At 35.5% G+C, this 72,089-nt stretch overlaps 5 protein-coding genes across 9 annotated transcripts; 2 read left to right on the plus strand and 3 right to left on the minus strand.

The window, feature by feature from the left end:
* Nucleotides 1-15,093: 15,093 nt before the first annotated feature.
* Nucleotides 15,094-16,834, minus strand: LOC145087304 (beta-glucuronosyltransferase GlcAT14A-like). Its single transcript, XM_079025244.1, has 3 exons — nucleotides 16,167-16,834; nucleotides 15,995-16,070; nucleotides 15,094-15,901 (listed from the first exon to the last, which is right to left on the minus strand). Exons 1-3 carry the CDS (start codon nucleotides 16,699-16,701, stop codon nucleotides 15,262-15,264), a joined length of 1,251 nt encoding a protein of 416 aa, XP_078881370.1. The 5' UTR covers nucleotides 16,702-16,834; the 3' UTR covers nucleotides 15,094-15,261.
* Nucleotides 16,835-27,082: 10,248 nt separating this feature from the next.
* LOC145087313 (non-canonical heme oxygenase HOZ, chloroplastic-like) lies at nucleotides 27,083-29,396 on the plus strand. 2 transcript variants are annotated; one of them, XM_079025255.1, is made up of 9 exons: nucleotides 27,083-27,465; nucleotides 27,640-27,909; nucleotides 28,015-28,117; nucleotides 28,202-28,281; nucleotides 28,361-28,438; nucleotides 28,530-28,621; nucleotides 28,704-28,815; nucleotides 28,909-29,034; nucleotides 29,113-29,396. In XM_079025255.1, the coding sequence occupies exons 1-9, from the start codon at nucleotides 27,226-27,228 to the stop codon at nucleotides 29,221-29,223; spliced, it is 1,212 nt and encodes a 403-aa protein (XP_078881381.1). In that variant the 5' UTR covers nucleotides 27,083-27,225; the 3' UTR covers nucleotides 29,224-29,396. The 2 variants fall into 2 exon arrangements, with proteins under 2 accessions (XP_078881381.1, XP_078881389.1); XM_079025263.1 differs by having other exon boundaries at nucleotides 27,085-27,465; nucleotides 27,706-27,909.
* Nucleotides 29,397-32,442: 3,046 nt separating this feature from the next.
* On the minus strand, nucleotides 32,443-33,596 carry LOC145087328 (uncharacterized). Its single transcript, XM_079025274.1, has 2 exons — nucleotides 33,233-33,596; nucleotides 32,443-32,719 (listed from the first exon to the last, which is right to left on the minus strand). Exon 1 carries the CDS (start codon nucleotides 33,534-33,536, stop codon nucleotides 33,264-33,266), a length of 273 nt encoding a protein of 90 aa, XP_078881400.1. The 5' UTR covers nucleotides 33,537-33,596; the 3' UTR covers nucleotides 32,443-32,719; nucleotides 33,233-33,263.
* Nucleotides 33,597-35,113: 1,517 nt separating this feature from the next.
* Nucleotides 35,114-37,226, minus strand: LOC145087337 (RING/FYVE/PHD zinc finger superfamily protein). 4 transcript variants are annotated; one of them, XM_079025292.1, is made up of 7 exons: nucleotides 37,067-37,226; nucleotides 36,266-36,585; nucleotides 36,050-36,135; nucleotides 35,827-35,973; nucleotides 35,630-35,732; nucleotides 35,419-35,531; nucleotides 35,114-35,326 (listed from the first exon to the last, which is right to left on the minus strand). In XM_079025292.1, the coding sequence occupies exons 2-7, from the start codon at nucleotides 36,501-36,503 to the stop codon at nucleotides 35,234-35,236; spliced, it is 780 nt and encodes a 259-aa protein (XP_078881418.1). In that variant the 5' UTR covers nucleotides 36,504-36,585; nucleotides 37,067-37,226; the 3' UTR covers nucleotides 35,114-35,233. The 4 variants fall into 4 exon arrangements, with proteins under 4 accessions (XP_078881418.1, XP_078881426.1, XP_078881411.1 ...); XM_079025300.1 differs by having other exon boundaries at nucleotides 36,266-36,590; XM_079025285.1 differs by having other exon boundaries at nucleotides 36,266-36,636.
* Nucleotides 37,227-51,788: 14,562 nt separating this feature from the next.
* Nucleotides 51,789-53,111, plus strand: LOC145087364 (golgin family A protein). The gene has a single exon (XM_079025317.1). The coding sequence runs from the start codon at nucleotides 51,931-51,933 to the stop codon at nucleotides 52,696-52,698; it is 768 nt and encodes a 255-aa protein (XP_078881443.1). The 5' UTR covers nucleotides 51,789-51,930; the 3' UTR covers nucleotides 52,699-53,111.
* Nucleotides 53,112-72,089: the final 18,978 nt, after the last annotated feature.

Here is a 72,089-nt window from a genome sequence, read left to right on the forward strand (position 1 = left end):
ATAGATCCAGGTCCTTTAAGACGTCCTAAACCATAAAGCTACAAACTTTATGTCTTTGCATGCATGGATGGGGGTTAAGACATGATTTAAGTCCTTAAACACACTTTGTGACCATCTAACACTTGCATGGTTGTGGCTTAACCATCAAGACTCAGTTTTTATGACTCTAAATGCTTCCAAGAGCTCAAAAGGATAGCTCTTATGGGCTGGAACTACCAGAACACAAGAAATCTCGACTATAGAGCCAAAATGTCACATAAAACACCCCAAAACTACAACTAATCATGAAATGGTCAATTTTGGATCTTGATACCCCAAATGAGACAGAAAAGATGCCAAACTCCTGGATCTACAAGCCCCTTTCACGTTCTTGCTCCTTCTTCTAACTTCTTCTTCTTCAAAATTACCAAAAATACACAAAAGTGCACCAAGTTAGCTTACACGGCATGCAACGGGAATAGGGTTTGATTTCTGCTCTTGAGGGACAGTGGGGGCTGAAGGAATGAGTTTTGGACGGAGTTAATGTCTTTATACAGGGTGCAAACCCTAAATTTAGGGTTTGCAAATGGACAATTACACCCAGCGTACGCAAGGCTTCTCCCCGCTTCACGCCTCATACATGTACGTCGTACGTACACCATGTACGCCCAACGTACGTCTCTGCCCCGAAATCCCAACATTTAAATATTATATCTTGAATAAAAGAAACATACTACCTGATATTTCCTTGGTATTATAGGTATTTTGGGGAAGCTCACTAAGCCGTGTTCTTACATTTTAAGTTTATGTTTCAGGTACTTCCGATTAGAAGGGAATGGGTCCGGCTTGATCGTTGGGCATCCATCCGTGTTTCCACATATTTATGATTTCTGTATTGTACTCTGATAACTATTTTCACTTCGATATACTTCTGGATGGTTTGATGTAAATACTTGATGGTTTTTGGTTGAATTAAAAATGAAATTATTTACTTATGATTTTTGGGATGTTACATTATATGATTAATTGCTATATATGTTTATTATATGTGTTTGTAATGCATGTACTAGATGCAATACTATGATATGATTTACTTGTGTATTTATTTTATCATATTTAAAATGTGTTGGGTAGTGAAGGTAAAATGTGTTGGGCAGTAAAGGGTTATGGGAAAATAAAATAATAGTGAGAGGCCATGCATCATATTATTGTTTAGTTGGGACCAGTCATCTATGGGAGTATAGATGAAAACCACTAACTATTCAAGACAGTCTAGTGGAACACTAGCAGACTCGCCACCTGTAGGTATTAATGATCATGTTTTTCAAGGAAAATGAAAGAATGTTCATACATGTACTCCATCCTCATTAACATATATTGTTACGGAATCCCGAAGCATTATTAGGTACTCATAGTGATACTTTAGGGTAGAACCCTTAAGATCATCATATTCGGATCAGTGAGTGAAAATAACATGAATGAGTAATTAGTTTATTTGTTGGGTGCGAAATATATATTTCAAATATTATATTATTATGAGTTGAAAACCCTATGTGTTCATCAGACTCTCAAGCCTGACCCACTAAGTTTATTTGCATCATAGGTTATAGGGTTATGCTATTGGTACTTGATTAGGATGTTGAGTGATTAAGAGATAGCTTGCATTAATGTTTAGGACTATTAGGTCTTTATGATGTAACAATGTTATGTATTGACTATGACATCCTTAAAGTTTTTGTATTTGAAACAACAACTTCAATCAATGATAATTTTATAAAATGATACAATTTTCGCAAGATGTTTTATTATACTAGGATATTCTGCAAACAGAAATAATATGATTTTAAAGCGTAAAGAAAAGGTTTTTTGGTTCTGGAAAATAGGGGATGTCACAGCAATCGATTACCCAGCTCATCGTGAAACTTCTTCTAGAACCTGGAAGTGAAACGGACGTCATGTTCAAAAATGACTGAAACCTACACACCATGTCGTGTAACCACCTCCTTGATGTAGATCTTGGATAACTTATCTGCAGATGAACTCTCCTAAATAAAAATGAAGTGGGTGATTATGGTCAACCTATCGACAATGACTCAGATAAAATTAACCCTAAGTGTTGTTATGGGCAACTTTGTGATAAAATCCATGGTGATCTCTTCCTAATTCCACATGGGAATGGGCAACGGCTGAATCTTGTTGTGGGTTCTTTGTTTTTTGTCCTTGACTTTCCAACAAGCCTAACACCGCTATATGTACAAAGCTATTTCCCTCTTCATATAGGGTCACCAATAGCTAAGTCTCAGGTCTCTAAACATATTCGGGGCGCCTGGATGGATCGAAAATTACCATAAGAAGAAAAAAAATCAAGCGGAAAAGAAAGGGTAACGGGATTGACAGGGAGCGAAGGTAGAAAAGAAGGAGTGAGGTAAGTTTTGCAGTTGTTGCTTTGTTTAAAATCTTGCATGTATTCCATTCTTCTATCTAGCCTCTCTAAGATCGAGCCTGCCCTAAACCACTGTCAAGGTTGTCGTCAGCAACCCATATGCCGTCAGAAAAGCACCATAGTCTTGCCATGAATGGTGGTTGTAGATTTGATCGATTCCCATCTTTTGGGGGTGTTTATTGGTGTTTTTCTTCTTGTTAAATCATGCTTAATTCATAATCCTACTCTCTAGTTTGGTGAGTGTGTTTTGGTGTTGGGATTTGGCCATGTAAACCATGTAAAACTTTAATGTTATCATGAAATATGCAGGCTCCCTTTTATGTTGTGATATCAAGTTCCTAAAAGCCATTAACTTGATGTAAATTGGTGATTGTTGGCTGGAAATTTATTAGCCAAACATATATTAAAATATTACATGAAAAGAGCTAAGAAACAAGTGTTATAAGGGTGTATATGGGGGTATAAAGATGATTTTAAAGGGATAAGAATGTGAAGTTGTGGGTAAAAGATATTATGTAAGGTAATGATAACCTAGTTGTATGAATTACTATTGAAAAGAGATTTAGAATGATTATGAAATCATATAAGTAATACTAGGTTGCTATAAGGGTAAAAGTGATTTTTAATATGAAGTTATAGAGAAAGATAGTTAAGTCACAATGTAAATGACATACATGACTATATAACTTAATTGAAAGAATGAGAATATTTAAAATGCATATTGGATTCTCATTCAACCAATTATCATAAGGTCTTGATGGGTTAAGCCAAAACCCAAAAGCCTAGGATGATTTTTTGATTAAAGTCAAATTTGGACAAATTCATTGGCCTCTCTTGTGAGGCATGTAGAGGCCATTCTGCTCCAAATTAAAGAAAATTACAAAAAGCACAAAATTATAAGAAATTGAGTCTAGTTTTAATAAAGTCCAATTATGTCCCATTTGGAGCTGTAGATTCAGATTTATGGCCAAAACATTGTGTGGGGGTCAATCTAGTAAATCCTAAAATTTTAACAAAAATGGGGATAAACATAATTATATTACTAACACCATGATTTTGAAATTATTGTACTTGAAAACACATAGTAATGTTCTTATTTGTGTTCTATAAGGGAAGAGTGTGACACCTCAAGCTCTTACAAGATCCAAAGTGAAGAAAAATGTTGATATGTCAAATGAAAGTTGATCTTTATGGAATTTAGGTAGTTTATTTGGGAATTTCATATCTTAGATGATTTGAATTATCCTAGGTTGTATAGGTTGCATGTACCCCTATTGTGTATGATTTGCTATTGGTAATGTTGATTCCTTTTTGTGTATGAGAACTTAGAATGAATTACATGCTAAATGCTTATATTTGATGTGAGAAGTGTGATAGGTCCATGATAGAATGAGTGTTTTGTGATGATTATATATGATGTATGCATGCCATATTTTCTTGGAAAAAATTTTCTATGATGAATTAGGACAAAGCATGTTAGTGAAGTTGTCAATCTATAATGATGATATGTGCATGAACTTATATGTGATGCAAAATGTTTTAACTTGTTAGCATGTTTACATAATAAGTAACTTGGGAAGTAATATGTCATTAATTATAATTACAAAGAGCATGATTACTTAGTGAGCTTTAAAATGTAATTCCTTGAGCGGTGAACTAATAATGTATTAATAAAAAGGGAAATACATTTAGTGGGGTTAAGGGTAACAACCTATACATAGGTGTGTATCTTATCTGGATTTGTGAGGTGGCCCTATGGGTTGGAATATACCTATAGGATAAGAGCTTAAGCCAAAATTGGTGTCGAGTGGTTTTTCTAGACATCACTCGGGACATGGTCCTTAAGGTGGGTGGACTAAAGTGATGTTTGCATTAAGGTGGGGCCAGCATAAACATCATGTGGGATTTGGGAGGTGCAACATGATGGAATTGGCACCGCTTGTGCCAATCGTTGACGACGTCGCATGTACTAGTATATGCAACGTCGGAGTAGCGAACACATCGAATCGGGGGCAATGTTACAGGTGAGATTTGCGCCTCACTTAGTGTATTGGGCCATTCCGGTCACGTTAATAGTGAATGGGATACAATCATGGTTGGTGACCAAAATGGCTTAGAAAAGCCCTAAAACTTCACAAAATGGGATCTAGAAAATGGAAGGGCAAGGTACAGGCTTTTTACCTTCAATGAGCTGAAAATGGTGCACAAACTCGGGTCCATTTAGCCTCCTCTTGTTCCTTCAAGCTTTTCTGTAACGCTCGTAGATTCGGGCTAAACAATTTAGAGATAATAGGGGTCGAAAATGACTTTTCGGCAAAAGATTATTTAGAATAAATAATCTTAACCAAGTTGTAGTATATGTTACAAGGTTTCCATACATATAAAGAGCGCCAAAATCCGAGTTATAACGAAGAACTTATGACCCGTCGAAGTTTCGCGACGGAACCGGCACGGCACCGGGAAGTGTAAATAGTGAATTTAAGATAGAGCGAATTTTAGCCTTAACGATCTAAACAAAAGTCATAGAAAATTTTAAACCAAGAGTGTCCATAAAAAGAACGCCCAAATCTGACTTCGTATGAGGAAGTTATGATTTTTCTAAGATTTAGCATACCAGTGCACAGCCCGAAAATTCGAATTTTAGATCGGTCGATTTTCAGCCAAAATAATCTAAACGAGAAATGAAGATATCGTTAATAGGAGTTAAACAATAAAAAGACAGTAAAAAACGGAGATCGTATGCGAAAGTCATGGACGAAGCTTAGTCTCTACTTTTCAAGCGCGACAAATTCGATACAGTTTTGTAAATCCGAGATAGATTGAGAATTAGCCAACGAGGTCTAAATGAAAGTTGTAGTACTCGTAAATACCAACGCATGGATATAAATAAAGTCGGAAACGGAGCTCGTATGCGAAAGATATGGACGAAGCTTAGTCGCTACTCTTCGAGCGCGATAAATACGATACAGTTTTTGTAAATCTAAGATAGAAGGAGAATTAGCCGACGAGGTGTAAATGAAAGTTGTAGTCCTCGTAAATACCAACGCGTGGATATAAATAACGTAGAAAACGAAGCTCGTACGTGGAAGATACGGACGAAACTTAGTGGCTACTTTACTATAAAATCCCTATAAATAAAGGGTGAACCCTTCATTATTTCTTCACACCATAAGCATTTCTTTCTCTCTCTAACTTCTCTATAGCCTCTCTAAACCCCTCCCATGTCTAGGGAACCTCCCTAGCACGAGAAGAAAGCCCCGGAGCGCCCGACGGCTCCGAGAAGAAAAGCTTTCGGCTCGGAAACGCTGCTCCAGCGAAGCCCGGTTTTTAATAAAAACCCGTTGTAAGTGAGCTACGCCTATACTATATTTAATATAGCTTTTATTTAATTATAGTAACATTATTAGGACCTTAAAATAATTATTTGAGTTATTATTATGAGTTATATTGAGTGTTATTTAACGCTTATATAATAGTAATAATAGCTAGACTATTAATTAGTCGCGGTTAACGTTAAAAACTAAACCTTAGTGGTATTGATACTAGGTTTTGTCGAGGAAAATTGTTTTGAGATAACGAAGTGCTGTCTGAGTTCGGAATCACCACCTAATCAAGTGAGTGCATAGTTACTTTCATCTTACACATAGATATGAAGTATTTTATATAAATTACGTGCTATGTGTATGCATATTATCTGAGTACTTGCTGTCTATGCTAGATGAACGATTTTATACATGTTTTAAATGATTTAAACTGTATATATATTTTATATCTACGATAATGTTGGGGTAAAACATGGGTAGATGTAATAGATTGAATATGAGTTGGATGATGAGTTGAGAGGTGTTATAGACCATGAGGTGAGGATGAGAGGTGGACGATGTGAGAAGCCTTTCCCAAATGATGTCCCCGTCATTCAGCAGAGTATGGATGACAACCACGGACTATTCTAGACAGTCCAGTGGAACACTAGCAGGCTCGCAACCTGTAAGTGTTGTGAACGATGTGTTCACTCGGTGTACTCTAAACCCTGTCGATCATGCAGACTTGATGCCAAAACCTTGGTGATCATGCAGACTTGGTGCCAAAACCCTGGCGACTATGCAGACTTAGTGTCTGTTGTATAAATTCTGGCGACTATGTAGACTTGGTGCCTAAACCCCGACGACGATGGACTTCGTGCCGATTCCTTAGGATGATCCTTAGGAATGTATGAACGAGGAATGGTTGATTCTTAGGGTAAATCCTTAAGAGTAAAGAAAATAATGGGGATAGGTAATTGGGTTGATTGTTTGATTGTTTGAACATAATAAATACATTATTGTGGGTTGAAAACCCTATGTACTCACCAGGTTTCCCAACCTGACCCACTCAGTTTATTTATGTCACAGGTGTTGTCATGAAGTCACATTACACTGAGAGATTAAAGAGATGTAGATCACTAGTAAGTTCTGTTTATGATTATGTTTCTGTATTGACGATGACATCCCAAACGTTTTAAAATAAATAAAATATGTTTCTTCGAAAATGTTTTGATAACGTATTTATCATGTTTTTCTGGGAACAAATTCCGCAACATTTTTATAAAAAGAAGTACTCTGATTTTTATAAAGCATAAACAAAATCGGTCTTTTCTGGCCGTGAAAATGGGGATGTCACAGTTGGTATCAGAGCATTAGTTTAAGCGAACTAGGAATTTGTAGGAAATTTCTAGACTTAAACTTAGAATGTTAAGCGATGATTGTCAGATGAGTGTCTGCTATAATTTAGACACGAGCACTAGTTTTTAGGAAAGATTCCTAAAATGTTTTATGTACTAAATGATTTATGTTATAGCTATAAAAATGCCTTAAATGATCTTATTTGTTCGGGTCTATGGTCTGTTGTCGATCGGATCTGGAAACCTTATGTGTTCAGGATTCTAAGCGTATGATAACGATAGAACTAGCATGTAACGTTTCAGAGTAATAAGGAGATTTATACGCCTGTCGTAAATAAGATCTTTCCTATCTTAAATTCTCGTCTCGGTACACCGAACGTCTGCTTGGGTGTACAAAACAAGAGGAAGATGACAACCTGAGCCTAAGAATGTGATGGGTCATACATCGGTCGTTGTGCCTACACCCGAACCTATCACAGTGGCAGAAGTTCAGGAAGTGATGTGAACCATGATAGACTGAGAAAATAGAGGAAATGAAAAGGCTTACGATACTAAATGGTACCTATCGGAAGATATCATAAGAGTGATATCATGCCTTTAGAATGCGTCTAATAAATAATACGTCTAGTACGGGAGAAGTACATGTTTGATTAGAAAAAAAGAAAGATTTTTGGTATAATCCATGAAGTTATCCCATCGTCTGACGTTTCCATCACCAACCGAGTGAAGCAGAATTGATGATTAAAGATACGCATGGAAGAAATCCTAGTAGAGTCTAGGGAAAGTTATATGATTGTTTGGACACATTTGTATGTGTTAAAATTGTTTATGTGATAATGACTTGGAAAACTGCGAGACAATACTTGGGACGAGTATGAGTAGGTGTGAAAGGTAGTAGATGCATATACTACCGGAAGCATAGGACTCACGCTTGGATCAGGGAAAGTCACAAGGTTACCAAGAAGCCAATAATTGATTCTGTTTTATTCAAGCATGTCGTTACCATCGTTTCGGTATTGACTAAGAAGATGATTGTTATTCCGACCCTAGTGGCCATATCAAATTGAGTCTGACTACGCTGAGTATGTTATGTGGTTTAGAGAATCAAGTTCGATGTAACATCTGACTTAAGACGGAAGATTGAAATAAAAAAAAATGATTTGTAGAGGTATCGCGAAAAGTTGCTTATAGCTAGAAATGCTACCTTTTAAGATGTGGTTAGAACAAGAAGGAAGGTATAGTTTGTTCTGGAAATTTGACTCTAAAAGACCCGAGTCTAAACGTTGCAACATACGATGTTAGGTCATTACAATACAACACATCGGTACATGGTAGTAATCCTAAGATTGTTAAGAGGAAGAAGCAGTCTCCAGTAAGGATCGAGACTGTGACTTAAAGGTCATAATTGGGAGTCCAACGTGAGATAGGGAGCGGGTCCAAGATCGGACACCGCCTATAGTCTAGAAATCTTAGAGTTAGATACTCGTTTGAAGAAACATCAAAGTTACGGTTATTACTTAGGATGAAGAGATAACGTATTGATTCATCGTGTGAGCCATGTTTCTTTGATGATTCTGGGACCTAATTATCCTAAGGGGGAGATAATTGTAACGCCCGTAGATCCGGGCTAGTCAATTTAGAGATAATAGGGGTCGAAAACGACTTTTCGGCAAAAGATTATTTAGAATAAATAATCTTAACCAAGTTTTAGTATATGTTACAAGGTTTCCATACATATAAAGAGCGCCAAAATCCGAGTTATAACGAAGAAGTTGACCCGTCGAAGTTTCGCGACGGAACCGGCACGGCACCGTGAAGTGTAAATAGTGAATTTACGATAGAGAGACTTTTAGCCTTAACGATCTAAACAAAAGTCATATAAAATGTTAAACCAAGAGTGTCCATAAAAAGAACGCCCAAATCTGACTTCGTATGAGGAAGTTATGATTTTTCTAAGATTTAGCATACCAGTGCACAGCCCAAAAATTCGAATTTTAGATCGGTCGATTTTCAGCCAAAATAATCTAAATGAGAAATGAAGATATCGTTAATAGGAGTTAAACAATAAAAAGACAGTAAAAAACGGAGATCGTATGCGAAATTCATGGATGAAGCTTAGTCTCTACTTTTCAAGCGCGACAAATTCGATACAGTTTTGTAAATCCGAGATAGATTGAGAATTAGCCAACGAGGTCTAAATGAAAGTTGTAGTACTCGTAAATACCAACGCATGGATATAAATAAAGTCGGAAACGGAGCTCGTATGCGAAAGATATGGACGAAGCTTAGTCGCTACTCTTCGAGCGTGATAAATACGATACAGTTTTTGTAAATCTGAAATAGAAGGAGAATTAGCCGACGAGGTGTAAATGAAAGTTGTAGTCCTCATAAATACCAACGCGTGGATATAAAGAACGTAGAAAACGGAGCTCGTACGCGAAAGATACGGACGAAACTTAGTGGCTACATTACTATAAAATCTCTATAAATAAAGGGTGAACCCTTCATTATTTCTTCACACCATAAGCATTTCTTTCTCTCTCTAGCCTCCCTAAACCCCTCCCAAGTCTAGGGAACCTCTCTAGCACGAGAAGAAAGCCCCGGAGCGCCCGACGGCTCCGAGAAGAAAAGCTTTCGACTCGGACACGCTGCTCCAGCGAAGCCCGGTTTTTAATAAAAACCCGCTGTAAGTGAGCTACGCCTATACTATATTTAATATAGCTTTTATTTAATTATAGTAACATTATTAGGACCTTAAAACAATTATTTGAGTTATTATTATGAGTTATATTGAGTGTTATTTAACGCTTATATAATAGTAATAATAGCTAGACTATTAATTAGTCGCGGTTAACGTTAAAAACTAAACCCTAGTGGTATTGATACTAGGTTTTGTCGAGGAAAATTGTTTTGAGATAACGAAGTGCTGTCTGAGTTCGGAATCACCACCTAATCAAGTGAGTGCATAGTTACTTTCATCTTACACATAGATATGAAGTATTTTATATAAATTACGTGCTATGTGTATGCATATTATCTGAGTACTTGCTGTCTATGCTAGATGAACGATTTTATACATGTTTTAAATGATTTAAACTGTATATATATTTTATATCTAAGATAATGTTGGGGTAAAACATGGGTAGATGTAATAGATGGAATATGAGTTGGATGATGAGTTGAGAGGTGTTATAGACCACGAGGTGAGGATGAGAGGTGGACGATGTGAGAAGCCTTTCCCAAATGATGGCCCCGTCATTCAGCAGAGTATGGATGACAACCACGGACTATTCTAGACAGTCCAGTGGAACACTAGCAGGATCGCAACCTGTAAGTGTTGTGAACGATGTGTTCACTCGGTGTACTCTAAACCCTGGCGATCATGCATACTTGATGCCAAAACCTTGGTGATCATGCAGACTTGGTGCCAAAACCCTGGCGACTATGCAGACTTAGTGCATGTTGTATAAATTCTGGCGACTATGCAGACTTAGTGCCTAAACCCCGATGACGATGAACTTCGTGTTGATTCCTTAGGATGATCCTTAGGAATGTATGAACGAGGAATGGTTGATTCTTAGGGTAAATCCTTAAGAGTAAATAAAATAATAGGGACAGGTAATTGGGTTGATTGTTTGATAGTTTGAACATGATAAATACATTATTGTGGGTTGAAAACCCTATGTACTCACCAGGTTTCCCAACCTGACCCACTCAGTTTATTTATGTCACATGTGTTGTCATGAAGTCACATTACACTGAGAGATTAAAGAGATGTAGATCACTAGTAAGTTCTGTTTATGATTATGTTTATGTATTGACGATGACATCTCAAACGTTTTAAAATAAATAAAATACGTTTCTTCGAAAATGTTTTGATAACGTATTTATCATGTTTTTCTGGGAACAAATTCCGCAACATTTTTATAAACAGAAGTACTCTGATTTTTATAAAGCATAAACAAAATCGGTCTTTTCTGGCCATGAAAATGGGGGTGTCACATTTTCCTTCCCTCCTTGGATCACAAAAGCACCAAAGTCACTCCAAATGCCTTAGATTGCTTCAATAACGGCTAGGGTTTGCTATGGGGGTCTTCTGGGAGCAAATGGGACTAAGGAGGCCAAGTTAAGGTGTTTAAATAAGGTGCAAACCCTCAGATTAGGTTTTTTGTCCAAATAGGGTCTACTCGCCGAGTCCGGGACCCGAATCGCCGAGCCCATCGCTTACGTCTCGTGTCCCTTCTCGCTTCTACTCGGCGAGTTGGACCTTCAACTAGCCGAGTCCAAGGCCAAAATGCAAAGCATTTAACAAAAGATTACGTACCAAGAACCGGGTGCTACAAATCTCCCCCACTTATTTTAGACTTCGTCCTCGAAGTCTGCTGCTCGATCCTGAAACAGCTAGGGGTAATGTTCCATCATCTCATCCACCGGCTCCCAAGTCCACTCCGACCCCTTCCGGTGCTGCCATTGCACCTTCACGAGTTGCACTCTTTTGTTCCTCAGATCCTTCGACTTCCGGTCAAGGATTGCTACAGGCCGCTCGATGTAATTTAGGTTGCCATCAACCTGAATGTCCTCTAAGGGTACCACTGTTGAGTCGTCCACCAGGCACTTTCGCAGCTGAGAAACATGGAAAGTGTTGTGTATCTGACTAATTTCGGATGGCAAATCCAGCCTATATGCCACCTTGCCCACCCGGGCTATAACCCTGAACGGCCAAATGTACCTGGGGCCCAACTTGCCCCGTTTCTTGAATCGGATAACGCCTTTCCATGGCGACACCTTCAAGAGAACCATATCCCCGACCTGGAACTCCAGGTCTGATCGGCGCTTATCGGCATAGCCTTTCTGCCGACTTTGAGCAGTCTGAAGTCTGCTCCGGATCTACTGAATCTTCTCTGTCATCTTGAGCACTACCTCAGTGTTCCCCATTACCCTCTGGCCAACCTCGCCCCAACATATCGGGGTCCTACACTTCCTCCCATATAGCATCTCGAAGGGAGGAAGATCAATGCTCGGATCTGAAAACCGAATCGCAAAACATAATAATGTCAGAATACAAATCCCAGAATATCTCATAGTGCGGAAAACAAAGAGCGTGTGTATGATGCGCCGCTACCGCGCCAGCTCCTTCCCTTTTGCCGAAGAGGTACCTGAAACCAAAACTGAAAACTGTAAGCACGAAGCTTAGTGAGTTCCCCCATCGTACCACATACCATACAATCACATCACATACATACTGCCAGGCATTTCTGGGGTGCCTGACCTACCCGGTATGACCATTCTGGGGTGCTGACCTACCCGTACGGCCATTCTGGGGTGCCGTCCTACCCATGTCAAGCCATTCAGGGGCACTGACCTACCCATGTCGAGCTATTCTGGGGTGCTGACTACCCATCGGTCCTAACAACCAAACCTCAGGGACTATTTCACCCCTACTACTACTACTATCACATATATCATAGCATAATCTATTGTCAGACATATCGGGGGTGTCCGACCTACCCCTCGGTCCTAAAAACCGAATCTTGGGGACTATTCCCCCTCCTACTACCTCTATCTCATATAACATATCATGCTAGCAGCTAAACATATCATAACATACTGTTAGGCATATCTGGGGTGCCGAACCTACCCTGCGGTCCTAACAACCGAACTCTATCACTATCACATATCATATCATGCTAGCATATAACATATCAGATAGTAGCAACACAGATGAATATCACAAAGACAAACATCTAACATATGATCCATACTGGTGGGCCGGCATTGTGGCCGTAGACCCACCGCTGCTGGAAGGTAACTCACTTCGTAGTAGCTGCTGCACTGTGCGGGATCCTCTGACTGCTGCCGCTGCTGCTATGGAAATCCTCCGGCTAAAATTCCCACAAAACACTTAGTCAGAAACTGACATCTACTCATAGGGTAAAATGACCATTTTACCCCTGACCAGGTCAAAGTCAAAGTCAACTTCTAGTTGACCTGACTCGCCGAGTCCCTATCCTTCCATTAGACCTCATACCCGTCTCTACTCATCGAGTTAGGCGATGACTCGATGAGTTTTCCTTCTAAATGAACATCGACTGAATCCTCATCCGACTCACCGAGTTGTATGAACAACTCGTCGAGTTCATCATCAACTGATACACAGGTCCTGTCCTTGACTCGCCGAGTTGTATGAACAACTCGTCGAGTTCATCTTCATCCTTAAGAAGATTGTCTTAGACTCACCGAGTCTGTTCATGCACTCGCCGAGTCCCATGAATTTCCAGAACAATGGCTTAGTCCAGAACGTTGGGTCACTCCCTGGGACCCCCTTAAAACCTTTCCACACTCAACTGGGTCCTTATGACCCTCAATTGATATGGGACAGAACCTTGGACTCGCCAAGTCCAAGAACGGACTCGTCGAGTTGGTCACAACCACTCACTGAATCTTCGATTTTTGACATACAACCTTTGATCAAAAGACAGATCTGTGCCTCTACAATCGATCTAGCACGTAAAGTTACAACCTTTACGTGCTTGCATGGGACTTTGAGCTTAAAAGGTCCTTAAATAAGCCCTCTCAAAGCATGGGGCCTTCTTTGAGTGCAAGAGCCACTCCTTTCTGCCTTGTAACCCCTCGAAGGGCCTAGATCCGAAACATCAACTCCAAACCATGCTTGCAATCATGGTTGGTGACCAAAATGGCTTAGAAAATCCCTAAAACTTCACAAAATGGGATCTAGCAAATGGAAGGGCAAGGTACAAGCTTTTTACCTTCAATGAGCTGAAAATGGTGCACAAACTCGGATCCCTTTAGCCTCCTCTTGTTCCTTCAAGCTTTTCCTTCCCTCCTTGGATCACAAAAGCACCAAAGTCACTCAAAATGCCTTAGATTGCTTTAATAACGGCTAGGGTTTGCTACGGGGGTCTTCTGGGAGCAAATGGGATTAAGGAGGCCGAGTTAAGGTGTTTAAATATGGTGCAAACCCTCGGATTAGGGTTTTTGTCCAAACAGGGTCTACTCGCCGAGTCCATCGCTTAAGTCTCGTGTCCCTTCTCGCTTCTACTCGGCGAGTTGGACCTTCAACTTGCCGAGTCCAAGGCCAAAATGCAAAGCATTTAACAAAAGATTACGTACCAAGAACCAGGTGCTACAAATTCATTCTTATATTATTAAGTATCTTAAGTCTTCAAGTACTCAACTCAAATAAACACTAAATGAAACAACTCAAAGGAGCTTCTAATCACCAAAAACTAACTTCAAAAGGAGAGATGATGAGAGCATAAGAATTTTCGGCCATCATATGGAAGAGAGGAAAAACAAGTAAAAAACTAACCAAAAACTCATGCAAAAACCTTCCTTTTATACCCCCATGGAAGACATGCATTTACATTATAATAAGTGAAAGTATTGGTAGTCTTTTAGAAGCATGAGAGACATAAGAAGAAAGTTGACAAACAACCTCTTCTCTTATAAAGAAAAAGGATTCCAGTCGTGCTTAAGAAGACAAAATTGTCTAGCTAGTTTATTAACCATGATATGTTAACTCATCAACTTAATCATGGTTAACCAAAGTGTTTTAAAACTTTATACATGACTTATTAAATCATATCATATGATATAATAACTAGTTATACTCTTTTTAATTATTATTTTCACAAAACAGTAATTATTCCGAAATAAATACAAGAATTGATATTATTTATTAATAATCATACTAATAATAAATATATAAAATGTATAAACCTGATAAAGATGTGACCAATGTGATCATATATTATTAGAAGTATTATTTAATAATGATTTTTAGCATGCGGATTCAACATTCAATTTTGGTTTTTGTTCCTCTCTAAGATAGACAATGATGTTTTAAGTCATGGAAGTGCCGACCTCGGTTTTAATACAATGTAAGACACAAACGAAGTCATTGATTTACTTTCTAAAAGAGTTATCATGGAGAAATAGATACTCCAACATATATAATTATATATAGATTTAACTCATTAAAGAGACTGTGTTAGATAAACCAACCTAGATAGCATTCATTCATGAAATGATATACAGTATATTTTGCTACTAATTCCAGTTACATATTGCTAACGCTACTTATCTTCATTCTCTCTTCTTTCCAAATTTAAGAACACAAGTTTGCTTTTAACCAAAAAAAACCTCATTAAGTAATTCATCAAATATTGTCTCGACAACCATCAAATCTTCTTGTTCCTTCACCCGCAAGTCTGGACAATGTTTGCCCTAACTTCACTCCTCGAGGACTTTCCTCAACCGAGTTTATGTCGCCCCATCTCCAATCCTCTCTTCCTTCCGTTGCCGTTTTGTTTATAGTCATACTCACATTCGTTTTCTGGTCAAAGCACCATTTGCCACGCACAACCCCATTTCCACAACGCTTCAATATGTTGGTGTCAATCTCCTGCATCAACCCATCATCATCTTCTTTCTTGAAAGACCTTGCAACAATCGCCATCTCCCCCATTTTGTTAAGGGTATCATTTTTACTCATAACATATCTCAAATCATTGTCGATTGTCATGTTCTGAAAACCGGGTGAGTTACAGATGACTGTTTGGAAGTACAACTCAAGAGGAGATTCCACGTTGCTCATGTACATTAACAGTTTCCTAGGAAAGTTGTCCCATCCTTCTACACAAAACTCTATAAATGATCGGCTTAAGATTACCCAAGGGGATCCTGTTACAATCTTGAACATGTTTGGTGCATTTCTACTCCCTGTCGCGTAGAAAATCGGACTGTTCTTTCTCTCATAGACGTTTGGGTCCACAACCACTCGCTTAACTCGTTCATTCCTGCAACCCATTAACAGGTTGAATTAATCGATCTTTTAATCAAGAAATCAAAAGATGTTCATCTTATATCGAAATCTATCTTATAACACTTACACATCAGAGACGCTAGTGTTGGCGAAATGCACAAAGTTGAGGTCCCTAGGCAAGAATGTAAAAGCGTGGAGGATATCTGCAAACATTTGTCCAGTTTTTATTTACAAATTAGTGAAATTTTGTAATGAATTATTGAATTGAATCAAGATTATGTATATACAAAATTACAAACCATCCTGCGTGATTAATGGGTAATCGGAGGGACCAAGTGTAATGAACCAATCCCAACTTGAACTTATTTTAAGAAGCAATGCAGACGCATGGAGCAAAGCGGCGAGCCCAGATCCACCCATCGGGTTCACACCATAGCTCCGCCCAACAACGTTGACATTGTCAAATTCGCTAAACAATGGGTCCGATTGTATAGAAAGTGCCAGATCCGATCTTTCATCTGAGGAAGAAGACGCATCCAGTAACAAAAGGTACTGATTTCTGGGATGATAAGTAGCCTTCAAAAGCCGAAGAATCCTTTCGCCATCTCCACTAGATCCGTAAATCCAGTAAGCCAGGACCGGAGGGTCGCCGGAGCTTTTTGATGGCACTTGTTTTACTCTGTTTGGTGTCCAAGTGTCTCCGGTGGAGTATCCATATTGGAAATATGGAGTTACGGCTGCTCCAGTAATGAGTAGTAAAGTTCCAAAAGCTAAAAACTTGAGATGGGTATTACTGAAAAGGATAAAAGATTCAACAAGTTGGGGTAGTTTCATGATCGGTGTTATGTTTTGCTTAGATTAGACTTAAGACAGATACCCTGAATTAGTGGTAGGATGAATCATCAGTAAAAGAAAAAGAAATTAAAGGTGATGTTTGATAGGTATAGGTGGAGTAAAGATTACTGCAAAACAAAAGGTAGATAGATTGACAACAGAAACTATGGAAGAAATGTCAAACAGGGTGGACCAGAGATGGACGAACCCAGAAGTCCAGAACCACTCATTTAGTGATGATAGACAAGAGACTTTGGAGATGCTTTTGATATTTTCCTTAAAGTATTGGATGGTGTATCATTATTAAATGTGCGACCCGACTACACATGGCATTTGTATATGAAACTATGCAAAAGGTTAATTTAAAATCACATAAAGAAACATGCCAAAAGAAATATGTTGTGTCATCCTCAAAATCACGATCCTAACGATTTTATAATTTCATCTACATAAATGGATCCCATTCATATATAAATTGTTTTTGGTTAACAACCAAAAAGGATTATAGAATCGGATGGTAAAATTGATTGTAAGACAATTAATATTTTATTTAAATATTCTTATTTTTTTTTTGGACTAACTAAATACATCGAATATAAACTTATAAAAGCTTATTGTTAAATGGTACGTTGAATATGTATTTTGTAAATTTTAAATCATTTATTGCTAGTTGAATTATTAACAATTAGATATGATGTATATTTTATGGTGTAATATGTTTTTTTGTCAGATCTTACGATCTTCAATTTGATCTTATAAAACGAAAAACGATCATTAGAGAATCTCGATCTTGACAACTATATTAATCATAGTATTTATATAAATACACAATAAGTGAAATACAATTATACATGCTAATACTATCTAATATGGAAATTTAAAATACATACATATCTTCTAATATTATCGGCTAATAACAACCTTAGATTCAATGCTTAATAAAATTATCTTTAACTAAAATATTATATTTTTAGTTTTTGTTGAATTAATGTTTTGTAACCAAATAACCAAGAATACAAGAAAACATGTTGCAAAGCGTTTATAGCATTAAGAAGATTAGATTATATTAGTAATTTAGGTACGTTTGAGATTGTTTATTTAAAAAGCTTTATGTTTTTATTTATAGAGATGTTTATTGATTTATTTGGTAGTAAATCTGAATTTAGAAAAAATATTTGGATTATCTTATACCGTGTCAAAATATAATAAATTGATAAGTTGTTTTCTTGTAATTATCATAAATCTGATTATTAATAAAAAAAAATGGCCAAAAATGTACTTGATTTATTTATTTTCATCATATATAATATTTTTTATCCACTTATAATAGTATTTTTGTTGAAATTCTATATGAATAACATTTAAAACATATATTTTATAACCCTTAAACTTGTAATGATTTAAACTATTATTTTATTTTTCTGTAAATATGACTTAGCTTAAAACTATGATATTTAATTGCATATTATTGTAAAGAATAAGTAAACAATTAAAATAAATTAATTAGAAGAATGGGTAATGATTTGAGAGGATAACCAATTATACATTTTGTATATATTTGGTCATTTAACTTTTTTTGCTGCACTGTTAACTCTTAAACTTGTTTTTTTTGTTTAAAACATATCATTATGACAGGTAACAGAGGGTTTTTCCGGTTTTAGATGTCTTTTCCGACCTATTATGATTTTTCAGGTCGTCTTCTCCGGCTAAAATAGATTTTCTAGCGAGATGAGTTCTTGATACATTTTTAAAATTTCTTGTTTCTCTTTTTTCTCTATCTTTCTAACTTTTGTTTCTAGATTCGCGGGTTTTTGTATGTGTTCATGGTTGAAGAACACACACACACACAAAATGATTCAACTATTTTATTCTTGTTAGAGTTTGTTCATCTTCAGAAATGAGTTAGGGTTCAAACTTGTGGAGAAGGCCTCCAGAAACAAAATCGAAATATGCCATGGATGAAGGGTTTAAACTCGAGGAAAATGAAGGGTTCCAAAAACAAAATCGAAATTTGCCATAGATGAAGGGTTTAAACTCAAGTAAGATGAAGGGTTCTAGAAAATTGAGGTGTTGTAGGTTCGTTAATGGACTAAATCAAGGTGTTGCAGGTTTGTTAATGGAGGTGTTGCAGGTTCAATAATGGAGATGAGGAACTTCTTGATGTTTCTTAAACCTTCGAATATTGCAGTCGAGACCATAAATCAAGACCAACGCTTCATCAACTTCGATTTCAGATGAGGTCTTTTCTTTGAATTGATTTCAATGGCAGCTTTGAGTTCAAGTTCTTCATCAACTTTGATTTCTCATTTCTAGGGTTTCAAAAATCTTTCCAAGAACAAGAACACGAACCTAGAGTTTGGTTTCAGGTTGCATTCCATGAATACGTTCATCAGGTTCATCAGATGTACTAATAGCTTAGTTGGAAAATTCATATATTCGTCGGAAAATTCATATTTTTGCCGAAAAATTCAACTTGACCTGAACCTACAACGGTCGTTCATAATGGTATGTTTTAAACAAAAAACAAGTTTAAGGGTTAACCGAGCACCAAAAAAGTTACGTGACCAAATATGTACAAAGGGTATAGTTGGTTACCCTCTTAAGTCATGATCCCTTAGAAGAAATATAATCAAACAAAACATTGAAAAAAGTAAAGCAAAGTAAAGTTTAAATACAAAATTGCAAGTTTGGTCCATATGGTATGTCAAAAATTGGATTTTTGGTCCAAAATGTTTTGGAGTTGCACCAATGGACCTAAAAGTGAACTCTATTGTAGGTTTGATCCAAATGTTTTTAGAAAAACTTAAAATGACTGATTTACCCTTCAAAAATAGATCTTTATTTCATTTGTATTTCATTCTTCGTATCATTACAATACCGTTCTCTATGTTCATCGTGTTTTTGAAACATTACAAATTCATATTCCTCAAATCATTGACCACAAAAACATACAATCTCCATTTTCAATTCATCATTTCAAACCAAATCAAATATAAAAAATGGGTATGTTTTCGATGTTCTTCACAGAAAAAAAAAACTATTGTTCTTCATATGTTCATCAACTCGAATCCCAGAAATTCACCATCATCCATCATCAAAACCAAGTATAACCAGACTTAATAATACCATATTCGACATTTTTTTGAAACTAAGTATAACCAGACTTAAAGTTTAAATAATCGCAATCATAAACACGATTACTACCCAAATATTTCGTTTTTAAAACAAGTCCTATCAGGAAAAAAATATGAACCTCCAGCCATCAGGCATCATCTTCTTCCTCAAAATCAAACGTGAAAACCTTGAAATCGGACATTGAAAACCGAAGAAATCCATGTTCAAAGGTATGTGTGTTCATCATTTGTATATTTATCATCTGGGTTTACATGTTTCTCTGAAATCGGACATTGAAACCTCTAAATTGGACCTAAATTTGTACCATCGACAAGTTCTCTTTCTCCGTTCTCTGACTCCATTTAGTGAAACCTGATGGCGAGTGAAACCTTCTTCTCCGATGACTCCATTTATTAAGTTCTTTTAGCGATTCATACCGGAGGATGCTTCTTAAAAACTAGTGCAGAACGATTAACTATAATCAACGATTGTATACTTGTAGGAGTGTTATATAGACAAAAGGAAGAGCAGATGGTGATGGGTGATGTGTCGATGACAATTAGTGATATTCATAGTTGGTAGTTAGCAACAACGATCATGAGGGTGGACTACCGGAAAAGATGTAGTGTGGTTGAAATTAATTTCATCTGAAGTGAATGTGTTTTCTTGAATTTTGAGAGAGGGGGTGGGTGGGTGGTTTTTTTTTTTTTTTTTGTCTTTTCTTTAAATATGCAATAAAAGAAAATTAAGAAAAAAATATGAAGGTTAAATAAGTCATTTTAAGTTTTTCCAAAAACATTTGGACCAAACCTACAATAGAATTCACTTTTTGGACCGATGGTGCAATTCCAAAACTTTTTGGACCAAACATCCAATTTTTAACATACCACGGGAACCAAACTTGCAATTTTGTCAAGTTTAAAACTACATAAGTTCCGTATGGCTTATAATTTATTTATAAAATAAATATTTCTAAGACATTGGGTAGTGGGAGGTATGTTCCCCGCCAACTCTCTATGGATGCACTACACCACCCATGGTTCTCGCCAACGAAGTTATGCCAAGCATCTAGCATGAAAAAAGAGAAGAGAAAAACCGCGATAAATGTTTGGATTCGACTGATTTTGACCACTTTAATGTTTTATACCTATTTTTTTAATGTTTATTTTTCATAAAAAAATATAGCTTTTTTTTTTAATTTAGTTTTTACATCTTATCAACTACTATAAATAAACATATAAACATCTATATTTTGGGACATACAAATCTCAATACATCTCTCAAAGCCTCCATCATTTTTAAAAAAAATGTGATCATCATCATCATTATCATCTTCCTCATGCGATGCTCTCGGGACTGTATAACAAGCAGTCATCGGCGTATGTAATATGCTAAAACAATCAATTACCAACATGAAGTGAGCAGTGTGCAACATAAACGAAGAAGATATATAGAAAGAGAATGTGAAGCATCCCACCAATGTCTCATGTGTGATTATTTTGACGAGCATGCTCTCTTTCAAAAGATTTGTTTATATATATTGTCGAAAGCGTGATAGGAGCGTCTAGTAATATCTGACAGTGCTCAGATGCAAGTGGTATGTTAAGCTTTAATCCAATTCAAAATTATACAGTTGTATTTTGTGTGTTATTTGTACTCCGAGGAATGGGATACAAATTCAAGAACTATATTGTCGATGGGATCTATCCTAAACTTTTGGTTTTTGTTAAAACTTTGTCGTGTCTGAATGACCCTCAAAGATCAAGATTTAAGATAGTCCAAGAAAACCAAGGAAAGATATTAAACAAGCGTTTGAAGCACTTAAAAAGCTTTGACAAATACTTGTCAAAGAATCAATGTTTCGTGGGATAAAAACTATAACAAAGGTGATATATATGTGTGTATTATATTACATAATACAATAATATAACATGAAGGAAACACGACATGTGCGTACGACGAGAATCTAGTCATCCCCGAGACACAATCACTAGAATATGGTGGTTAATAATGGATACGAAGAATGAGGATAGTAAACAATGCAATAATACATTCTTATCTTCACCGTCATTTGACCGACCATCTTTGGACGCATGAGATCCTTGATCTTAATATGTCATCCGAAGTTGGATTGAAAGATCAATTTTCGGACGAAAATTCGTTGTTTTAGTTATGATGTGCTGTTTTTTATGTATCTAGTCATGTTTCTAGGTATTAAGTCGTGTTTTAATTTATCAAGTGGTATTTTAAGTTTTAGTTTATAGTAACTTTTTTATTTAATATGAAATGTTTGTGTTTTATAAAAATAGAATTTGTTTAAGTTTGAGAAAAATACATCTAGTGTGTTACCACTTTCTAGAAAATGTTAAAGGATACCATTTATTAAAAAGATAGCACAAAAGATAAGATGACATGATGTTAAACTAAGGTGAAAGTGTGCTAAGAATATTATCACTACCTTTAGTCTAATTGATACTAAGATTATGTATGGCATCTCAGCGGAAAAAAAAAGTAGTTGTTAGTTGAAAAGTAGTTGATAGGTGAAAAACTAGTTGTTAAATAAAAAGTTAGCTGATACCTGAAAAGCTAGCTGATAAAAAATAATATTTTGTAAAACTAGGTGAAATATATAAAATGTCATTTAAATGAATGTTTTCAATAATTAATTAAGGGGATATTTATAAAAAAAAAAAAAAAAAAAAAAAAAAAAAAAAAAAACCCTCCTAAGAAGCTAATCTAAATAGCTTTTCAAAAAACTACTTTTTGGCTTACCAAAATAACATCTTAAAAAATAAACTAGCTTATCAATTAGTTGTGGCGTGCTAAACACAACCTAATGTGTAAAGAAGATACACATTAGGTAAAAGAGAGGTGATCATTTTTCTTTTATTTGTATGAACATGCGCTATTGTGTATAATATTTTTATTTAGGAATATAGTGAGGGTAAACTGCCAACAACTATCCACAATTAATAAAAACTTTCAAAAAAGTAAACCGAAAATGTTTTTAGGGAAGTGACTTACTAGGATAATCATCTTTGTCGCTTTGTTCACATTTAAGTAACTTCTTTATTTTTGTATATATTTGACCATTTAACTTGTTATATGTGTTCATATATTGTCAATGTCACCGACTATAGTAGGTGACAATTGTAATATGTGAATAAATTAACAAGTAAATGGTTAAATGTATACAAAAAAAGAAAGTTGTCTTTATGTGAACAAAACGAAAAGTTAGTTATCCTGATAAGTCATTTTGCTCACTTTTAATAGCAATTTTATTTTTCATATTTGTTTGTAATATTTTTTTTTCAAACATTGTTTTTAAAATATCCATAATTTCCTAAATATTAATTAAATATTGATCGATTTTTAACATACTTTTTAATTAATAAATATGTTTTTTTTGTGAAATATTTTATATAGCCTCTTATAATTTTTTTCTTTTGTTTTTAAGAATATACAATCTTTTTAAAGTAAATAGTATCTAACAATAAAGTTAAATAAATTAAATATGTAACAATAAGTATGGAAGGTTTTTTAAAAAAATAAATAGAAAATATTACGTAGCAAATAAAAAAACAAAAAAAAAATCTATATAATGTAAATGTTTTAAAATTATTCCAACCTTCTAATACTTTTTAATTAGAAGTTTATAAACTCTTTTTTTAATATAACTTTTTAAACTAGTATATAACGAAAATATTTTAAAATGTTATAAAAAATATTAAATTGTCATATAAAATCTGTGAAACACTTTAAAAATGTTGTAAAAGAAAGTTTAGAAATAAATATATGAAAGTTATAAACAAATTGTATGAAAATATAAAAAAGAAAACAAGTTAAAAACTTGTAAGAAAAATTTTAAATATTTATAAAATATTTGGAAAACACTTATATTAAAATTATATGAAAGTATAAAATAAGTTTTTAAAAAAAATTATAAGCAAAGATTAAAACATTGTATTAGAAAAACCTATATCAAAAAAATATCAAAAAAATGTTGTAAGAAATTTGAAAAAAAAATGTTCACATTTAGATAATTTTCTTCTTTTGTACATATTTGACCATTTAACAAGGTAAATTGTCAAATGTGTACAAAAAAATGAATTTACATAAACATTAACCAGTCGAAAAGATAATTGCTCTTACAAATCATTTTCCCATGTTTTTGAGAATATTTTACCAAAACACTTAAAATTGTACATTATTGATGTCAAATTTGAATTAAATAATAAAATTTTTAAATAAATAATTACAAACACCCCTCATATATTATAAACTTATCTTGAATATCAATTAGAGGTTCTGAAAATAAATGGTATTACAATTTTTCAACAAAATGATGAAATCTTGCAATTGTAGTTTCTAAAATTAATGTCATGTAATTTTATTAATTTCACATAGACAATGCAACCATTTTTCTTCAATTACCCGGGTGCAAAGTATTAATCTAACAAAAAAAACAAAAAGTACAATGGTAATCGTTATAAAAATAACATATGTTTTCTTTTAGTGATTTGGGACCTTTTATGGATTCAAATGTTCATACAATTTGAAAAAAAAAAAAAAAAAAAAAAAAAAAAAAAAATTATTTAAAGTCCCGTTTAATATGCATCTTTCCAGGTCCAAACAAATATTTCTGGCTAAATGGACCGAAAAGATTGTTTGATTTGCACAAAAGAAGGGGTCTTTCCCGGTAAGATATGTCTTTCCCATAAAGCCCTAAAATCATATCTTTCTGGCTGAATGGGCTGGAAAGACAATTATACACCAAACTCTGTCTTTTTCTTTCTTTATTGGATTATTAATTTTTTTAAATAACTTTTTTTAAATTTATTTTTTTATTTAATTATTACTTTTTTTCATCATTCAGCACAGTCAATCAGATGTACAATTAAACAGCATAGTTTCTTTCCCGGTCAGAAAACTTTCCCAGACAACACTTTATCAGACAGCACTTTCTCAGACAGAAACTATCAAACAGGACCTAAATATCGTCGACGTGATTATAAGTTTTTCATTTTTAGAAGATATATATTAGGCCCTCAAAAAATTGAACCAGGTGCGGTTGCCCCCTCCCCTCCCTCCCTCCCCCCCCCCCCCCCCCCCCCCCTTAAAATCCGTCAGACCATATTTAGTGATGAATAATACATTTTGGTTTCTCCGTCATTTTACCATACCATCACATAAGTATGTTATTTGTTTTACTTTGATTAATATGTATATTATTTCAATTTTCACGATCCCGACGCCTTAATATTTGTAATGATTGGTAACTAACAATATTGCCTATTTTTGTTTGTTTTGTATCTATGTTGCTTTTTAATTTTTGACACTCATTATTTTTGCATTATAAACATAACCATAAAAAATGATGAAGCAAATCATCTCCAGCGAAGATGAAAGGACCAATTTCTCACTGCTTTGCCGAGGCTTCAAATTAAGGTGATGGATATTTGATTTCGAAACACCATAGGAACATATGGGATTGATTTTGAACCTCATGTCTACATTTGATTTTAGGTATGATTTTGCATGTAAATTTAGTAAAATCATTGTTATGTTGTTGCAGCTGCTAATGAGATATATATGAGCTTTGAAATAAAAACGAAATGTAGATGGAAATGGTTTGATTATGTTATAAGGTGTAGGTGTGATATTTGATGAAAATAGTTATTCTTGATCGAAGATGATGTGGATGACATATATCTGTCATGTGGGCAAAAAAATGTGAGAGCATTAAGAAATAAGGCTATATGCTATACCTGCAACGTTATAACACAACAAGTTCAGTCACCTTAATGTCATATGAGCACCATTTTTTTTAATGACAAACTAAACTAATTTTAAATTATCACATGTCTCAAATGAGACTTGAACTTATCATATTTCAATTAAAATAGTCGCTCATTACCACTAGACCAAAGGTCCTTTGGTATGGACGCCACTTACCATAGCAAATACACACCATTCCACAACCCAAAACACTTATGTTTAATTAAAAAAAATGTATTAGACTGGAAGGAGTGGGAGGGAAGCTTCCCTCACTTTTGGTGGGCCATACCCCTCTTTCCCTCATTCTCCTTTCCCTCACCTAAAAGCCAAGGAATGGGTGGGAAGCCCTTCCTTCACTTTTTTTTTTAATATTTTTTTATGATTTATAATTTTCAAATTAATAGTAAACATAAAATTTAATTAAAAATAAAAAATATTTAATTAATTAAAATAAAAATTACATTAAACCTAATATTTAAATTAGTAGAAAATTAAAAAGTGTAGGGTCTATTTTGTAATTTTTGAAAATTATTTTTGTAAAAAGATTTTAAAGTTGGGTGTATTCTGCCATAAGACCAAAACATAAGGGCCACATATGTCATTTTCAGAAGCTTTCATCTTCTTCCTCTACCTCTCGTTACAACCTGTTACAACCTGCAACTCAAAAAAAAAAAAATAGCCACTCACAAAAAGAGAGAGAATGCGGGACTCCCTTCCCCCACCTTCTTCCCGCCTTTCCTTTCCCGCACCCCCGGTGCGGTGTTTCTTGGTGCGGGATTGTTTCTCGCGGACGGAGTGGGTGAGGGAAAGGGTAAGGGAAGCTTCCCTCCCCTCTTGAACACCACTCCGCGGGTGAGGGAAAACAGTGCGGGAAAAGAGGTGGGGGGAGGGGTGCCACACTCTCTCTCCTCTTCTCATTGGCCAGTTATTTTTTTTATTTTTTTTCTTTTTATCTTTTTTAATATTTATAAAATTATATACCTACTATAAAAATATAAAAAATATATCAAAATTCATGGTTTTTAATTCCCTACAAAATGAGTATAATATATGTATGAAATATATTTTTTTTAAAAAAAGTGAGGGAAGGGCTTCGCACCCATTCCTTGGTTTTTTGGTGAGGAAAAGAGGGGTATGGTCCACCAAAAGTGAGGGAAGAGTCTCTCTCACACCCTCTGGTCTTAGAGAGAGAGAGACGACTTATATAATGTTACTAGTTTAACAATCCATAACTTCATGTCTAACATAACCCCAACATAACACAAAATGGGATGATATTCATGTATTATATATTGTAATACATGACACAACATACGAAAGCCAAATTAGAACTAATAATGAAATATACTAGTTACAACGCTGAATGATGTAGAAATATTTTTCTTACTATATAACGAAAGCCCAAAAGAAAGCCTGGCCCAATAATATTATAACCCAACCCATATTAGGTTAAACGGGCCAGCTTTCTAGTTTCCACTTTATTCCTTTTCCCTTTTCCTACAATATCTTTCCTGCAAAACCCTTCCTCCGATTCTTGCTGCTGAGCTCAAGCGTACTTGATGATCATGTCTACTCCAACCTTCACCAAACTATAACCCCTTTCCTCTTTATATAATCTTTCGTTCTTGCTCCATGGAAGCTCTTTCAAGCTCTGTCTTTATTCCGCCCTTTCAAGAGACGCGCTCCTCCTCTACCTCTTCTACTTCGCTCAGATTAAACTTCTGCTTCCCCAAAACCACGCTTCCTGGATTCCGATCTCGAGGTATTGCCGCTGTTACTCGCGAAGTTGCAGGCGACGGAGAAGATGATGAACAACCACTAGTTGATAATGCCTTTGCCTTGGCTCCTGAACAACCTCCATCTTTTTCTCTGGTATCAAGCTTTTCATTTTACTGGATTTCTTAGATTGTCGTGTGCATTTGTGTCTCCTAACAAAACCGTCACTAAAAATCGCTTATCACGTATCTTAAGTAATCCAAAAGAAAAAAAAACGTATGGTAAGTAGAACTTGAATGAAGGAGCACAAATCCTTTTCATGTGATGTAGTTTATGAATCGATACATCAATCGGCTGCTCAAGCTGTGTAGTGATGGCTTCTCACATTTTCTGAAGGATAACTTGGTTCAAACTGATGGAATAGAAGCCTTAAAGAGCACATCCGAAATGATAACACCTACAAGCACACATGGAGCTGGAAGTGCAGGAGGCACTAGGGCTGGGCTCTTCCGAACCCCAATTTCTGGAGGTGTACAGAGCGCAACCTCTGTTCATGACTTACCTAGACCAGCCCTAGCAGTTCGCAATCTCATGGAACAGGTAAACAGATCCTCTTTTTCCCAAGTTTTTTATGTTCTAAAATAGCACTTGTTTACTCAATCACCTTCAAAATTTGTGATCTTCTTCACTATTTTGAACTTAAAGGCAAGGTTTGCTCACTTGTGTACTGTAATGTCACGGATGCACCATCGTCGTGAGGGATACCCATTTGGTTCACTGGTAGACTTTGCACCAGATGCAATGGGGCGTAAGTTGATTTTTTATCTTTTCCCTGTTCTAAATTTAGTTGATTCTCATAATGACATGATTTTATCATAACTTTAACTTGCAGATCCGATATTTTCCTTTTCTCCATTAGCTATACACACAAGAAACTTGTTAGCTGATCCAAAGTGTACATTAGTGGTGCAGGTTAGCATGCTATCTTGCACTATCTTTAAGTATGTTAGTCTTTCCATATACACCCTTTTTCTGACAGTTTTCTTGGTAGATACCTGGATGGAGTGGCTTATCGAATGCAAGAGTCACTATTTTTGGTGATGTTTATCCCCTTCCTGAAGATCAACAGGTTTAAAAACATCAATAATCAAACTTTAGTGATGAATTTTCTTGATTTTGAGGAATTGAAAGAAAAATGAAATGTGGTTTTTGTGTTTTAGGAATGGGCTCATAAGCAGTATATATCAAAACATCAACAAGGGCCATCACAGCAATGGGGAAACTTTTACTACTTCAGAATGCAGAATATAAGGTCTGTTTTTGACTTTTTGGATTTTTTGATTGATGTATGTTCTGACTTTTGACTTTTGACTTTTGACATTTGATTGAAGCAGTGATATATATTTTATTGGAGGTTTTGGGACAGTTGCTTGGGTGAATGTAAAGGAATATGAGGCTCTTCGACCTGACAAGATTGCTGTGGATGGAGGTGAACAGAATCTGAAGGTGATTAGTTCAAGTTGAGGGGCTGTTTTGGCATATTGGTGATAGTTGATGGTTGGTTGTGTAAACTTAACTAACGAGAATGTTTTATTTCAGGAGTTGAATGCCATGTTTTCGAAGCCCTTAAAGGAGTTGTTGTCAATGGAAACAGAGGTGGATGATGCTGCATTGATATCGATAGATAGCAAAGGGACAGATGTTCGTGTTCGTCAAGGTGCACAGGTAATAATATTTAATTATTAATTATAATAAAACATGTTTTTTTTTTGGAGAAGTTAATGATGTTTGTTTGTGTGGCAGTTTAATATACAGAGGTTGGCGTTTGAAGAAGGGAATGGGGTTGAGACACTTGAGGAAGCCAAAACAGCATTGTGGAATTTGATTCGGAGAGGTGGTGAACACAAGTTTTGACAAAATTTATCATTTATTATTTTTGAGTTTTTTTTTTGTTTTTTGTAAGAGAGTGGTAAATAAAAGGGGGTATGAGTAAAAAACATGGTCAAAATAGTGACGTGGCCAACTCTCATAATCTGTGATCCCTAATACTAGTAATGAAGGAAAGTGTTAAAAGGGACTTTCTGTTAGATGTTGTGATGTATCTGTCATACAATTGATGACAATAGATGTTAGGTATTCCTAATGAACAAACATGTTTTCCCAAAACAAATAAGAGCTCATAAAAATGAAAAAATTTCGTATTCTAAAACTACATAGAACTTAGAAAATTTTAAAAACCTAATAATGAAAAATGAATAAAGAGCTCATTTTAAAATTTTTTGTTTTCTAAAACTACATAGAACTTGGAAAATTTTAAAAACCTAATAATGAAAAATGAATAAATTTTAACTAAATAAGTTTTCTAAATTTTTATTTTTTAGTGAAAAATTATTTTATTTTTCTGAAATTGAAAACGAAAACAAAAACTGCATTGCCTTAAATTTTGGACATTTACAAGAATAACCCTTATTGAAATGACCATTGCACATTTTAATAAATATCTTGTGTGTTTTTAATAAAAAAAAATTGGATTGAACATTTCTCAAAATATATCTTTAAAAATATAAAATGGTTATTACAAAATGTCTAATATGAAATATTCCGAAATTTGATATGTTCATTTTTATGAATATACCTTGAATTTATCAAATGTGTCTTATTTTAACAAATCATCTCTAATAAATAAAGTTTTTTTTTTCTTTTTTTTTTTCTTTTTTTTTTTTGACATTTGTCAATTCTTATTCAATTTGTCATATGCCTTTTTGTAATTATTTTGAATTAATTCTTTTTTCATTTCATTTTGTGAGTTTTTCTATTTTATTAAATTTCATATAATATTTTAATGTAATAATTACAATAAATATTGTAGTAAATGAATATCAATTTCATTAAGGAACTTACATTTTAATTTCAAAATTCTCATACTTAAAGTTCGTTAATTTCTTTTATTTATTTAAATTTAAAAGATAAAAAGCATTTGAATATAATAATTTATTATCTTTCTTATTTTTTTATAAATTCAAAGCTATCAAATATTTTGACCTTATCTTTAGCTTTTCTTTTAAATTAATCCATATAATACATTGATCACACAGCTAGTGAAACTTGTTTTCAGCACACACAAGGAGGGATTGTGTTTGTGGGTCATAAAATGTGCCACGTAGGCAAGACCCGACGTTAAGGGCCAACCACAAAGCCTAAATATTACTTGTAGTGTATGTTTGGCGGTAAGCATTTAAGAACTTTTCTGGTATGTTTGGTTGTGGAAATTTGTTTTCATTTTTCAAGAAAACCTTTTTAGAAAATAGAGTGTTTTCATTTTTAGTTTCAATGAAAATTTTAGAAAACGTGTTTTGTTGGAACCAGTGAAGTTTTTATTTTCCATTTTAGAAATTTGGAAAACTTTAAAAATCGTTTTTTTAATTTATATACAATTCGAAAAACACAAAATTATCATTTTATTGGAAATTTTTTGAAATCTGAATCAACCAAATGCGTTTTCAAATTTTTTGTTTTCATATGAAAAAAATTTTGGAAAGCTAGAAAAAATTTCGTAAACAAACACACTCTAAGCGTGTGTTTGGTGCGGAAAATTTTCTAATTTTCTATAACTTTTTCAAAATGCGTTTGGTTGACTCGATTTTCAAAAAAATTCCAAGAAAATGAAATTTTTTTTTTGTTTTCTAAATTGCATGTAAATTAGAAATTTGATTTTTATAGTTTTCCAAACTTTTTTAAATTTCTAAGATGGAAAATAAAAATTCTCTCGGTTCCAACAAAAATGAGTTTTTCTAAAAAAATTATCGAAAATTGAAAATGAAAACTCAACTATATTTTCTGAAAATATTTTCTAAAAAACAAAAATGTTTTTCAACAACCAAACACACATTAATGTGCATTTGGTTGTGGAAAACAGTTTTCATTTTCTAAGAAAATATTCTTAGAAATTAGAATTGAGTTTTTATTTTCATTTTTCAATGAAAAATTTAAAAAACGGGTTTGGTTGGAACCGATTGAGTTTCGTTTTCCGTCTTAAGGAGGAAGGAGTCATTCCCTCCCAACACACTTCCACATCAGTTTTTTTTTTCTCATTTTTCTTCATCTTTCTCAACGCACAACACATGAAAACTCTATTTTTTTCAAACCATTCAATTAAAAAAATACAAAATAACTAAGGTACAAGTCTTAAAACACATAATATAAAGGAAAAGCAGAGAGAGATGATGAAACGGATTAGTGAAACCAATTAAACAACCGACCACTCCCAACCCTCCTAACCCACCAAAGAGGAGGTGGTATCTTGGAGGTACCAACGGTTAGCTCTATTATTAATTAAGACTTGTATCTTAGTTTTTTGTATTTTTTTAATTGATTAGTTAACTCTATTACTAATTAAGACTTGTATCTTAGTTTTTTGTATTTTTGTAATTGATTGGGTTGAAAAATATATGGTTTCTGTATGTTATGGTTTAGGAAAGATGAAAAAAAAAAAAAAAAAGATAAAAACCGATATGATAGTGGGTTAAGTGGATTGGAAGAGAATGACTCCCTCCTCTTAGAACTTTGAAAAATTGTAAAATTGACTTTTCTAGTTTCCATGCAATTTGAAAAATGAAAATTTTCATTTTCTTAGAAAACTTTGGAAAACTAAACTAAATAAACGCATTTACAAAATTTACGTTTTTCTTTAAGAAAATCTAAGAAACTGAAAAAAATTTCACAACCAAAAATTTTTGTACAAAAGCTCTAATTTAAAAAGAAATGTTCAGATGGGAATGGGAGTACTAGTATATAAAGTTATAATTTAAATAGAATGAAGCCGAGTCCAAAAGTCACATTGATGAGCTTCTAAGGGTTTTTAGTTTTTATAAGCCACTTTCAGATTTCAGATTTTGAGTGATTTTAACATTAAAGAGTTTAAGGAAACTTTTGCATAAAAGTTTCAAATTCCAATTATTTTTGCCAAACTTCTCTAAAAGTTACATCTTTTAGCTATTAGATTCCAAACAACTAGTTTTGTCAAATACAGCTTTTTAGATTAATAACTTTTGTTCTAAAATAAAAAGTTTTAACTTTTAAACACGTATTACAAATCTCAAACCTCAAAAGCTCTTGCGTTGCCAAACACCATAATTATCAAACAATTACTTTTTTTTTCATTGCATAAATTAATATTTGAAAGACAGCCACTAATCAATGTTAAATGTTACAAAAATTGCTTACATTTATGATTTAATTCAAAAGCTAATAAACGCTGTTAAGTTTCAAATCTCAACAATTTATTTAGAGTGGATGTGGATCATCAACACAGCACAACACAGGATGAGGTTTAAACCAGAAGAAAAGACAAGCAATCTACAAACTCCATTTCCAATCCTCCATAACACCAGAAAGAGACCAATCACAATCACTGCAATCATAAAACACAACTGTTACATCTTACACCTTAGAATGGAAGAATAGAGAAACTAAACTCACTAACTTAGATATGAATTAAGGGAAATATAAAGCTAGATTCTTTATCATGGCAATATGGCATTTATATTGGACTGGAACATACATATAATTAACAAGCTAGGGCTCTACAACTGACATTCTACCAACAAGAACCCGAAATACCACCTCTCAACATATATTATAATGTTCTGCAAAGTAGCACCAGAATCCTATTTGAATTTATCAGATGTAATCAAAACCCAATTACTTTGCAGAGGATCGATGCGGGTGCTTTTTAAGATATCAGTGCTCAGTATAGATTTTTATGAACCTAAAAATATGTAAAATTGAGCGAGAGATGAAGAAAAACAATAAGTGACCATAGACTTGCTAAAATTGATCACGCCCCAAACATTTGATAAACGGTTATGCCACAAGATCAAAAGGAAAGGGAATCGAATAATCAATGTAGAAGTGTATAACCCACCTTGAATATGATGTGCAGATTGTTGCAGCAATCAGTGGCCACCGTGCTCCTTGATATGCTGCTGATGTTCAAGGTGACGGCGCTCCTCTGGAAGGGCGATGAGGTAAGAGAAGATCATGCCGCCGAAGCAAAGATGATAGAGAGGTTGGATGGAGTCAGTTTGAATGTATTTGACATGGTAATTATCCAACGCTCTCTGTGTAGATGTTTTCAAGTTGCTCACTGTTAGCAACGGTTTCACGTGCGCCGCCGCATCTTTCACCTTCATCCCTCTGATCTCGTTGAGAATTTGCCTCATCGCCATTTTCAGATTGATTGACTCGGTGAAACCCTAACCCTAAACTTGGATCTACTTCTCTACGATTCCGATTGTATATTTACTCACGAGTCGCGAGCGTAACTATCCGGACCCGGATCCTTATCAAATACTGGGCCAATTCAAACAGAAACCGGTTCATTCCTATGGACAACAATAAAATTTTAAAAAATTTATGGTGTTATTTGAAGATAACAAATTTTTATTTTTGTTAGTATTTAGTTATTTCTACTTTATTATTTATTGTTGAACTTATATTTTATGTTCAAAAAATATCATCGTGAGGATTATTATACATTATTTATCATTAAACTTGTATTGTATGTTTTCATTTAACGGGTTTCCAACGACTTTGCATCTCCAATCATCTTGTCCACTGAATGTCCAACTTACATGAGTTTTCCTGTGAGTTACAACCAAACATGCACTTCTACATATTGGGTCAAAAACCCATGAAGAAAAGCTTTAAGCTTTTAGAAATGAAAAGCCACATAAAAATCGAACTTCCGGATCAAATGGGTTTTTCTAGGTTTTCAAATTCTTGAAGGTGAAGAGAAGCTTCGAGTTCTTATGGGTTTCTTAGAGACGAAGATTTGGTGGGTTTTTCTGATGTGTATGTTTTCATGATGTGCCAAAACACACCGAAAATTTTATGTTAGTTAGAGACTAGTCGTAGGGGACATTAATATTTTTTAGGGCACCCCTTAGCCCTGTAAAATGTGTTTTTGGCCAATTTTAGTATTTTTATTGAAAAACCTTGTACGTATGAATTACTAGTATAAACTATCATTATTTTAGTATAATATTTTACTAGGTGTGAGACCCGTGTAATACACGAGTTTTAAAAAAAAATTAATATATTTCGTTAAGCATTACATGTTAAATAATTGACAAAAATGAATTTGAAAGAAATATCGATATTAGTTGTGAATGAACCAATTTTTACAAGGTTTTTGCAAATTATCTTGAACTTAAAAAATATTTGTTGAAAATTATGTTTTTCAATTAGGAATGTTGATTTAAATTAAATTGAACTTAATACATTAATTGACAAATTACATGAAAATTTATAGAAACATTTAAGTTTTCTTATTTTCTTTATTATATTTTTAGATTAGATTTTTTATAATTTAATAAAAATCCAAAAAACCACAATTTGCCAAGTGGATTTAAATGAAATTGAAATTTTTTTAAAAACTGTCACTTGACCTATTGAATTAGGTGATGGAATATAACAAAAAACCTTCTTTTATAGGATAAAACATTGTAAATTTGACAAATAACTGTGAACAATTCATAACAAATGAAGAGTATAATAGGACCGTTTAAAACTGATAATATCAAAAGTCAAAACTAGAACAGCCTGGTCTTCTTCCTCTCATGATTCCGACAATAGGAACGATGTAATTTGGATGAATACGTAACCCAAACATTAATTAATTCGACTGATCCAATTTTATAACAACAGACTATCCACGGGGATTAATATTTATATCAAGAAAGATGCATTGCTTCATAAACATTTTTTAAAAAAAAATAATAATAACAACTAGACACTTCCCCCACACCAAACAAATATAAATTAATCAATAATCATGTGTTGTACGTGTGAAAATAAATGTACAACAAACACAACATAATGATACTCTCTCTCTCTGAAATCTCATATATGAATATACAAATGTTCAATACAGACCCAACATTCTTAGCTCTGTGATATGACTGGGGTCAAGTTCAGTAACACCCTTGTTCACTTCTCTGTCTTCAACAATGTACTCCTATTATAGCAACCAACTTTCCTCAATAAAAATTTAACAATTACAAAAAAAAATCATAATATATATATAAAAATTAGCAGGCTTTTGTTAACCTTTGTGAGTTCTTGTTTGGCAAGAATGTGATAGTGGCGCTCATTGATTCGTTGTCCACATATTATGGCTATAAAAAACCCATACAGCAACCCCACCAAAACAATTGCTAACACTGAAATTACACAACATCACTCTAAATAATCATTACAAAAACCTAAAAATTAATTTCCACAAAATGTAAAACAAGCAAAGAGATAGAATCGAACTTACCAGCCATGGTATAAAACCCATAAGGATGCTCTTCATATCCAAACATTTCTCTCAGTTCATCTCCATAAAATTTGTACACCAACACACCTAAGAACGCCACAATCTGCTCAAAGTGTCCAAACAAAATTCTTATGTTATAACACACACCAAATGGTATCAAGAACATACAAAGATAAATGAGTTGCATTTTTGCATACGAGTTGAACAATGACAAAAATGAATGCATGATCTCTAGCAACCAGCAACTGAAATTTCAATCTCAACCACCATCTATCAGGAGGGACATTTGCACGCAGTATAAACACTGCCCTACATTCTGTGCAATGAGAGAAAGCAAATCCTTCCTGCAACAATGGTGGACAGACATCAGCAGTAATCAATAGAATCAAGTTAGTGCTATTAACATGTTTTAGAACATACCCTGGTTGACCTCCAATTGTCTAGACATGACCTGTGGACATATTTCTGAGTGCCTCTACAATGACATGGTGCAATCAAATCATCTCCTGTGAATCAGTTGAACAGGATAAGAAATGGATCTTCTTAATCACATGATTCACATCCATAAAATTGTTTTTAACAGAACTTTGAAGCTTTATGAAGAAGAAAGAGCTACAGAGTTACAGAAAAACAGACCTTCTGTATCAAGGCATATGCGGCACTGTGGTTGGTCTGAAGCAACCAGACTAGTATTTTCATTGGCATCGGAACTTTGTGAATCTTCAACAGATATGGAGCAATCACTGCTACCTTCGGTTCTTATTTCAAATGTAGATGAATGGTTGTCAACTCCCTCTGCACTTCTAGACTCGTTTAAGATGGGTTCTGTTTCTGAAGAGCCTTCTCTTGGATTGTCATCTGACATTAATTGCATCTTGAGAAACTTGGAATTTGGATCAAAGTAAAGCTTGCAAAGAGGTCTCTCCTATGTACCATTTCAACAGCAACTCCAAACCCTACACTTAAATCAGAAATTGAATTTAGGATTGGAATCGGCAATAAGATACCTGCAAAACATTCAAACCAAAATTATTTGTAATGAATCTCTTTGATTACTCATATAATTCTAACATCGCTAAGCCATGTCTCTCCACCTATCCTATTATCATACAGCCAGTAGATCTAGAAATGCTCTTTGGAAGGCTACCAGATCATAGCATAGCAGAAAGAGGACCAAAGTAAGATTAACAATAAGGAATAGAAACAGCTTGAACTTTCATAAGACAGTGACGCTTAAATCAGAAGAAAATAATTGGTTGTAGCAGTTGGATACAAATCACGGCAATGAAGAATTCAATGCTCGCACAGGTGTTCAACAATCCATTAACATCAAAATCATAAAAAGTTATTACGATTGTAGCAATCTGTATGTGCTGATAATGAGATATTGAGAAAAAAATTGCAGAAAAAATAGGGATAATTGGGTGAGGAGCTGACCTAGCTTTCAAGAAATGATAGGTTTTCTACAGACATTTGAGGATCGTAGGGCTGAAACAAGTCTTAAGGATTGGCGGCAGATGGAGATTGGGAGCCTGAAGGAGATCACCAGAAAGACCTGGATTTGATCAACACGAATAACGATGACAAACTCAACTTTTGTCTTTATCCATGATTAATTACTTACAACTTTTATTCAAGAAAAGTTGTGTTTTTTATTTTATCTTAAAATGTGTCAAACGATAAATTCAATAATCTGCATTTTTTATGACAAAAATAGTCGGATTAATTAAAGATTATTCGTTAAATAAGAGTAAAACAAATAGAAAAAATGACTAACATAGCCATATTTCTAAATGATTTTTCACTTTTTAGTTAAAAATTATGACTTAGCCCTACATAGCCAAGCAAAACATAGATTATTAAAATCTACCCTAATAAATGAAAATGACTTTGCCACATGTCATTCTCTCATAAAATTAGCCACATGTCATTTTGTCATAATTTGAAATATATTTATTTTCCACTTGTTATTACTTTAATTTTCATTTTCAATATATCACTAATTTAGTTTCCATAAATTAAACATACCATAATAACTATTAATTTCAAATTTTAAATTTCAAATTTAATTTCAAATAAATTTACAGTTTCAACCTTTATGTTTAATATTTTGTTATAATTAACCCGTTTAGTACACACTAAACACATAATTTTAATTAATTTATTTTTTGCATGTTTTTTATAATTTTCACTTATTTCAATTTCAAATTCAAATAAAATTTCTATTTAATTGTTCGTACTTAACATTTTGTTTTAATCAACCCGTATAATATACGGGTCTCACAACTAGTTGTCTATTATTTCGATTAGGTTTCACCCTCGTGAATATAAGAAAAAGAAAATCAAAATTCATTACGAAATAGTAGGCAAGGCTATCGTTTCCTTTGAGAAGTCCACGACTTTCTAAACTGTAGATTTCAAAAAACTTATGTTTTTTTTTGTATTTGACTACTATTTGATAGGAGTTGATTATTATTTGAATTCACAAAATATACATTACCTGCTATGCTATCGTAGGTTCAAATGAAACCTACAATTTCCTTTTTTTTTTTTCAAATAAAAATCAACACATTCATATTATAAGAGGATTGTATACATACAAGCTACAAGCAAAAAAATCGAAAAACATATACAAATACGGTAGGTTCATATGAAACCTACGGTGTACAAGAAGTTATGCACAAAATATGCATTACCTACTTCTACTTGTACATCGTAAGGGTACGTTTGGTACAGAGAAATGAAATTGCTGCAGATAATGAAAATGCAGAGAAAGAGAATTGACTCCTCTGTTTCGTAGAACTGAGAATTCATTAAAGAAATGTTTTTTTGAAAATCATTTCTCTTGTTTGGTTGTATTAATAATGAAATGAAAATGAGTTTTTTTACCTTGTTTATTCATTTTCAAACAACATTCTTTTATAAAAATGCATTATGATGTATATCTTATTTAAGAGTAAATTACACGAATGGTCCCTATGGTTTGGGGTAATTTGCACGTTTAGTCCCTAACTTATTTTTTTAACTCGGAAGATCCCTATTGTTTGTTTTTATTACGCGTTTGGTCCCTACTGTTTGTTTTTGTTACACGTTTGGTCCCTATCTTACCTAAAAAGACTATTATTTAAATAGGAAAAAATGATGGGGTAAGTAAGGAAGGTGAAGGGTGTGGGATTGGAGGTGTGTTTATTTAAATAAATAAATAAATCAAGGGAAAAATAATATTTTTAGGTAAGTCAGGGACCAAGCGTGTAACAAAGACAAACAATAGGGACCTTCCGAGTTAAAAAAATAAGTTAGGGACCAAACGCGCAAATTACCCTAAACCATAGGGACTATTCGTGTAATTTACTCCTTATTTAATCAAAATATGCATCTTTTATGTTTTTACTTTTTTTTATTTTAATATTGATTGTTATTAAATAATTCATTTTCTAATTAATTAACATTATTTTTTATATATCTTGTATTGGAAAACATATTTCTAATATAAAAGAATAACATACAAATAGATGCTAAAGAAATATAACAATCATATTATTCAAAAACTATATATAATGTAGCATATGCAAAAAAAATATAATTCAATATTCCTAACAACCAAAAAAACATAACTATGTCCAATACATAATGTGCAAATAGTCAACTTTAATATTCATAAAAAATAAAAATAAATAAAAATAAAATAAAACATAACTTAAAAAAACCTAATCATGATATTAAGTCATCCCCAATCACTTCCATGTAACAATTCTTTTCTTCTCCTGTCATCTTAAAAAACATCCAGGCACAAAATTGATCTTTGTTAAACATGTCAATCGCCTTAATTCGTTGTTTGACATTGATATTTGGCATGCATTATATATCTTCGATAATTTTATCTATCATATCACATGCTTCCTTATTTTCTTGCATTCGTATATTGTATATTGTATATTGTATATTGTATATTGTATATTGTTTCATTAAGTTTTTCACCAACCTCCTTGAAAGTCTCTTTCATTTCTTTCGCAACTTCCTTATAAGAGCTTTCGGTGTCATCTGTTGGAGGCCTTTTGCGTTTACTACTACCACGAGCAATCTGTTACGTCTCTTTGACAATATCTTCCAACCCTTCCACATCAACAAGTGAGCTTCTTTGTGTCTCTTCAGTCATATCTTCTCCAAGATCAATAGCTTCATGACCAGTTGCTCTATCCTTACCGAAGATTTTACATAGGTTATCAAACTGGGGAAATGGTTTATCGCAAAAACGCAGCACCTTTATGACTCTATAAGAATGGCACAAAAATAATTGGTTATTATTCATTTACAATATGTTTTAATGATACAAAAATACTACAAACATAATCATTATAGTACCTTTATGTACTCATCCCAAACTTCAGCATCGACGGTAACACAACATTTATCTGTATCCCAGCCGAATCCACTAGTGTTTGTTCTGTATACCATGTCGTGCATGATGTTGAAATGATTTTTCCATGTCTTCATCCTCGATTTAATATGAGGCTTTGCTTTCAAACCCGAGTTAGGAATACTAACATCTAGTAATTGTTGCACTGCCTTTAAATACATGGTTTGGTGAGTAAATGGTGCAAGCATACAAGTCAAAGTTTATTCATTCCTTTTGCCTTAATATGAAAAACGATATCTTTGGTCCCCTCGGTGATTTGGTGTTGACTTATAGTGTCGGGCCCGAGCATGACTAAATTGATATGTTCAATTAGAAGTTCTATGTCATTGCAAATCAAAAATCGGGAAACAATAACATTCGACAGTGACTTCTGGAAGCTACAATTTTGTTGATCTGTAACATCCCAAAAATCGAGACCGGAAATTTTTTTGTTTTTAATTATAATGCTTGTAAAATTGTTTGAGTAAACCATTATTGATATCACATCAAACCACAAAACCATAGTTACATGTTTCAAAAACCATTATGTCAAATAGTATAATGTCATAGTACAATCCCAAGGTTCTCAAATGCGGAATCATGTGTGCGATGCGTTGCTACCCTGTCGGTTCCTTCCCCTTAGATGAAGAGGTACCTGAAACCAAAACTGAAAACCGTAAGCACAAAGCTTAGTGAGTTCCCCCATCATACCACATACCATACAACCATACATATTGTCGGGCAGTTATGGGGTGCCCGACCTACCCATGTCAAGCCATTATGGGGTGTTGACCTACCCATGTCAAGCCATTCTAGGGTGTTGACATACCCGTGTCAAGCCATTCTGGGGTGCCTGCCTACCATCCGTTCTATCTCACCCGGTCACGGGGACTATTTCACCCCCTAATACTATCACATAATAATTTATCATAATCATCATGTCAGACATATATGGGGTATCCGACCTACCCTTCGGTCCTAACGACCGAATCGGGGACTATTTCCCCTCCTACAACCACTATCACATAGAACATATCATACCGGCACATAGAACACGTCAAATAATAGCAAACCAGACAATTATCACATAGACAAACATCTTCGATGTAATCAACTAATAGTGGGTCGGCCTTGGTGCCTTAGACCTACTTCTACTGGAAGGTAACTCACCTCAATGTCGTGTAGTGTCTGCACTGTCCTCGGTATGGAAATCAACTCTTCTCGACTCCTCGATCCCTACAAAACATCCTTTCTAAGTTACCATTTCATGCTCATAACCCCTACAAGGGTCAACTCAAGTCTAAGTCAAAGTCAAGGTCAAAACCTTGGTCAAATTCAACATTTGGTTGACTCGACTCGTTGAGTTTGTCCACCAACTCACTGAGTCCCCACGTCCATAAAAGGCTACAATATCGTCCCTACTCGTCGAGTTTAACAGGAGCTCAACGAGTTATCCTTTAACAAACATCGAGACCTTCTTCAACTAACTCGCCGAGTTCGTCCTTGAACTCGTCGAGTTCATCTTCATCTGTATGAAGGTATTTAGTCTATGACTCGCCGATTTATCCCTGAGCTAGTCGAGTCCTTCTTCATGTGGTTGGGACATTGCCTTCAACTCGCCGAGTTAGCTCATACACTCGTCGAGTTCTATGATTTCCTGGTCCCTAATGAGCGTAGACAACTGAGTGATCTTCAATATTATTAACTGGTCCTTTAAAAGAAAGGATTTGATGGAAAATACGTCCCGACTCGTCGAGTCCTATGAACTACTCGTCGAGTCCTTCTTTGTCCCAAACTATATAGTTGATTTTACTTGGTCTAAATGCATCCAAACTATAGATCTGACCTCCTAGGGTCCATATTATACATAAAGCTACGAACTTGATGTCCATGCATGGGGTCTTTGGCTCAAAAAGCCATAAAAAAGGGGTTTATATGTTGCATGGGTCTGTCATGGCCATAAAGTTGGCACCTTTATGCCATGGGAACCCTCAATGGTTCCAGATCTGAAGTACAACTCCAAATATACACACAAATCCTAATATAGCTTCACTACAGCTTTGAAAAGGTAGAAAATAGCCCCAAATCAAGATTTAAGTAATGAATAGCCAAGTTATCAGCTTTATACCTCAAATGAGCAGGAAATGTGCCAAGACTTCTGGATCTACTTGCTCACTCTTGATCTCCCAAGCTTCCTTCTCCTTTTCCAACTTCAAATACACACAAAAGGCAACAAAAAGCTCAAGAACACTCAAATAAGGCTTAGGGTTTCGAGTTAGGGTTTTCTCTGGGTTGGGAGGGGGACGATGGGGGCTGGTTGAGGCAGAATAAGTCGTTTAAATTGGGTGCAAACCCTAAATATTAGGGTTTCATCTAGACAACTTCTACTCGTTGAGTCGGTATCCTGACTCTTCGAGTAGATCATTAAACTTCCCAGTCAAAAATCGAGTCTACTCGACGAGTTGGGCCTCTATCTCGTCGAGTCCCAAAGCAAAACATGAACTTACTAGAATTTAAATATGTACCAAGAACCAGGTGTCTCATGATTGATTTTGAAGTTATATTGACAATTGTAGTTATAGACTTATCCATGTGGGAGACTATTAGATTAGGTGTCTAAGCCCATAACCAAAATTGGTAAATACTTGCATTGATAGTAGCACGGCCCTTTTGGGTTACCCTCAAACTTAGCAATTGGACATGACGATTTTTTGGAAAGATGGGTTAATTATTATGTGAATAATAAATTAAATAAATGGTTTATTAATGTGTTATGAAAATAATATATTAATTAGACATCATATTATTTAATTAATAATTAATTAGATATTAATCATAATTAATTTTGTGATTAATTAAATTAAAAGTACATATATTGTTTTGTTATTTATTAATAGTTGAGAAATGAATGTTGTAGAACCTCTTGAAAGCGGTGGACGAAAATTTCTAGGGAAACCCTAAGATATTTCGCCTTGAAAATTTATAGGGAAACCCTAAGATATTTCGTCCAAGGCCTTAAGGTAAAGGGATTGGGCTACTTAGTCACCAAGCAAAGGGATCTAGGCATATCTCTTAAACCCTGGCTTTGGCACTAAGTTTCCTCAACTATATAAAGATCCCCCTAGCCCTTGATTTCGTCGATGCCTTCCCTCTACAAGCCTTGGAAGAAATTCCCTCATCTCTCTCCTAATTCATTCTCTTGCTAGTTTGGGTGTGATTCCATTAGAGGCACAACATGTGACAGCCCTATATTTTTCCAAAAGCAATGTAACACTCAAAAGTCAAATACAACGAAAACTATTTGGAATCAACGAAATTAACCTCAAAAATAAAGTGTTCAAATATCTAAATTGGGATGCATCAAATGTTAGATATCGTGCCAAGGTTTCCAAAAACATAAAGAACATTCGAAACCGGGTTATATTGAAGAAATTATAACCACTCAAATATTTACGACACACCCAGTAAAACACTATTTAACGTAAAAAGTGAATTTACAATGAAATGCATTTTAGCCTGAAGTATCTAAACAAAAGTTGTAGAGTTCGTTAAATTGTAAACGTACATAAAAAGATCGCCCAAATTGGACCTCGTATGAAGAAGTTGCGAATTTTCTAAGTTTCGTGACAGTAGTAGAGTGTTAAAAACTCAAATTGAAGATCGAGCGATATTTAGCTAATGCAACCTAAACGAAAGTTGAAGGTCTCCACAATAGGAGTAAGATGATAAAAAGACAAACGAAAACCGACGTCGGATAAAGAAACTATGAATTTTTAACGGACTTTAGCAGTCCCGACCTATTAAAAACATAACATTAAAAATAAATTCAAAACTAGCCGACGGAGTCTAAATGAAAGTTGTAGAGCATAATCTCACCTACGCGTGGATATAAAGAACGCGAAAAACGGAGCCCGTACTCGAAAGTTACGGAATTTAGAAGATGGAAGCCAGGATTACGCCCAGCGTAATGTAGGGGTACGCCCAGCGTACTCAGGTGCAGGGTCGAGTCCCATCAGCTGCAGCTCTACGCCTAGCTAGACTCGATTCGTAAGCCATGACGCAAAGTTACGCCCAGCATAACGCGTACGCCCAGCGTACTCGCATTTTCAGCCCTATAAATAGAAGGCTTAAGCTCCGGATTTTAGCACACCTCTCACTAAATCTCACTTACTCCCACACACTTTCAAGCACCAGAGGCCGTCCTGACACCCTCGATTCCCGCACCCGAGCCCCCGACTAAGGTTCTACGCTACTGAGATCCCCGAGAAGCTCGAAGACGCAGCTTTCCGCGGATGAAGTTCTGCTCGACTATAGTCCCACTCTCTCCAAACCAAACAAGTGAGTTCATACCCCTAATTTTCAAGTCTTTTCATGTTTTAGGGGGGGGGGGAATACAAGTACAATACAAGTAAATGTATCGTTTTATAAACATAAATGCAACATCTATCTTATTATTTATCGATACCAACATCTTACTTTACGTATAAAGTTTAGTATATCACCAAGTTATTTTCACCAAATGGAACATACTTTCTGAAAAACTATAATGGGTATAGTTAGCGAGTTATTCATACATTCTTACGTATACATCTTGAAAAACGAAATACTTTCATCTAAAGTGAAATAATGACTTTCTTATCGTAAATCTAGTGATGTGAGATATTTAAACTTCAACGTACTCTTATGTATGCATTTCAAGTCCTGTATTATAAGTCATAATCTCTTGGAGGGAGAGCGTGATACTTGTGTATAGATCTATACGGGATTGACAACCCCTCACCTAAACTGTTAGCTACTTAGACCGGCAGGTCTGGGGTGACAAATGTCATAACACTACAACACCTGAAGAATGTTGTTACAGACAGTCTGTGTCAATAGTATGGTTATAAAACTCACACGAAAGTATAAAAACAAGATGGATTTACGAGACTCATATATGCATTCAGTATTTACATTATTTTGAGCACAAAGTTTATCTTTATCATTCGAGTACGAAAAATACTAACGCACTCCAACTTTGGAAACTTTTCAAACTATATATAGAAAAATATTGGATTTTCTGAAAACCACGTTCATCGATTTTCTACCAAAAAGACATACTTTTCAATATAAAACACTTATGAACTCACCAACTTTATTGTTGACACTTTTTTCGAAACCACTTGTATTTCTTAGGGAATCAGTAATACAGGTAACTACCAACTTTTGAAGAAGGAACGCTAAGGACGTTTATTATTAAACATTTTACATCATCATATTGTAATATTCTTTTGGAAACATGTATAACGCAACAATGTACGTTTTTATTATATATATGATGGTTGTGTTACTTTCTTTACAATATTCAATTGTTATGGTACTACGTGAAGTCGTCCACCCCCGAATGTTTCCGCCATCTTGGTTTGGGGGTGTGACACAACACTTGTGGTGTTAGCTTCCAAGAGATCTTCAAGAGGAATTCTAGTTGTTTAATATAACAACTAAAAGGTATGTAATCCTAAAAACCTTCTAATGTTAATTTCGAAAATTGATTAGGGTTTGCATGTTTCTTTTTGATGTTCTTAGTTATAGGTATAATAGAGAAAACATAGATTCTATTTAGGTTGCATGCAAACTTAAGGGTTTATTTTTGTTTGTTTACCTAAATCCTATCAAAATTTTGGATTAAACCACATTATCTTCATGAAACCACCTTCAATCCTTACATGATTAAAATTAATCCACCAATACTCCATTTTTATGCTCAAGGGACGTTAGAAACACTAGGATCTCACATTATAACCTTCTGGAGTAGCTCATACTCTCAAGAAATACCTTAAGGACCATTTTATGATGAAATAAGCCCTAAACTACAAACTAACACATGGAGTCATCAAGCTAGAAGCTTTTTACCTCCAATAAGCTAGAAATGATGAGAAACCTCCGTGTAATGTCCCAAAAATAAGACCCAAAAATTTCATTTTAATATTTATAAAACGGTAATCCAGAACATTGTCATACAACCAAGATGGATCAAAGTGTATCACTACATTATAAAATACCAGAGTAGATCACAAAATGCAACATGGGGTGGTGTGTGCTCTGCAATTATCATGAGCTCTTCCCTTTCGAACTAGAAGTACATGTTGTTGGATTAGTGTCTAACTCCATAACTATTTTGGTATGTACTTGACTCGATGGTGCATGGTCCTTTTGGGTTGCTTTCACCAAAGCAACTTGATAGGATGAATTATGGAGAGAGAGGATTAATTTTGATTTATTAATATATTATGAGAATAATATATTAAAGGAGAAATCATAGTGTTTAATTAATATTAGTCAATATTTAATTAAGAATTAATTTTGTGGCTAAAAGAGATTAATTAAGTTTAGGGGACTAGAACTATCAAATGTGTGATAGTTGAATATTGGGATAATGGACTCCATATTAGAGGAGTGGACAAATTCTATGGGGAAACCCATTAGAAATCGTCCAAGGCCTCTAAGGAGGGAGTCCATGGGCTGCTTATGGTCTAAGCAGTCAAATTAGGGTTTCCTTGTTAGATAACCCTAATAGCCTCACTATTTAAGGACCCATAGGGCACCAAAAACGTGGCTAAGAGCTTCCTTAGGGTTTCTAGACGTTTTTGGGTGTCTCTCCTCTTCTCCTTCTTCATCCTCTTTCTCTTGGTGTTTGTGACCCATTAGAGGTGCAACATTTGAGGCACTAAGCTTTCAAGAGTCAAGATCAAGAAGGTTTGTGATTGTTATTGCTACATAACAATCAAGGTAAGATCTAAACCTTATTTACATATATTAATTTGATTATAGTATGCTAGATCTAGGGTTTATGAGCTTTGGATAATTTGCATGTACAATTAGATAAACCTAAATCCAAAGTTTTAGGGTTTTGCATGTGCACCATAGGATTGATGATTTGATCAAAACCCTTCACCTGTAAGATAAACTAAAAACCGTAAGCACAAAGCTTAGTGAGTTATCCAAGCTACCACATACCATACATAATAATAACATACTGGGCCCCTGCTCCTCATCGGGCCTCGCCCGACATTGAGTCCCACCCGGCCTCAGCCCGACATCGAGCCCCGCTCGTTTTACAATTACGTCAATCATCAGGCCCCACTTGACATCGGACACCGCCCGATACACATATAAAAATATAAACATATAATCATACTAATGTGTGCGATAATCACAAAGACAATAGCACACAATACAGTCATCAGGCCTCGCCTGACATCGAGCCCCGCTCGGTATGCATACCAATGCATACACATGCAAGAGTCACGTAAACATCTAACATCCTAACATAATAAGCCATGGGATGGCATTGGTTCCTTCGACCTGCTAAACACATTGAGGAAACTCACCTCAAGCTTCTGAGTCACTTAGAGAAATCTCTATCTCCTGGTCCGATAAAATCCCCGTACTATCATCATAAGATAACATCCAATTAATAATTAGATTCCGACCTATAACTAAGTGTATAAACCAGGGTAAAAGACCATTTTACCCTTTACCTAACTTGGCCCAAGGCCAAGGCCCAAACCAACTGCTCAAAAGCCTGGTCCAGTCTTCCAAATTCCGCCAAAATCCCTTCATGGGCCTCCATCTAAAAGAACCCAATACAACAGAATCAACCCAAAAATATAAATGTGATGGCCCAACAAGACCATAATATCCTAAGGTTCAAACACGGGCCCAAAACCGAGAAGCTCAGATCCGAAGCCCACTTGCTGAGTACGCGGGGCGTACTCAACTCGTACGCTTAGCGTACACCGTCTGGGGCTAGTACGCGCAGCGTACCGGCTTGGTACGCCCAACGTACTCTCAGTTGGCCACCCACTCCATTAAGCACTTAATCTGTTGAGACTTCAAGCAAAACTCTCGTATCTGATTCTACAAGACCACCTATTACGTAAAGTTGGCAACTTTACACACATGCATGGCTTAATGGGGGTTCTCAAGAGCTCAAAAAGAGCTTAACAAAGGTCTTAACACATGCATGGTTCAATATACACCATAAAGCTTGCATTTTTATGATCGAGGGGACCAAAAGAAGCCTAGATCTAACACCAATACTTCTGGAGTGAGTCAAGAAGCTCGTCAATCACTCCAAGGACTCAAAAAGCATAAAATAACAACATAACTAGATCTAGCATCATGGATCATCAAGATGTGAGCTTTTTACCTAAACAATCTTGCAAATGAAGAGCTAACCCCAGATCTTAAAGCTCAAGACACTTCTCCAAATGGTCCTCTTCTTCTTCTTTTTCATAAACCACCAACAAACACTATGTAAGACTCAAAACTCACAAAAACACACTAGGGTTTCGATTTCTGGACAAAGGAAGGTGGAGGATGGCTAAACGTGACCAAATGAGGCTATAATAAGGTTTAAATAGGGTGCAAACCCTAAAAATTAGGGTTTCACTTAAGCTCACGTACGCCATGTGTACTCCACGTACGCCCATCATACGTGGATGGGATCCACGATCATGATATCAGGCTAGTATGCTAAGCATACCACATAGTACCCCCCGCGTACTAGCTTAAGGACCAAAATGCAAAGTTTTTGATTAACAAGGGTTAAATGTGAAACTTAACAAACTCGAGTGTTACATTTTGGATCCACAAGCTCTTTCTAATCCAATGCTTCTTCACAATTCTTCTTCTTCTTCTTCTTCTTCTCTAAGCACCACACACACCCAAAACACACACACAAGCTCAAACTTTAGGGAAAATGGATCAGGGTTTCGAGACATGACTCAAGAGGCAAAGGAGGCTAAGAAGGTGATAAACTTGAAGGACTTAATGAGCTTAAATAGGGTGCAAACCCAAAAAATTAGGGTTTGCCTCTGGCTTGAGTACGCCCAACATATGTAGGGGTTATCATGAAACACACATGCAAAGGGAGTACGTCGTACGTACCTTGAAATAATGTTTAAGGTTCATACATGGCGACTCAGGCATTACAACTTGGCTTCATAACACCGTTGCCCACACCCAATACTCTTAGACTGGTAGGTGTGGTCAACGCCCACACCACGTTATTAGGAAAATGACAAAAAAAAAAACACGTTATAACGTGTTATGGTGGTAACAGGGAGTAACGCGCAGTTTCATAACACCTAATAACGGGGAAGGGGAGCAGTGTTCATGTGTTATAATATACAATAACACCCAGTAACGCCGTTGCCCATACCCACCTCTCTTAACATTTACGTAAAGGCAAAGGGACAAGAGAAAAGTTAATTGTTTTTCTTTTTTCTCGAAATGACGTCATTTCGGTAATTCCATAAACCTAACAATTATTTTTGTGCGAAATTTACTTAGGAAGTTCTTTAATTTTTTTTGTTATATCTTGGAAAAAGCTAATTGTTTGACGATGAGCTTTGGATAATTTTTAGCTTATAACTTTTAAATTCAAACTAAAGAAAAATGTATGATTGGTAGTACGACATTAAAACTATACTTTATGAAAAAAAATCATAACGCAAAAGTTACTTAGAAGCTTTTAAAAGTTTTTAAATTTTAACTTTTATATAATTCGATACATTTAAAAACTTATAATTTTTTTTCAAACCATTATATACAAATAAAATCTATATTGTTTCATCTTTTATCTACCAATTTTCAATTTGCTACCAATTTATTTTATTCAGTTATATTTTTTTGACTTTCATCTTTTAAATACTCTGATATTTATTAATTAACATTTTATAATGTTTTATATACAATGTTTTAAATAACATCAGACGTAACTTGACGGCAATGTCAACCTTCAAACTTTTACGAGTTGTGATGATCCACATCGTTTGTAAAGCACAACTTAAGGCATGAATTTTTTATATAATTAATATTTTTTATATAGTTTTTTTTATTATATTATTTATTTGTATAGACACATATGACTTAAGACGATATTTTATTAAAGTTTAGCGTCAAACTTTTTAGAACCTGAGTTTATATCTTTATATAACTATATGTGATATTGATAAGTAATATTAATCATGCGTGTGAACTTTATAGTCAATTTTTTGTCTGATTCTGTTAAATTTATGAATCTGTATGGCTAATCGATGTTTAAACTTTGAATACAGGTTATATGATGTTAAATAGGAATGGAGAAATAGAGTTCTTGTGGATTTCATTCTTATTTTTTAATTATATGTGATTTTTTTTGGAATGAAATAGTTGATGAATTTGACTTGATCCAAAATATTTTGATCTATCTAATTTGGTTCGGTTATATAGTTTGATCCAATGCCCCAACATGCAAATTCTTGGATTCGCTACTAACCACCATTACAACCAAGAAATTAATTATCTAAAACTCAAAATCAATTTGCAATATAACCATAAAAATCAATTCAAACTTAAACCTAAAAATTGCTTGAAACTCATATTCCAACAAAAAAATGCATCATTGAATGGAGGTGGTTACACGTGTTGCATGGTTCACAAAAAAAAGGGTGAGATATATAGGTGTAGGGTGGTTTGCGCAAAGAGATGGAGATGGAGATGAACATAGAAAAATGTGAGCGGCGACATGAGGGAGGCCAACTGTTGTAAACGGAAGATGGAGTCTGTTCACTGGAGAGAAGGAATAGGAGACAGTGTCTTGTAATGTTTTTCAAAAACAAATTAGTAAAATGATGTTTTCTTTCTTCTTTGAAATTATGTAAGCCGAAGAAGATCACTAAAAAATTAAGTGTATTTCTTGAACATTATATGTGGGTTTAATTGTGTTCTTGAACAAATAAGTTAGACGGACCTACAATAGTCCAAAATGGTGTTTATTAAACAATAAATATGAATTTAATGCCAAATCATGCATAAAAAAGAATTAAATGATTAAATGTATACATCAAAAAGGCCTATCTCAATAAAGTCTATGATTGATTTGAAAAACTTCTCGAGATTCGGTCATTGCCGTCTTCATTTAATGTAATTAATAGAAAAAAATGAAAGACAAAGAATTTGACGTGGTTAGGATGTAAAGTTATATAAAAATGAAGCAATTATGAAGTTTTGTTATTTGTAAATGATATTATTCCCATCTTTAAATATATTTATTAGAACATTGAAATAAAACTAATATTTTGTCATTTGTCATAAAAATCATTATATTTTTTCTATAAAAAGCTTAAATGGTGAAGTTGAACTTCGGTCATTATCTTGTTTGCTCGTACTTGGTGTTAAGTTGCTCTTTCGTGCAATACTTACAATCCATATTTGCTGATAAAATTGCACCTTAACTCCTCTCCAAAAATGATAAGACGTTTGTGAATTACAAGTCGTCTTGTCTTCCGATGCGTCAACCCACAAATTGGCTAAGATGACTTTTTCCTCAGTTGTCCACATTAGAATAGGTTGCTTGCCTTTTCTTATGAACCCAACTAAGTCCAGGTTGGATTTTTGGAACATATCCAGGAAAAGGAGTGAAGTTGGGAAACATCATTTGGGGTTAAGTTTTGTGTTAGATAAAACAATGACAGGTCTTGAAATTGAAATTGATTGGGAGAGTAGATAAGAGTGTCATGTTGTGGCTGATAACAGATGTTGTGGAATCGAAACAAACATTGTTTCTAGTAGGTCAACTTGAAGTATTTATCCATGAATATGATTGGTTTCTTACGGATATTGGAGAATTGTTGGAAACCAGGTTAAAAAATATAATTAAAAGAGTATAGAGCATTCGGTTTTACTGTGAGTAAATGAGTTATTTGGGTTGCTATATACATAGATTATAGAGTATGAACAAAAATTGTTAAGGAAGCTAGGAAAGAGCATAGTGAATTTCTACTGTAAAGTCCGACCTCTCCGATCTTATGATCCAAAAGAGTCGCATTTTAACCCTTAGCATATAAAAATCAGTAAATCACAGCACTCTCGCTAACAAATGGATAAAATCATGAAACTCAACATCTCTCTACGCTCCGCCGCTCCTCCTCATAGTTTTCTCATTTGCTCCTCCTCCTCCTCCCTGAAGGTCTCATGCTTTAATAATATCAAGAAAACGACATGGAATAACGAGATGAGGGCGATTCCGGCTCGGGACAGAGTTATAGACATCGGGAAACACAAAGGGAAGATGTTAGGGATGCTGTCGTCGGAGTATCTGAGATGGATGTCAAAGAATCTGATAACCGGAGATTCCGAGAAATGGGGGAAATTAGCAGAGGATGTGCTGGAAGACGAGGTATACGCGGACAGAATGGAATGGGAGGTGGCGGAGAGACTCCTGACTGGAGAGGGCATGGTGGGGTCGTCGGGTAGTGGTGTTGCCGGCGAATTGAAGGAACTGAGCAAGAGGTTTGGGTGGGACTACGACGACAAGGTTGGGTGGAGCAAGGTTGACTTTAGATTGTTGGGGACATCCAAGGGTGGTCGGTTACCTAGGGTTCAAGATAAGCGGCAGCAGGTCGAGAGCAATTTCAAGAAACCTTCCGGGAAAGGGAGCAGCGGTGGTGGTGGTGTTGGGAGGGAGAAAAGACGAGAGAGGGCGGCGAAGAGAAGGGAGAATCAGACTGCTGTAGCTGGTAAAAGGAACACTACTGAGAAAGAAGAGACGGATGACGATAATGATGGAAGAAAGGTGGAGGAGATTAGCCGGAGCCGATTTCCAGGGCGACAATCTCTTATTAACAAGGTGCTACATGAGGAATGACGACGTGTATAGTATCGAGATTAACAGAATCAAAGAAGATGGGAATCGGGGTTTGAAAAATAACATGTTGCTAATCAATTGTTGGTTTTTCCATATTCATCATATATCTCATAAATTGGATGATATTGTGTTGAACTTGGTATGCCGATTTTCAAAAAGAAGGGTTCAAGCTATCAATTCCAGTTTAGGATTGGTACAATTTCAAGGGTGATGGATTAATGGATAGGTTGTTGTTTGGCTTTCTTCAGATGTATGGAGAAATTGAATCTTTTGGAAGTTCGTTTCTTCTCTTGGGTTAAAGATTGTAATCATCTTATTCTTATCAAAGGAATGAACGATGGATTGTATTACAGCGAGCTTTGGCAGCTATATTCAAAATATGGGATCGTGATTGATTAGCATCTTGCTAAGAAGTTGAGTAAAGTTGGAAAACCTGTTGAATTTGTGCAGTTTATTAATGTTGATAATGTGGTATAATGTTTTCGTTATCTGATTCACACTTTGATTGTCCACCATCATGAAACTTTGTTCCTAGCAACTACCAAATGGCGAAATGGGGTTTGCAGCGGTGGGAAACTTTTTTTTTTTTTTTTTTTTTTTTTTTTTTTTTTTTCACATTAGACCATGAAAATCATGTTTTATGTTTTACCTGTTAATGTAGTCATTTTCCATGATTTTAATAGGTTTACCGGTTGTTTTGAGTAAGTAAGTGGCATTTAATATTTAGTTTTTTTTTTTTTTTTTTTTTTTTTTTAAGAATATGGTGACATGTATGATGAGTAAAAGTCCCCACATCTTAAATCCCCATTCGTCTAGCCACACACATTCACCATATCCATCTTCTTCCCTAAATCTTATTTTCTTTTCTCTTTTACAGCGGTCAAATACCGGAAAGAAGATGTGATGGTGTGTACAGTTTTTTTTTTTAATTTTTTTAATTTAGGGTCTTGATTAAAGAGAAAAAAGCTACTTATTAAAAGTTTAATAATAAAGTTTAACCGGGGAAACCGGAAAAAATTATGATTTTAATGGTCTAACGAGCAAAAAAAATAATTTAATGACCTAATGGGACAAACGTCATTTTCCAATATTAAGAAATATATAATTTACACCCTTTAACTTTTCAGATACGTCCAAAATGCAGTTAACTAACTAACTGCCCTCATGTTTTCATATATAGTCCTTTCCTAAAAGAATCTTGAGAAAATTACACGGTTGGTCCCTATGGTTTGCTCTTACTTGCACGCTTCGTCCCTGGAAAGAATTTTTAACTCGGACAATCCCTATAACTTTATTTCGTTACCCGCCTAGTCCTTTAGTTAACTTTCCGTCTTATTTGGGGTTAGGAACTACTCACGTGAGTGGCACGCTGGGGGCATTTTTGTCCTTTCAACCCTACAACGGACTTAAAACTACTTCTCTTTCCTTCTTTTCTCAATCGATGCTTCCAGTTCTCCTCTTCTACTCCATTTCTTTTGCTCGTGAAGATTGAAGATCCACAAAATTGATTATGGTGAAATGCAAGTGTGGAGCTGTAGGGATCATACGAACTTCAGGAACAAAGAGAAATCCTGGTAGGCCTTTTTATGCATGCCCTTTACAGGTATTGAGTTATCAATTTTTTTGGTAATTTCTAGGATGAACCCTAGTTTGTGCTAATCGAGGGTATTGAAAACTTCAGGGACCAAGAAGTGGATTTATTTCGTGGGTAGATGAAGAAAAGCATACGTATGAGGCTGAAAGCCAAAATCTTGAGCTTGAAATCCATAATGAAGAACTTCAAATCCAAAATCGTGACCTTGAAATCCAGAATGAAGAACTTGAAATCCAAAATCGGAACCTTAAAATGTTGTTAATTGTCAGTTGGATTTTGTTTTTGGGATAATTGTTTACAAGTTGTAGTATTAGGTATTTCAGTAATGGTTTTTGGTTGAAGATAATCTAATGAAAGGGTAATATTAGCATGTTTGTATTGCTGCATTTTAATGAAATGGTATATTTAGGTACAATTAATAGTTGCACTTTGTTGTCTTATAAAAGATTACAATGGATTATTACCATCTTGTATTGCTGGAATTGGGAGAGAAAGGGTATCTATTGGTACAATTAATAGATGCAATGCAACTGTAATCTTTTGGTATTTTTCATTTAACATATGACCAAAAACATGCCAAATGAAATGACCAAAAAACATGCCAAATGAAATGACCAAAAAACATGCCAAATGATCCATTATATAACATTAAATGAAATGACCAAACACATGCCAAATGAAATGTCCAAAAACATGCCAAATGAAATGACCAAAAACATACCAATAATTGATCCATTAGATAACATTAAAACAAAAGCATTACATAAGAGTTTAACCAAAAACAAATGTCTAAGTACCAACTGTAATTGTTTTGGTGATACTAAACACAATACAGTTTAATCAAAATACAAACATCACATGACATAATAGTTTAACCACAATACAAACATCACATTACATAATAGCTTAACCAAAATAAGAGCATCACATGATAAAAGAGTTTACAATGGATCCTTCTCTTTTCCTTTCTTCTTCTGTTTTCCTTTCTCATTCTCTTTTCCTTTATCCTTCTCTTTTCCTTTCTCATTCTTCTTTTTTCCCTTCTTCCCAACAGTTGGTAACTGCCCTTTGCAAGTCCTGGCATTGTGTCCTTTGTTGTTACATTTGGTACATGTAACAGTTTTTTGTGCTCTAGAAACTGTATTCCCTTTGATCATATCCTCTTTTTCTGTAGCTGACTTCCTTCGTTTCTTTTTTGGTCTTCCTATTGGGACACGGTGTTTTGGAGGCAACAAAGTAGTTGGACAAGGTGACTTAATCCACAATCTTCTACCATTTATCGGATCCACTTTGAAAGAGTACATGTTCCTCCAGGTTGATAGCCAATAACATTCATGAACAAAGGTTTCCGGAATACCAATTGCACCATTATTTCTCCTCATGTCCCAGATTGCAGATACAGCATGTTTGCATGGCATTCCAGTTATTTCCCACTTCTTGCATGAACAGGTTCGTTGATTCACATTCACTACACACTGATCTTGCCAAGGTCCACTCACTTGGTACTTCCCATTTCCAAAAAATGATGCTGTATACTCCTCTGCCTGATCTTTGATCTTTTGCAATAGCTTGGTAGCTGTTGGAGTCAAAGGGCCTGTTGCTTTGTCAATTTCTTTTTCAACATTCACAATCCTCTTCATGATGTACTCCCGGATGAACTCTAAGCAATTGATAATTGGTGTGTCACGTCCGTCTATTATTTTGCTATTAAAGCACTCGCATACTATGAGTCATAACAACTAAATAATATAAAATACCCATAATGCCCCTGTACCAACAAGATGCTCTTTATTTGATGATTACCCCAAACTACCCTTTCTCTAAAATAAGGTGACCAGAGTGGGTGCATAACAAGTATACAACAATAGTTATCATATATTATAATATATAACATGGTCAAACCTGTAAAATGAGAACGTGCCCAATGTTGAGGTGGTATTTGTTTAAGCCACTCATAACATTCTTGGTTTAATTTTCTAACTTCTTCCATTTCTTTTTCAAACTCTTGCACAGTATATGTTGTTGAACAATTCCAAAGCAGTTCTTTAAACTTATCCCCTCTCCAACGTGACCTCATATTTTCGTGTATGTGGCGAACACAATAACGGTGCTCTGCACAAGGAAACAAATCTGCGATGGCAGAACTTAAACCCTACAAGAAAGATACATTATGTCAATGATTTCTTTTCCTTTAGATATTACTATTCAAAACACAAGAAAATAACCTTTTGCCTGTCTGATATAAATGTAAAATTTGAATTTGAAGCCAACCCTAGGTCATCACCCAAGTGAGTTAAAAACCATGTCCAAGAGTTCAGTGTCTCAGCTTCAACCACAACATATGCTAAAGGATATATTCCATTATTCCCATCTAAAGCCTGTGCAATACAATCCAATAAATAAAAGTAAAAAATAAATCAAAATATATGGTTCAACCACAACATAAGAGAAAATGTACCACAGCAGATAAAATTTGACCATGGAAAGGTCCTTTCATGAAAGCCCCGTCTACCCCAAGAAAATCCCTCTTCCCTGCTGCAAATCCTTGCTTCAAAGCACCAAGGCACACGTACACGCGTCTGAAGGTTCTTGTCTCAACATCAGGATTTGGTTCACTTTCGACATCAAGCTTGATAGTGGTGTCTGGGTTTTGAGTCTGCACTTCTAACAAATAATCTTGTAAGATCTTGTACTGAGTGGCATAATCACCCCTGATAATTTTTAAGGCTGCTTCTCTTGCCCTAAAGGCTTTCATCTTAGAAATATCTACTTTGTAGATACGTTGAAGTTGTTCCCTTAAAGCCTTGACTGGAATTTTTGGGTTTGCTTCCACCAGTTGTAGAATTTGCTTTGAAAGAAACTTGTAATCACAAGCCCTAACCTTTCTTGTTTGAAGACATTTATGTTCACTAACATATGTTTTAACTGTCCAATCCATGTCACGTTTCCACTTACTGGCTAAAAGAACCCAAGGACACTTACCTTCTTCATTGACTACTTCTTGACCGGTCCCACCACCTAGGCTTGTTATGGTTCCCCTGCATACAACCCTTACTCTGTTTTTATCATTCTTCTCAAAATCCAACTCCCTTCTTGTATCTATTGCATGTTGGTTAACCATATCTTTAAACTCCTTTGACGAATTAAATTTCTGATATAAATAGAAAGGCTCACTGACTTGAGCATTTTCGTTCTCATGCGCCCTTCTAATAGCTTTAATCTTTTTGTTTCTTTCTCCTTCGATCCCATCATCTGATGAAGAGTCGGACAAGAAAAGTTCCATATCTATAACTTCAAGGTATGCTTCATTCCCATCTTCTGTAACTACATGATTCTTTCTTTTAGAAGCACCTCCAATCCACTCAACATCTGGGTCAACATTCAAGTGGAATTCTCTCATGTCAACTTCAACATCATCAATGATATTGTCTTCGTCCAGAAGAAAGTCACCATCTTGACTCTCACTATCATCACCACTGTTGATCTCATCACCACTGCTATTATCATCACTACTATGTTCAATTTCAGTTTCCATGATGTTTGCGTTATCACTTACCATGTCCACCTTGTCAATTGAAGGCTCATTTCTAGTAGGTGAAACAGGAGGGTTGTTTCTATTAGGCTCAAATGTCAACACATCATTAGGCTCAACTTGTGTATCATGCCATTCCAAAAACAATCTTTTTGGGGTACAATCAATCTCAACTATACGTACCTTAGATGGGTTTGGTGACATCGAGTATGTGTGTAATTTCGTTTGCCCGTGCTCTGTATACACCTCTATTAGCTTATGCTGGCCAACATATTTTGCTAAATGCCTTACATCATCATCTGAAGCTAAAGCAAACAAGCCAAAATCCAAATCGCATAGTGGCCTTCGAAAATGATAGTACATCTCCACATGTAGATTTTCATCGATATACCCAAGTTTCACCATCATGTCATCAATATCGTGAACACAGAAAGTCTCGATGTCTATTAAGTCAACGTATTGTCTCTTTCCGTTTACATACTTCCTTCCAGGAAAATCAGTAAACTTTCCACCATGGTTTAATAGCATGCAAAACATGGTCGGATGATCACCTATTAAGGAAATGCCCCAAAATTTTTGATTAACATTTGATTAGGGTTGTAGGATTTCACGAAGCAAATGCAAATAAAAACGAGATTAGGGACTAGGCGGACTTACCATATTGAAGACGAACTTCTGCTTCACTGATCATCCGTCCTCGTGCTTCACTTAAATTCCAAACCGGCATTGTTGATTATTTGGAAAAGCATACAAAGTTTTAGCTAGCGACTAGGGTTTTCGTTTGAGAGAAGAAAAGGAATTCGTCTGACAAGTGTGTGTTTGTGTGTGTTTTGGTTTGACGATGATCGGAATCGTAAAACCATCCGTCTGTATTCTAAATGGCGCTAATATATTGTAGGGTTGAAAGGACAAAAATGCCCCCAGCGTGCCACTCACGTGAGTAGTTCCTAACCCCAAATAAGACGGAAAGTTAACTAAAGGACTAGGCGGGTAACGAAATAAAGTTATAGGGATTGTCCGAGTTAAAAATTCTTTCCAGGGACGAAGCGTGCAAGTAAGAGCAAACCATAGGGACCAACCGTGTAATTTTCTCAAGAATCTTAACATAATGGTAGGTTAGCAAAGTCAAGACTTGATTAAACAGAAGGGTTTTATTATTATTATTATTATTATAAATTTATCAAATAGTTTTACATATTTGCCAAAGTTAACCTTTTAATTTAGTTTTAACTAGAGAAGGTTCCCCCGCGTTGCGGGGGTTAGAAGCCTTCAGTATTTATGGTATGTACAACCGAAATGTATTTTTGGAGTACCATGGAGGCGAGTGAGGTACCTGGAACAAACGACATCATCTCATCTGAATTAACCAAACATAAAATGGGTATTGAATTGATTTTAAGGAAGGAGAAGAGAGAAGCACCTGGTATCGTAAGCAGAACTAAATTCAATTATCATTTGAACCAACCAAATTACAATTCAATTTGTCTAATGTCATAATTAAATTCAAATAATTAAATCGGCTAAAATAGTCGTCGGTCTTGTTGGTCGTGATATGGCCGGAATCGAAGAAGGCTATTGTCGATCGATCTCAGAAGTCGTTGGGGGTGTCATGTGACATCCCCATTTTCATGGCCAGAAAAGACCGATTTCGTTTATGCTTTGTTTGAAAATCAGAGTAACATTTTAAATAAAAGTGTTGCGGAATTTATCCCAAAACAAAATATGATAAAGATTTATCAAAAGAATTTCCATAGAAATGTATTTCATTAAAAGACTTGGGATGTCATGTTCGTACAGATCAAAAGCATAAACAATACAATATAAGCCTTACTACATTATTTCATATCTACAGGCCTATATCCGTAATCCCTCGTCCAAACATCATATTTATGCTCAAGCGCCACTACCTGTAATACATAAAATTGAGTGGGTCAGGCTTGGGAGCCTGGTGAGCACATATGGTTTTCAACCCACAATAAATAAGTTTATTAATTTCATCAATCATAAATAACCCGATTACCCATTCCCGTTATCCTCACTTTACGTCCCTAAACACCTATCATAAGGGACCTAGTCTAAGGATCATCATCGGGATGGACACTACTGCTAAGGGGATTCCTTAACAATAAATGTCCTAAAGGTAGAGATGGCAAAAAAAACCCGTACCCGATGGGTACCCGAAACCCTAACCCGAGTCGACCGGGTAAATCCCCGAGTCAGGGCCGGCCTGAAGGCTGGGCGAACCAGGCCATTGCCCAGGGCAGCAAATGTAAGAGGCAGGGCCGGCCTGAAGGCTGGGCGAACTGAGCCATTGCCCAGGGCAGCAAATGTAAGAGGGCATAATTCTCCGTACAATTTTTATGGGTTTGTATTCGTTTGAGCTAATTTTTATCCTCGATTAACTCCCTCAAACAGGGGCAGCGACGCAACGGCTTGTATGGGGGCAAAAGAAAATGCATCTCCTATTTCAGAACACGAAGAGACACGTCTTCACGCCATTTCAGAAAACGAGGAGACGGGTAGCTTGCATAATTGAAATCTGGAATGCATCGCTCTATGTTTGTGAAGAGTGGATTTAAAGTGAAAGGCTTGAAGCTTTTCGAGTGAATGTATGTTTTGTTGAAGTCCTTGAAATGAAATAAGTATCCAGAGTATCTATTTTGGATTGGAATTAGCAAATGTTTTTCTTATTCTGAAATGTTTTATTTTTTTAATTATTTCTTACTTTTGTGAGCATATTCATCAAAATTACCCAATGGTGCTTCGTCTACTTCCATGGCTACCATCTTTATGCTAGGGAGAAAAATATTGACGATTAGCCTAAAGTATGTTTCAATTCGATGTTTGTATAACCATCGGTATTTGAATTTTCTAATATTATGTCTTTTTTTTTCCTTTCGTTACATACATGAAAAAACTTGAATTTATGGGAGCATATACATAGCAATTCTTATTAATTTTGGCAATGTTAAAAGCGTATGCCAAATGTTCGATGAAATGTCTGAACGAGATAAAAAAAAACATTTGTCACATATTTTTTATGCTGTGATTTTTCTAATCTATCCACCATGTCATGAAAATTCACTGTAATATGATAAAAGGGTGGGATAGATTTTTGTCATGTTACTGAAAGCTTTTATAATTTGTATACAATCTTATATCTTTCTTAACCATTTTAGATTTCGCCTTATTTGTTTGGTCACAAAGTGTTAGGATTTTATCTTTAAAATTTATTAAATGTTATTTTCCTGTTGATTCGAGATGTGTTTTACGTGTGGATTATAAATATGATTTTTTTGGCTTGCCTGTTAAACATTTACTCAAAACAATGGCTTGAATTTTTTTTTAGCTTGTCTATTATACATTTACTCAAAACAATGGTACTTTTTATATAAATCCTTTAACATGAATAATGGCTGCATTAAAAATAGTTATAATGTAATATCATGTGATTATGTTAATATCTTATGAAAACATGTTTGTTTCATAAAAAATAGTTGAAATATATAATGGCTGAAATTTAAAATGAATGAATATTAAATTTAGTACTGTTTTAAAGTATTGTTGAGTTATTTGTATCAATATATGTATTTTCTCCATTGTATAAACATTAGGGCATTATTTTTATTATCTCGCCCTGGGCATGAAAAATCAATGGACCGGCCTTGCCCCGAGTTGACCGGGGATGGGTATTACCCGAATATAAAAAGCTGGGATGGGGATGGGGATGGTTCTACTTGTCGGGTACCTATACCCGTACCTGAAACCGGCCCCGATGGGTACCCGATATATATATATATATATATATATATATATATATATATATATATATATATATATATATATATATAGTATTACACTATTACTTATGTTTTTATTTTTAATAATGCATAAGCAAATTTTCAGTAGACAAAGTAAGGTTTTTTAACAATCAAACGTATAGCTTTGGGAAGAATTTTTATATATTTTTTTTGTAAAAAATGATTTTATTTGTAACCTTGAATGTTATTGTTCATGTTTGAAGACATTCAGTGATTATAGTGTTTTATATTAGTTTTGTTAGTTTTTGTTTTGTTGGTTAATATATAATTATGAGTTATTTTTCATAAAAGTTCAAAACTTTATAACGGGGAAAAATCCCCGATTACCCATTGGGGATCCCCGATACCCATTGGGGATGGGGATGAGGATAGATTTTTAATCCCCGATGGGGATGGGGTCGGGTATGGGGATGGGGATGAGGATTCGGGTATGGGGATGGGGAACACGAAACCCGGTATACTCGTACCCATTGCCATCCCTACCTAACGGCAACCATGTGGGGGATGGAGTACACTGGTGAACACATCGTTCACAAACACCTACAGGTTGCGAGTCTGCTAGTGTTCCACTGGACTGTCTAGAAGAGTCCGTGGTCGTCATCCATACTCCGCTAGATGACAGAATCAACAACATCAACATCGAGGTCTCTCATCATTTTATCACACATCACCTATTACATCTACCCATGTTTTACCCCAACATTTTTGTAGATATAAAATACATATACAGTTTAAATCATTGAAAACATGTATAACAATGTTCATCCAGCATAGATAGCAAGTGTTCAGATAATATGCACACATAGCACGCAATTTATATAAAATACTTCATATCTATGTGTAAGCTGAAAGTAACTATGCACTCACCTGGTAAGGTGGTGACTCGGCACTCGGACAGCTCTTCGTTACTTCTTAAAACAATAATTCCTTGACCAAAACCTAGTATTAATACCACTAGAATTTAGTTTTAACGTTAATCGCGACTAATTAATAGTCTAGCTATTATTACTATTATATAAGCGTTAAATAACACTCAATATAACTCATAATAATAACCCAAATAATTATTTTAAAGTCCTAATAATGTTACTATAATTAAATAAAAGCTATATGAAATATAGTATAGGCGTAACTCACTTACAACGGGGTTTTATTAAAAATCGGGCTTCGCTGGAGCAGCGTTTCCGAACCGAAAGCTTTTCTTCTCGGAGCCGTCGGGCGCTTCGGGGCTTTCTTCTCGTGATAGGGAGGTTCCCTGGACTTGGGAGGGGTTTAGGGAGGTTAGAGAGAACTTAGAGAGAGAAATAAATGTTTGAAGGTGTGAGGAAATAATGAAGACTTCATCTCTTATTTATAGGAAGTGTATAGTAAAGTAGTCTCCAAGCTTCGTCCGTAACTTTTGCATACGAGCTTCGTTTTTGTCTGTCTTTTTACCATTGAGTTCCTATTAATGAGATCTTCAACTTTCATTTAGACCTCTTTAGTTAATTCTCATTCTATCTCTGATTTACAAAACTGTATCGAATTCGCCGCGCTCGAAAAGTAGAGACTAAACTTCGTCCATAACTTTCGCATACGAGCTCCATTTTTGTCTGTCTTTTTACCATTGAGTTCCTATTAATGAGATCTTCAACTCTCATTTAGACCTCGTTGGCTAATTCTCATTTTATCTCGGATTTACAAAACTGTATCGAATTCGTCGCGCTCGAAAAGTAGGGACTAAGCTTCGTCTATATCTTTCGCATACGAGCTCTATTATCGAAGTTCTTTATATCCACGCGTTGGTATTTACGAGTACTACAACTTTCATTTAGATCCCGTCGGCTAAAAATCGACCGATCTAAAATTCCGATTTCGGGCCTTGTACTGCTATGCTAAATCTTAGAAAAATCATAACTTCTTCATACGAAGTCAGATTGGGGCGTTCTTTTTATCGATGTTCTTAGTTTAACATATTCTACGACTTTCGTTTAGAGCGCTAAAGCTAAATCTCGCTCTATCATAAATTTACTATTTACGCTTCCCGGTATCGTGTCGGTTAAACTTCGACGGGTCATAACTTCTTCGTTATAACTCGGATTTCGGCGTTCCTTATATCCCCGGAATCCTTGTTTCGACCACTAAAACTTTATGTAGAGATATCGGGTTTATCTTACACTTTAATTTTAACGTTTATTTTTATTCTTTATTAATTATACATTTATAATTAAATAATAAGCCCAATAACACACATAATTCACATAATACTCAAATATTTCATCTTTATTACTTCAAAAAGAGTTACAATAGTTGACCTAGATTATTACATTGACAAATATGCTTAGCCCTGAAACCCGAGCATTACAATTCTCTCCCCCTTAGGATGATTCCGTCCCGGAATCATGCATCAATAAACATATGTGGATAGTGACTCATCATGTCATCCTCTGTTTCCCAAGTGAGATTTGGCCCATTCGAATGTTTCCATCGGACTAGCACTAAGTCGACCATCTTGCGTCGTAACTTCTTAGTCTTACGGTCAACAATTGCCTCAGGCTCTTCGATCAGCCTTTTATTTTCATCTATCCTTAACTCTGAGATTGGAATTATGTCGGGAACATCTCCCGCGAATTTCCTCAAATAACACACATGGAAGGTGTTATGAATACCATTGAGTTCTTCGGGCAATTCCAGCTTGTAAGCTTGGTTCCCAATCCTTTGAAGAACTTTGAACGGTCCAATAAACCTTGGACTCAATTTTCCTCGTTTCCCAAATCGTATAAGTCCCTTCCATGGTGAGACTTTTAGCAAAACTGAATCCCCAACTTCGAAGGTTATCAGTCGTCTTTTCTTGTCAACATAGCTCTTCTGACGATCCTTGGCTGCTAACATCCTTTCCCTAATCACTTTCAACTTCTCAGCAGTCTCATGGACTATCTCGGGGCCCATAAACTACTTTTCTCCGGCTTCAAGCCAACAAGACGGGGTACGACACTTCTGTCCATACAAGGCTTGATAAGGTGCCATCTTGATGCTCGAGTGGAAACTGTTGTTGTAGGAAAATTCTACCAGAGGTAAGTGCTCGTCCCAATTCCCTTGGAACTCGAGGGTACATGCTCTCAGCATATCTTCCAGTGTTTGAATCGTTCTTTCGCTCTGACCATCAGTTTGCAGATGGTAAGCAGTATTCAAACACAACTTTGTACCCAACTCCTCTTGTAGACTCCTCCAAAACCTTGATGTGAAACAACTATCACGATCTGATACAATTGTAAGAGGAACACCGTGAAGTCTTACAATTTCCTTTACGTAAGCATTTGCGAGCTTATCCATAGACCACTTCTCGTTGGCTGCTATGAAGTATGCACTCTTGGTGAAACGATCCACGACCACCCAAATCATGTCGTGACCGCTCTTTGTCCTGGGTAGTTTGGTCACAAAATCCATGGTGATGTCTTCCCATTTACCCATGGGTACAGGTAAAGGTTCTAAACTCCCATACGGTTTTTGATGTTGTGCCTTAACCCTTGCACATGTTACGCACTCGACCACATACTTCGCAACATCGAGCTTCATCGTCGGCCACCAGTAGTAGGGTTTTAGGTCCCTATACATTTTATTGCTACCGGGATGAATTGAGTACATGGTCTTATGTGCTTCTTCCACAATCGTCGAGACGACTTCAATTCTCAACGCTCTTGGCCTTTTCCTTTCAAGATTGACTTTCCGACTGAGAGCATCATCAACAACATTTGCTTTACCTGGGTGGTAAAGTATCTCACAGTCATAGTCCTTGAGTAGTTCTAGCTAGCGTCGTTGCCTCATGTTCAATTCTTTCTGATTAAAGAGATACTGGAGACTCTTATGATTAGTGAACAACTTGCACTTCGTGTCGTAGAGGTAATGCCTCCATATCTTTAGAGCGAAAACTACCGCTGCCAACTCCAAATCGTGAGTGGGGTAGTTCTTTTCGTGCTCTTTCAATTGTCGAGATGCGTATGCTATCACCTTTTCTCTTTGGGTCAGAACACAACCCAAACCGACTCTAGAAGCGTCACTATAAACCGCGAAATCTTCAACTCCATCGGGTAGAGAAAGTATCGGTGCTTCACATAACTTCTTCTTTAGTTTCTCGAATGCCTCATTGTGTTTTTCACTCCACGTATACGTAGCTCCTTTATGGGTCAAAGCTGTTAACGGAGCAACTATCGAAGAAAAGTCTTGGATAAATCGTCGATAATATCCGGCTAATCCTAGAAAGCTTCGAATCTCCGTGGGACTTTTCGGACGTTCCCACTTCATCACAGCCTCGATCTTTGCGGGGTCTACCATTATTCCCTCCTGGTTAACAACATGACTCAAGAATTGAACTTCTCGGATCCAAAAATCACACTTAGAGAACTTTGCAAAAAGCTTCTCCTTCTTTAACACTTCTAATACTTCCCGTAGATGCTTGCCATGCTCCTCTTGGCTTTTCGAGTAGATGAGAATGTCGTCGATGAACACTATCACGGATTTATCGAGGAATGGTTTACAAACCCTGTTCATCAAATCCATGAATGCTGCAGGAGCATTGGTTAGTCCAAATGACATAACCAAGAACTCATAGTGTCCATATCTTGTCCTGAATGCAGTCTTCTCAATATCCTGCTCTCTCACCTTCAGCTGATGATATCCTGACCTAAGATCGATCTTTGAGAAGTAGCTCGAACCTTGCAGCTGATCGAATAGGTCATCAATCCTCGGCAATGGATACTTGTTCTTCACCGTTGCCTTATTCAGCTCTCGGTAGTCTATACACATTCTCATACTTCCGTCCTTTTTCTTCACGAATAACACCGGAGCTCCTCAGGGTGATGAACTAGGTCGAATGAACCTGTTGTCCAACAGCTCCTGAAGTTGCGTCATAAGCTCCTTCATCTCCGTCGGTGCTAATCGGTAAGGTGCCTTTGCTATCGGTGTTGTTCCTGGTAACAAGTTTATACGAAATTCCACCTGCCTATTAGGTGGTAATCCGGGAAGATCTTCGGAAAAGACTTCCGGATAATCACCAACAACCGGTATATTCTGCACCTCTTTCTTCTCCTTCTTAGCATCGATCACGAATGCCAAGTACGATGCACATCCTTTGGACAAACATTTCCTGGATTTCATCAGGGATATGATTCCAGAATTCACTCTGCGCTTGTCCCCGTACACCATAAATGATTCTTTTCCGGGTGGGTTCACCCTTACTATCTTCTTTCGGCATTGAATCTCAGCATCGTTGGCGTGAAGCCAATCCATACCCAAAACGATGTCGAAACCGTTTAACTCTATGGGTAATAGCTCTTCGTGGAATTCGTTTCCGTTTAGGTCAATGACGATGTTCCTAATACGATTACTAACAGGTACGAATTTGTCACTGTCAACTTCTACAATCAGGGTATTATCTAGTTTTTCTACAGGCAATGGTAATTTACCACCAAATTTATGCGACACAAAGGAGTAGTTGGCTCCGGAATCAAATAGTATATTCGCAGGCAAACCATTTACAAGAAAGGTACCTAAAGCGACGTCTGCTGCCTCCTTCGCAGCCTCGAGCGTCATCTGGAAGGCTCTCGCCTTCGGCTTTGGTGGTATGTTGGGTCTTCCTGCCTCCTTCTTCTTCGGGCAATCCTTTGAAATGTGCCCTTCCTCATTGCACTCATAACAAATCTTCTTAGTGAACGTGCATTCGTTGGCATAGTGCCCAGGCTTTTCGCATTTGAAACAACTGACCCCTCCGTTACACTTCCCAGAGTGCTTCTTCTTACACTTGTCACGCCACTTCGCTTCTGATCCTCCTCCTCTCGAACCAGAGTTCGAGAATCTACCCTTCTTACCGGACCTCGAGGATCCGTCAGATTTCCTTTTCTCTCCCACCTCCACTCTCTCCAGACCCTTCTCTCGTATCTGGGTCTCCACATTCTTAGCAGCCCAGATGGCAGCTTTCAGAGTGGTAGTTTACTTGACCATTGGACCGAAGTCCGCTGGTAATCCGAGGGCAAATTTGTTAACCTTGGAGAGTTCAGTTGGAACGAGGTGAGGAACAAGCTTCATTTTCTCAGTAAAGCTTGCAGCGTATTCAGTAACACTCACTCTTCCCTTCTTCAGATTCTGGAATTCATTGTTAATCTCCAGAAGATCCTACTCAGAGCAGTATTGCATCTTCAACTATACCAGAAAATCCTCCCACGATATCTTGCTTGCTTCACCTTTGGGCATTGAATCAGCTAGTAGCTTCCACCAGCTTAGTACTCCAGATTTCAACAGAGGAACCGCGAGAACGGTCTTCTGCCTGTTGCTACACTCGCAACTCTCAAACATCGTCTCCATTTCAGAGATCCAGTTCATGACTTCCACCGGTGTCGGGCTTCCAGATAGAATCGGTGGTTTGGATGCCATGAAATCCTTGTATTTGCATCCACGTCCGTCATTTCCACCATCCTGGTGGTTTTGCCTAACTATCGGTGGGTTGGCTTGACCAACAGTCCCACTGTAGTTCCCTTCCTCAGTCTGCCCTTCGTTCAACTCGGGCTGTTCGATCTGAATAGTCTCTTCCTCTCGATTTTGCTAGAGCAAACGTCTGGTTTCCTCCATTTGACGATCCAACATCGCTTGGATCATCGCTTGCACTCCGACCATCGTGACTGGCTCGGGTGCAACTTCTTCAACAACAGGTATTTGCTGAACCACTGGGGTTGGTTCCTATCTCCATTTGCGTTCACGTTTCTGCTATGAGTCCTTGCCATCTTGATCTATACACCGAATAAGGTGAATTTAGATCTTTATTTAGGATAGACGTTTAAATTGTCCTTATCAATATGAAACATTTACATGCTAGTTCTAATATCGTAGTCGTACGTTTAGAATCCTAAACACATAAGGTTTCCAGATCCGGTCGGCAACAGACCATAGATCCGAACAAATAACAACATATCATGCACAAAACATTTAGCACATAAAAGCATTTTAGGCACAATTCCTAAAATAAGCTAGTGCTCACACCTCACAATCATCGCTTAACATTCTAAGTTTAAGTCTAGAAATCCTACAAATTCCTAGTTCGCTTAAACTAATGCTCTGATACCAACTGTGACACCCCCATTTTCACGGCCAGAAAAGACCGATTTCATTTATGCTTTGTTTGAAAATCAGAGTAACATTTTAAATAAAAGTGTTGCGGAATTTATCCCAAAACAAAATATGATAAAGATTTATCAAAAGAATTTCCATAAAAATGTATTTCATTAAAAGACTTGGGATGTCATGTTCGTACAGATCAAAAGCATAAACAATACAATATAAGCCTTACTACATTATTTCATATCTACAGGCCTATATCCGTAATCCCTCGTCCAAACATCATATCTATGCTCAAGCGCCACTACCTGTAATACATAAAATTGAGGGGGTCAGGCTTGGGAGCCTGGTGAGCACATATGGTTTTCAACCCACAATAAATAAGTTTATTAATTTCATCAATCATAAATAACCCGATTACCCGTTCCCGTTATCCTCACTTTACGTCCCTAAACACCTATCATAAGGGACCTAGTCTAAGGATCATCATCGGGATGGACACTACTGCTAAGGGGATTCCTTAACAATAAATGTCCTAAAGGCAACCATGTGGAGGATGGAGTACACCGGTGAACACATCGTTTACAAACACCTACAGGTTGCGAGCCTGCTAGTGTTCCACTGGACTGTCTAGAAGAGTCCGTGGTCGTCATCCATACTCCGCTAGATGACAGAATCAACAACATCAACATCGAGGCCTCTCATCATTTTATCACACATCACCTATTACATCTACCCATGTTTTACCCCAACATTTTCGTAGATATAAAATACATATACAGTTTAAATCATTGAAAACATGTATAACAATGTTCATCCAACATAGATAGCAAATGTTCAGATAATATGCACACATAGCATGTAATTTATATAAAATACTTCATATCTATGTGTAAGTTGAAAGTAACTATGCACTCACCTGGTAAGGTGGTGACTCGGCACTCGGACAGCTCTTCGTTACTTCTTAAAACAATTATTCCTTGACCAAAACCTAATATTAATACCACTAGAGTTTAGTTTTAACGTTAATCGCGACTAATTAATAGTCTAGCTATTATTACTATTATATAAGCGTTAAATAACACTCAATATAACTCATAATAATAACCCAAATAATTATTTTAAGGTCCTAATAATGTTACTATAATTAAATAAAAGCTATATTAAATATAGTATAGGCGTAACTCACTTACAACGGTTTTTTATTAAAAATCGGGCTTCGCTGGAGCAGCGTTTCCGAGCCGAAAGCTTTTCTTCTCGGAGCCGTCGGGCGCTCCGGGGCTTTCTTCTCATGATAGGGAGGTTCCCTAGACTTGGGAGGGGTTTAGGGAGGTTAGAGAGAAGTTAGATAGAGAAATAAATGTTTGAAGGTGTGAGGAAATAATGAAGACTTCATCTCTTATTTATAGGAAATGTATAGTAAAGTAGTCTCCAAGCTTCGTCCGTAACTTTTGCATACGAGCTCCGTTTTTGTCTGTCTTTTTATCATTGAGTTTCTATTAATGAGATCTTCAACTTTCATTTAGACCTCGTTAGCTAATTCTCATTCTATCTCTGATTTACAAAACTGTATCGAATTCGCCGCGCTCGAAAAGTAGAGACTAAGCTTCGTCCATAACTTTCACATACGAGCTCCGTTTTTGTCTGTATTTTTACCGTTGAGTTCCTATTAATGAGATCTTCAACTCTTATTTAGACCTCGTTGGCTAATTCTCATTCTATCTCGGATTTACAAAACTGTATTGAATTCGCCGCACTCGAAAAGTAGGGACTAAGCTTCGTCTATATCTTTCGCATACGAGCTCTATTATCGACGTTCTTTATATCCACGTGTTGGTATTTACGAGTACTACAACTTTCATTTAGATCCCGTCGGCTAAAAATCGACCGATCTAAAATTCAGATTTCGGGCTGTGCACTGCTATGCTAAATCTTAGAAAAATCATAACTTCCTCATACGAAGTCAGATTTGGGTGTTCTTTTTATCGATGTTCTTAGTTTAACATATTCTACGACTTTCGTTTAGAGCGCTAAGGCTAAATCTCGCTCTATCGTAAATTCACTATTTACGCTTCCCGGTATCGTGTCGGTTCTGTCGCGAAACTTCGACGGGTCATAACTTCTTCGTTATAACTCGGATTTCGGCGTTCCTTATATCCCCGGAATCCTTGTTTCGACCACTACAACTTTATGTAGAGATATCGGGTTTATCTCACACTTTAATTTTAACGTTTATTTTTATTCTTTATTAATTATACATTTATAATTAAATAATAAGCCCAATAACACACATAATTCACATAATACTCAAATATTTCATCTTTATTACTTCAAAAAGAGTTAAAATAGTTGACCTAGACTATTACATTGACAAATATGCTTAGTCCTGAAACCCGGACGTTACATGTCACGAGCAAGAAAGGATGAAAACTAAAAGAGTGAATGTAAGGGATAGGAAAAAAAGGAGTGAGAAACACATCTGATTGGGAGCATAGGAGGTGGAAGAGGGGACATAACACATGTGAAGGACACTAATTGGGCATTGACCATGGAGTAAAATAAAAATTATTGACCAGATATTAATTGGGATGTAAAAATAATTTGACGAAGGGTTAAAGTTAACAAAACCCACAAACATAAAGTCCAGGGGCTAAAGTGAAAAATGGGCTACTTTACGGTTCATAAAGGGGGTTTAGAATTTATATGTATATATAATTATATAGTTAATTTTTCTCAAGGACTATTTGTTTTATTTTATTATTTGTTTCTTTAAATTTACTTATTTAATTATTTTAACAAAATTTTAATTATATATATATATATATATATATATATATATATATATATATATATATATATAGAGAGAGAGAGAGAGAGAGAGAGAATAAAGAGGCACACCTAAAAGTTTCCTTTAATTTTTAGTGTTTAAGAGGAGTCTATGTCGCTGGTATTGATTCCTATCTCCTACGTCAAAGAATCCTTACATAAGAAGGTTTGAATCCTAAACATTATATGACTAATAATATGATCCTTACATAACAATGTATGAATCCTAAACATTATATGACTAATAATCTTAGTTGATTAGTTTGGTGTCTACTTGAATCCTAGTTTTAGGAATTGTAAAATTTCAATATGTTATTTTCACTAGACATTATTCGTAAAACCATTTTGAATTGTTTAATTACCAATAATCTTCATAATTTTGTCCATATTGTTTTTCAAAAGGTTTTGAACATAGAAATACATTTTTTTCTTCCTGTTTTTTCTTGCTTTGTTCTCCTATGTGTATAGTTGGCCTTGTACATATTTGTTTGGTTGTTTACAAAGTTGATGGTGATTGTCCAAACACCGACATCAA

The sequence above is a fragment of the Lactuca serriola genome, chromosome 1 (assembly GCF_051521515.1).
Source record: "Lactuca serriola cultivar US96UC23 chromosome 1, Lser_US96UC23_V15, whole genome shotgun sequence".
NCBI lineage: Eukaryota > Viridiplantae > Streptophyta > Magnoliopsida > Asterales > Asteraceae > Lactuca > Lactuca serriola.

Excerpts from the sequence above, each read along its gene's own strand:
- LOC145087304 (XM_079025244.1), bottom strand. The coding sequence starts at position 16,701 with ATGAAACTACCCCAACTTGTTGAATCTTTTATCCTTTTCAGTAATACC. Across the intron at positions 16,071-16,166 it reads CCCATTAATCACGCAGGATG|ATATCCTCCACGCTTTTACA; the intron begins GTTTGTAATTTT and ends AAATGTTTGCAG. Across the intron at positions 15,902-15,994 it reads AACACTAGCGTCTCTGATGT|GAATGAACGAGTTAAGCGAG; the intron begins GTAAGTGTTATA and ends AATGGGTTGCAG.
- LOC145087313 (XM_079025255.1), top strand. The coding sequence starts at position 27,226 with ATGGAAGCTCTTTCAAGCTCTGTCTTTATTCCGCCCTTTCAAGAGACG. Across the intron at positions 27,910-28,014 it reads TTCGCAATCTCATGGAACAG|GCAAGGTTTGCTCACTTGTG; the intron begins GTAAACAGATCC and ends TTGAACTTAAAG. Across the intron at positions 28,439-28,529 it reads CCCTTCCTGAAGATCAACAG|GAATGGGCTCATAAGCAGTA; the intron begins GTTTAAAAACAT and ends TTTGTGTTTTAG.
- LOC145087328 (XM_079025274.1), bottom strand. The coding sequence starts at position 33,536 with ATGGCGATGAGGCAAATTCTCAACGAGATCAGAGGGATGAAGGTGAAA.
- LOC145087337 (XM_079025292.1), bottom strand. The coding sequence starts at position 36,503 with ATGCAATTAATGTCAGATGACAATCCAAGAGAAGGCTCTTCAGAAACA. Across the intron at positions 35,974-36,049 it reads ACAATTGGAGGTCAACCAGG|GAAGGATTTGCTTTCTCTCA; the intron begins GTATGTTCTAAA and ends CCATTGTTGCAG. Across the intron at positions 35,532-35,629 it reads TGGGTTTTATACCATGGCTG|TGTTAGCAATTGTTTTGGTG; the intron begins GTAAGTTCGATT and ends GTGTAATTTCAG.
- LOC145087364 (XM_079025317.1), top strand. The coding sequence starts at position 51,931 with ATGGATAAAATCATGAAACTCAACATCTCTCTACGCTCCGCCGCTCCT.